At 35.4% G+C, this 72,089-nt stretch overlaps 2 protein-coding genes across 2 annotated transcripts; both read left to right on the top strand.

Annotated features, from left to right (window-relative positions):
* The first annotated feature begins 33,482 nt into the window (after positions 1–33,482).
* LOC140012713 (uncharacterized) lies at positions 33,483–38,081 on the top strand. The gene is made up of 3 exons (XM_072060999.1): positions 33,483–33,603; positions 35,260–37,972; positions 38,041–38,081. Exons 2-3 carry the CDS (start codon positions 35,848–35,850, stop codon positions 38,079–38,081), a joined length of 2,166 nt encoding a protein of 721 aa, XP_071917100.1. The 5' UTR covers positions 33,483–33,603; positions 35,260–35,847.
* Positions 38,082–39,673: 1,592 nt separating this feature from the next.
* On the top strand, positions 39,674–43,307 carry LOC140012712 (uncharacterized). Its single transcript, XM_072060998.1, has 9 exons — positions 39,674–39,772; positions 39,877–39,981; positions 40,095–40,323; positions 40,422–40,663; positions 40,767–40,973; positions 41,062–41,154; positions 41,223–41,327; positions 41,412–41,782; positions 43,137–43,307. Coding segments are annotated over exons 1-9 (1,452 nt in total). The 3' UTR covers positions 43,138–43,307.
* The last annotated feature ends 28,782 nt before the right edge of the window (positions 43,308–72,089 follow it).

Here is a 72,089-nt window from a genome sequence, read left to right as displayed (position 1 = left end):
ATTCGGACTTGTGTACACTGAGTTATGACCATTACAGTGTTTTGCGTTTAAGCAGCCGACGAATTGGTTTCTGGTTAGTGATTTGCGAATTTGACCAAGTTACATTAGAAACTGGACTTAGTGATATTCATGAATGTTGTAGATTTATGTCTTAGCTTCGAAATGACACAGGTTTCGTTTTAATCCGATAAGCGTAGCCTCGGATAAGTTATTTCCGCATTCGTACGTCAAATCTGTCTTGTGCTAAGTTGAATTTCTGCATTTGTTATCATTGTAATTCTTGTTATTATGATATTGTGAGCCTATGGAACGGCTCTTGACATAAATTGCTGATATGTATGATGTTGGGTTGTGTTTGAGAAAAACAATGAAGCCTAAATGGCTGGAAATTAGGTAAACACAAAGGGCATGCTGCCCGAATTTTTACTCGAGGGCTAGAATACTATATTTTCGACTTGGGTGAAGGTTAAGTACTTAAAACTTGAGCTAGCGAGGACTTTGGCTATTATGTTTCTTGAGTGTTAAACGTTAGGACTTGACTACACTTGTACCCTTGGGAAATGAAATAATGATTGCTCGAAGTACGTTTTCCTTGTACTCTCGACTCACATGACAATTTCAAGTATAAATGTTACAAAGTTTTATCGTTTAAAAAGCGAGCAAGTGTTTCATGACTACTGTCCGAGTGAATTTCAATTTCTTGATTCTTATTGAACGAAACGTCTAAGTTTCGAACTCTAGTCATGTTTCAAAGTTCTCAAATTGAGTTTTATCGCAGATTTGGACTCCGAACTCGGAGTATAACCTGAAAGTGACCAGTAAAAGCACTATATCTTTTGGTGAGTGCTTTCAAATACTGAATTGAACTTGATACTTGTACTTGATACGTGCCAATATGATTACATGTCACATGCGTGAATTGTTAGGGCAAGAGTGTACTTTATCGCACTTGCCCTTACGTGATATACCTGTTTATTGATTGGAATTGACTTGATATACTTGTTATGATGCGCGCACTTCCTGGAATTCCAGAAACCCTGTGGCGAGTTACTCTAGTCGAGCCGGCAAGGGCTTGGTCGATTGGGTAACGAACCCTGGGTCTCTTGTATTGTCGAGTGGAGTGATATCTCCTCGACTAATCGGTATACTCGAGTATTACCACCCGTGTTTATTGAGGATTTTGGGCCCAGTAGGGGGTGTGAATGGTGGACGGAGAGTAGTGTAAGTGGTGTTCTACTGGATTGGTTCCTTTACTTGAAAGTTGACGAAGTGTCAACTACTATGTGATCAAGCTCCTGATGATGAATGGAAGTTGGCTCCTGAGAGCCATCCGTATCCTTATGCTTGGAATGATTATTGTTTATTGTTTATTGGATTATAGTGTCTTCTGAAAACTTTTACACTCGCTCATTTTGAGATTGCTACTTGAAGTGTTATTGCTCACTCTTATGAACTCTTCATGCTCGTTACTTTCCTATATCGAAAACTTGTACTTATAAATAATGGTCAATTTGCTATTTGGAACCTCACTGGGCTTTTAGCTCATACCACGCTATTTGTTTTCCTTACAGGGGGTACGAGTGACGCGTGAGACTTGTAAAAGACTAGCGTAGCCTTTTGTTTTGACTTTTGACTTTTGGTCTTGTACTCGCGCTATTCCTCGAATGGAACATGTTGTACTTGGATTGTATACGTTTTGAACTAGTTTGGTGTATTGAGACTTTGTACCTCGATTTCTATCAATGTAAATTATAAGCTTGAATTGTGAATGTTATTTATAGTTTATGGATGTGTGTACATGACTCGATTGAGATAGTGAGTGAGTCCTGGCGAGAGCTGGGCAGGCGGTCCGCCGAACCCTTTGGTACGCCTTAGGGGGAGGTGGGGTCGTCACAAACTTTCATGATGAAAAATATGGCAGACTTTGTAGTAGGAGAGTACGTTGGGGACAAGACTCCGAAAGAATTAGTTAGAATTTACGAGTTGCTATCTAGTAACTATCAATGAAAGGCTATTCGGGGTAAGAGAGCAAGTGTACATGAACTATCTATACAAAGAAATTTGGGTTCACAAGTGGCTGAGTTAAGTAAACAAATACAACAAATGCAATCATTGCTTGCCTATGGAATTCACCAGTCAGAGCCTTGTACTAATTGTAACACATACAGGCATACAATTGTGGGTTGCTATAATAGAAAGCCCTTTACTATGGTGGAGGATGTTAATTTTGATGGAGCTTATGGAGGTTAGCGAATGTAATAGAGAAATGATACCTTCTCAAACACTTATAATCCAGGGTAGCATAATCACCCTAATTTTTCATTGAAGGAGCAAGGGAATAAACCTAATTTTACGGGCCTTCAGTTTTGGGGAGTTATTTATTGATATGGTGTGGCACTTACTCTCCAATTGTCATTTCTCGATTTTGGTTAATGGTCAGCCTTGTGGTTTTTTAAAGTCTACCTGTGGGTTAAGGCAAGGGGACCCGCTCTCTCCAACTCTATTTATCATTGCTACAGAGGTGCTCTCACGGGGGCCTTAACGCCTTGCTTGATGAGCCGGGCTTCAGCCCTTTTTTTGTAGATAGGTGGTCGAGTCCCATTACGCATCTTGCTTACGCGAACGACATTATTGTTTTCGCTCAAGGAGACGTGCATTCTGTTAAATGCGTGATGAGGGTCCTTCAGCAGTATCAGGACTGCTCGGGCCAACTCATTAATAAGAGCAAGAGTTGCTTTCTCACTTCAACTAGATGCTCTCTGCCTAGGCGTGCATTGCTTGCTAGGGAGACTGGCTTCACATTTAAGCCTTTTCTGGTTAAGTATCCAGGATGCCCTTTATTCCTAGGGAGGAAAGTCGGCCATCTTTTCTCAGAGCTCGTGGATTCTATTGCTAGCAGAATAAGGAGTTGGTCATCCAAATGGCTCTCCTTTAGTGGTCGAATGGTTCTGATCAAATCTGTCCTGCAATCAATGCCGATATACCTGCTTTCAGTGTTGGATCCCCGTAAGAGGGTGGTCCATCATATACATCGACTGCTGGGGAGCTTCTTGTGGGGTGCTGTTGATGGGAAGGAGCGATGACATTGGCACTCTTGGCCACGATTATGTCAGCAGTGGGAGGAGAGGGGTTTGGCTTTTCGATTGCTTCAGGTGGTGGTGCAGGCGCTCTCGTGCAAACTGTGGTGGTGATTTAAACAAGAAGGGTCTTTGTGGACGGAGTTCATGTTAGCACGGCATTGTAAGGGGGAGCACCCGAACCAGGTGATGGCAAAGTATATGACATCGGCTGCTTGGAGGAGAATGTTGTGGGCGCGACCGTTGGTGGAGCGTCATGCAATCTGGGATGTGGTAGAGCCGCGTTTCGTTTTGGCGGGACAATTGGCTGGGCGACGACCCTCTGGCATGGCAGTTCCCTCGCCTGGCCGGAGGCGAGGATGTTTCGAGCTATTGGCTGGAAGGGACATGGGACTTCAGGAAACTAGGGGCGAGGGTGGCACCTGAAACCTTGAAGATGATTAGGCAGCGATTTTTCTGTTTGCAGGAGGGTGGCAAGGATGCTCTAATATGGTCTGGCACCCAATTCGGCAGGTTTTGTGTTAAGAATGTTGTCCAGTTACTTACACCAGGTGTGGCAATGTCTTGGGTCTTCAAGCATGTATGGGTGAAAGGTTTCCCAATAAAGTTCTCATGCCTGGTTTGGCGTATAATGCATTCTACTCTTCCAGTCGCTGATGTCCTCTTTAAATTTAATGTCCATGGTCCTTCACGTTGCTTCTATTGTAGCGAGCCGAAACTTGAGACCATGCAACATATTTTTTCCATGGGGAACATTCCCACAGCAATTTGGGGTTTGTTTGGATCGCCATTTGGGGTCTCTTCCCTCGGCAGAATGATCTGTGATCGGTGTATGTCCTGGTGGTTTGCTCAGTTGCATCATTGGATCCTGCTGATAAGTGGATATTTTACATATTTTTAGTATGTTTTATTAGTTAGTATTTGTGTGTTTTATCTAGTTTTATAGTTAATTAACTAGGGTTTTGGTCAAGATATCTATGTTGCGGTTGATATGGCAAAAATTACATTTATATAGATTTTAACGGAAAGAACTTCATGTTTTTGTAGGTTTAAGGACTCAATCATCAGTTGGAATGAATTGAGAAGAAAATTGGATGATAATTGATGAATTGAAATGGTTTAAAGAAGGCATGAAGTACAAAACATTCAATTGAGGGAATTCAAGTAAAGACAGTTTCGACATATCTTGGTATTTCGGCTATATCTCGATCTGTAATGATCGGATCGAGGTGATCTTGGTCAAAAAGTCGAAAAACAGAAACTTATCTGGATAGTCGAAAGCTGAATCCCAGAATTGACCAGTCTATGGTATTTCGACCATATCTCTGTCCACTGATCTCCAAATTAGATGATTCTTAAAGCATTGGAACGCTAATTCAAAGGGCTACAACTTTTGTGTTTTGTATAACAGCCAGTTCAGTGGCTATAATAGAGAAAATTGCATTTAAAGTGAGGTCCAAAGTGAAAAATCGTATGGCAGCCGAATTTCTGCAATTTGTTCAGCCATTTTTCTCATCTTCACACTATTTTCCAGCTAGAGTAGGAGAGAAAACGTAGGCTGCACATGTTTCTGATAGACAAAGGAAGAAAAATAGCTTATTGTCAAGTCAAAAATATACAGTAGAATCAAGAGGCTAGAACTTTGTTTTGTTAACTTGGTTAACACTAGATTTAGAGAATCAAAGGGGAAAAGAAAAATACGGTAGGTGAATGGAGGATATCAGAATTTTAGGATAAAAACTGAGGCTGGTCATATTCTCTGGGGCTAGCAATTTTTGCAGGAGCTTGGAGAGTGCAAAAATGTAGTTCTTCCATTTCCTTAGTGTGGGATAGTTTAGCTAGTTAGTTCATCCTTCTTGTATATTAGCTAGATTAGGATGAAGATGGAGATGAAGAAGGAGGAGTTGAAGCTCAAGTGACATGGGTTATCTCTTCTCCAACTCTTTATCTTTTGTATTGGATTCTTAAGTTTGGTTAATATACAAGTTCTGGATTTTATGTTATTTATGTGTTTCTAAAGTTTATGCCTAGAGTATGGATGAACTTTCTATATTTTGTTAGTAATATTAATTTGGTTATTTGGTGATAATATTTTGAACAAGTTATTTATCACTTTTGATTTTCTAATCATAATTAAATGGCCATTACTTGTGATTATCTAAAGGTGTTAAATTTGTAACGAGAATTGGAATTTAACACTAGTTCAAAGAAGTGATAAACATGGGGTGTTCACTCACGAGAGTAGAGGTGCACCTATGTGGTTTAAGTGACTTGTTTCATGTAATTTCATAGAAGAAATGAGCTTGTAATTAATTCATAACCATGAGAGTAGGTATGGTTTAGTTACAAGTATAGTTGATTCACTACGAGAGTAGATTTCACATACATTAGGAAATTGCACCATAATTAACCAAGATAATAACATACAAGCAACCGGTAATGTCATTTGCAAGAGTGGTAAGAAATTCCATATCTCTAGGAGCTTTCCAGTATTATTTTCATAAATTTTATATTTGTGGTAGTCTAAATAATAAAGGAGTTTGAAAAACATCGATAATTACACTCTTCCCTGTGGGATCGACTCTTATACCCTATACTCGCTCACGATTCGTATACTTGCAATAAATTGCGTGTAGAGTATTTAGAAATTTATAAATGTAAAACTTGATTGGAATGAGCTTAATTATATATGTAAACCCCGCGCACGTCAAGTTTTTGACGCCGTTGTCGGGGAAGATTTGTCAATATCGGTGCTAAGAGCAACTTTATTAATTTAGACAATTTTTCTTATTCTTGTTGTTTTTGTTGTGTCTTATGTGTTTTATGTCATTTTTAGTATTTTGTTGAGTCAATTTTTATTTTTTTATGTTTGTGTCTTTGAATCTATCCTTCTTAACTAATCTTGCTTTTGAGATTATTTAAAAGTAATTTTGGGTGATAAGGAGGGTAGGTCAATATGGAGGACAATGCTTGAGAAATGGAAGATTGACAATGGATGGTTACTACGTCCAAAGCTCCTTGAATCGAGGTAACTCAGAAATTACCGAAGGTATGTCATTTGAAAATGGTTTGAGGTGCTTAAAAGCTAAATTTGATGTTATAACGTTACAAATTCAAATGGACACAATTATGCATGAAATTCAGCAAAGGAGGAATGCTAATGTTTTTAACTCTTATCATATGATTTGTGACTTGTGTGGAGGTTATCATGCTACTAATACATGTAGACAAGCACTTATAATTGCAATCCTTGTTTTGATCAATATGGTGATAATTTAAGCAATTTTTATGCTTATAGTTGGAATAATCAATGTACTTATAATGATTCTTCGTGATTTTATGATTATCCATCTGAATGCGTCCAATATGAATCAAAACCATCTTGGGAGTTAGCTGTAGAAAAATTAGCTAATGCAACTTCCGACCGTTTTGATAGGGTTGAGGAAAGAATAGATGAATTAACTTCTCACTTTGGTAGAATACAAGAGCAATTGCTTGCGTTGTGTGAAGTTATTTCTTCTAATGATATGCAAAATGACCCTAGCATGAATAGTGGGAATGTTATATGTGAAAATGGATTGCATTTTGATGAAAATGATGAATCTCAACTGTGTTTTAATGAGCAAATATCCATTTCACATGATAATATCTTTGGAACTAATCTTGAACCTCAAGAGATGAGTTTTAATGACTCATTTTTCACCCCTCTTGAGGAGTGCATGGAAGGTATAGGTTCTAAGGGTATTGCTGCCCAAGATACTCTCATGGCATTCCCTTTGGTAAGTTCTCAAGTTGTGCATATTCAAGATAATATTTACGAAACACTTGGAATAGGTAAGTCACTTCCATCTCTCATATCATTAGAACATGTGACTTTTGCTATAAAGTCACCTTTTAATGATCCACGACGACCTAAACTAGTGGATTATTCTTTAACCAAGCCTCCTTGAAAAATGAGGTTCAATAGTCGAGCCAACGACTATAAATAAAAGCGCTTATTGGGAGGCAACCCAATGTTTTGGCTATTTATGTTATTTTGGTGTGATTTTATGTTTAAAATATGAGTTTGAGATATTTTGTTGTTTTTCATTTGTAGGTATTGGAAATAGAAGCAAAAGTGACCAAATGAGGTGAAAAGGGCAAAGTTTGATCAAGGAACTCAACCCCTCGATTTGAGTAATTGTTGTTTTTGATTCGTTAGAAGGAGTTAAAATGAATGTTTTGATCATTTTACATATGCATGCATTGAGTATTTTAGCAAACAAATGATCTATGATGCATTTTGTGAAATTGGGGTACCATTTGTAATTTTTTAAAAGTTGGATTTATGCAAAAATTCGCAGAAGAAAACGCACCTGGCTTGAAAAATGCGCCTCGGAGCCACGTTTTCAGCAAATCGCATTTTCAGTTTTGCACCCATATTGAAGAAAATGCGCCAATAAAACGCGACATGATGTCGCGTTTTCACCTAAGTCGTGTTTTCACACCTGCATTAGAAACCAAAAACGCGCCTTAAATACGCGAATGGAAGTCGCATTTTCTCACTAAGCCGCGTTTTCAATGCTGCAAATTTTGTGAAGAAACGCGACTTCACAAAACGTAGCTTCATGGCGCGTTTTGATGAGTCGTGTTTTCTGAGCACGTTTTTTTTTTTGAAAAAAAATGTAGTTTTCTTGATTCTCTTTTTCTTCTTTTCCTCATATATTTTCTTGTACCTTGAGTTGCTTATTGTGTATTTTATATAGGTACGTCACCAAAACACAAAGGCTTGAAGTTACGGATCGCCGTTTTGTTTTATTAAGCCTTTGTTATCACTTTTGTTTTTCATTTTCCATCTTTAGGTTAATATTACTAATGGTTATCAAATGGAACTGATGAAGCATGGGAGAAAAATGGATAACGTATCTTGAAGCTTCATATTCAATCACAACAATAGGGGAGTATTATTTTCTTTATCTTAATTTCCCTTTTTATACATTGAGGACAATGTGCATGTTAAGTGTGGGGGGAAGAATTGAGATTATATACATTATATATGATTGACTTATTAGTTGCAAATAGTGGACTTGTGTTAAAATTCAAAATTTTTCTTGTCCAAAATTACAAAGTTACCCCAAAAATGTTTCAATTTTTTTTTTCAATTTATCTAAGGGGTAACAAGTTCCTTATCATTAGTAGTTCAAATTTCTTCAACATTTGAAATAAATATATGTGATTTGGAAACTTCTTTTCTCATTTAATTTGAAAATAACTATTATGTGATTATAATTTGTGCATTTGTAGGAAAGTATATCTTGTAAAGTGGAGAAAATTATACCTATTTTTTTTTTGCATATTTAATGAAATTTCTTCTCTTAATTAGATTTTATAAGTTAAGTGATAAATATGGTCACTAAGTATAATACTCTTTTCATGATTATTCTTTTGAGAAAATTATTATTATCTTTGCTATAAAAAAAGAAAAAAATGGAAAGAAAAAAGAGAAAAAATGAAAAAAAGAAGAAAAAATAAAATAAGATTTGTTCTACTCCAATGATTCTTATACTTAGTAGCCGGGTGTCTTTATCTTCAAATGTCGACTTTCGCGTAAAACGGTACTTGAATTAAGAGTATGCAAAGCAACTTGAGTATGTGAAGTGTTGACTAACCGGTGATCTTCATCTAAAAATGTTGATTCTCGTGTCAAAAAGCATTCTCACGTCTTAAGTAATATTTAGATATGTTATATGAATAAATATTTTTTAAATAGAATAAAAAGATGATCATAAGTTTAGGAAGTATTTTATTTACCATATGAGTTACTTGCTTGTAAAATTGGATAAGGATGAGAAATTGCTTTGAATTTGTTATAATTGTGGTATGATTGGCTCTACTTTACTTGATATTATGAGTACTTGAGGATTAATGAAAGATTGCATAATGGTTATTTACGTTGTTTTGAGAAAATGAAACTGAATGGTGCACATATGTTTAAAAGTTTGCATCATTGTTGGTTAGTATTTCTTATTGCTTGAGGACAAGCAATGGTTCAAGTGTGGGGGCATTTGATAAGTGGATATTTTACGTATTTTTAGTATGTTTTATTAGTTAGTATTGTTGTGTTTTATCTAATTTTATAATTAATTAACTAGGGTTTTGGTCAAGATATCTATGTTACGGTTTAATTGGCAAAAATTGTGTTTATATAGATTTAACGGAAAGAACTTCATGTTTTTGTAGGTTTAAGGACTCAATCATCCGTTGGAGTGAATTGAGAAGAAAATTGGATGATAATTGATGAATTGAAGTGGTTTAAAGAAGGCATGAAGTACAAAACATTCAATTGAGGGAATTCAAGTAAAGACAGTTTCGACATATCTTGGTATTTTGGCTATATCTCAAGCTGTAATGATCGGATCGAGGTGATCTTGGTATCATTTTGAAGCTAAGAGATATATCTACATTTGGTGTGAAGACATCAAAGTCCAATTCCGCTATTTTCTTGGTCAAAAAGTCGAAGCACAGAAACTTATCTGGATGGTCGAAAGCTGAAGCCCAGAATTGACCAGTCTATGGTATTTCGACCATATATCCGTCCACCGATCTCCAAATTAGATGATGGTTGAAGCATTGGAATGCTAATTCAAAGAGCTACAACTTTTGTGTTTTGCGTAACAGCCAGTTCGGTGGCTATCATAGAGAAAATTGCAATTGAAGTGATGTCAAAAGTGAAAACGTGTATGGCAGCCGAATTTTTGCAATTTGCTCAGCCATTTTCTCATCTTCACACTACTTTCCAACTAGAATTGGAGAGAAAACGTAGGCTGCACATGTTTCTGATACACAAAGGAAGAAAAATGGTTTATTGTCAAGTCAAAATATACGGTAGAATCAAGAGGCCAGAACTTTGTTTTGTTGACTTGGTTAAACCAGATTTAGAGAAGCAAAGGGGAGAAGAAAAATACGTAGGTGAATGGAGGATATCAGAATTTTAGGATAAAAACTGAGGCTGGTCAAATTCTCTGGGGCTAGCAATTTTTGCAGGAGTTTGGAGTGTGCAAAAATGTAGTTCTTCCATTTCCTTAGTGTAGGATAGTTTAGCTAGTTAGTTCATCCTTCTTGTATATTAGTTAGATTAGGAAGAAGATGGAGATGAAGGAGGAGTTGAAGCTCAAGTGACATGGGTTATCTCTTCTCGAACTCTTTATCTTTTGTATTGGACTCTTAAGTTTGGTTTTTTTTTTTTTTTTTTTTTTGCAACCAGAATAAAAAACCACTTCGTAATAACACAGACAGAAAAAGTAGTACCAACAAGCCTATATTGTATTTGGTACAATTCCTTTGTTACCAGAGTAGTGTACATATAAGAAAGCAGAACTACACTGTAAAAGCCTAGCTTCAAGATTCGCAAGTGAAATAATCATGTTTGAGTGGTGAAAGAAGGTGGAGGATCCAATAAGTTGGTAATAACAAAGTGTCCTGCTGTGTGAATACAAACAGAATCATAACAAAATACCTATTCATTATTCTCAGTGTTCATGATCTAATATCCTAATACAAACCCAGCCAATCCTCAGTGGTACGTGCTAGTACTTCTGTCACCAGAGGCATCCCATTGAGCAACATTTAGACTGTCAAGCTTCAAAAGTGTCTGATCCAATCTTGAAGAAGAGGCAAAAGTGCACTTATAGGTGGAACCCAGGAACCTTACATGTCTTATATCCTTCCTTCCCTAGCCCAGGATCCTTTAATAATCCTATGGAAGAAAGTTGTCGCAGAGTGTCGGCTGAAGGTTGAAGAGATGGAGCGGACTCTTAAGTTTGGTTAATATACAAGTTCTGGATTTTATGTTATTTATGTGTTTCTAAATTTCATGCCAAGAGTATGGATGAACTTTCTATATTTTGTTAGTGATATTAATTTGGTTATTTGGTGATATTATTTTGAACAAGTTATTTATCACTTTTGATTTTCTAATCATAATTAACTGTGTAAAGACTCACAAAAAAAAATTATTTAATTTAAACTCCAAATTCTAACTCATTTAATTATTTATTTGGCCAAATGCTCTGATTATTATTTTCTAACCTTTTTAGGCCTAATTAAATGTATCCACAGCTTAGTTATATTTTTAAAATGACTCGTTTCGAAATTTAATTTCTGAAGGCTCATTAAGTGAAAATAGTAAATACGCGACTGGAGTAAATAATCGATTCGAGAATACAATAAACTTGAAAAATTGGAGACTTGAGCATTAGTCTCAAAATAGGTATTTTTACATTTAAGTGTTCAAAGGTTAATTAGTTATATTACCGTCATAGGAACTTCTTAGAAATTTCACTATCTCGCGCTTAAATTGGAAATACGCGTTTTTACGCACGCGAGTAATTAAGGAACCTTAGGCCATTATTTTGGGACTATTAAGAGTGAATAATAATAATATGAATGTAAGTGCATTAGAGGTTCAGTGCACTAGTGCAATAAACCCGCGAGGAATCGAGCACGAAACGAACGCGTACGTGCATTATTTTAGTGGACAACTTTGAGTACAATTGAGCCACACGTTTTAAGCTTACCTTAGAAGCTCATACCATCAGCATTTCCTTCCTCTCATACTCACAAACAGCCGAGCAACAAAGGAAGAGCAAGACCAGAAAATTCCTCCACTCTCTCTCCTCAATTCCTTGCTCAATCACTTCCAAATTTTACATGCAACCCTCAAATCACTTGGTGATCAAGATAAGCTAGGAAAGGATCTGCCTCTCACGGTTTTTTTCCAGCTCAAAGTGATCGAAAATTTCTGTCTTGGCTCTCTAAGAAAGTAAGTAATGATCAACCACTTAATTCTTACTTTATGGAAGATAGAATACACTCATGAGCTCTTCAATTCTCATGGGCAACTTTAAATTGTTGGAAAAATGGTGAGTGGGCTCTATGAAATCCCACAATGACTTTGATGATCTGATTTGATAGGATTGAATGCTAATTGTGTTGATTAAGTGCTAATTTAGTAGAGTTAAGTGGCAAAAATGAAAAGGAAGTCAAATGAGGAGTTGCATGTGAAGATGCCGATTCTGCCCTGCTATTTTCGTGCATTTTAGTGTACTTTCTTGAAGTCCAATTGACTTGTTTCTGATGCAAATGTGAAATATAGGTTGTGTTTAAAGTTTCCTCAAAATTTTACGTGATTTGGGTGGGTGCATGTTGAGATTTAGAAAATCTGTCAAAACTGGGAAATGATTCCCGTCACTACCAGACAGCCATCTTGTTTCGGCTATAATTCATCGCTCCAATGTCGGAATCGAGTGTTGTTTGCGGCACTGGAAACTAGACATTCCCAGCTTTCATTTGGTATAAAATTCAATCCCTAATTCCACCCGAGTACCCCATACCAACCGTTTAAATATGACTGTCCTGTTTCTCTGTTTTCCTGGAATGAAGTTCGGAAGCTACAACTTGAGGCTCGAATTTGAGCTAGTTGTGTGCTGAATTTCAAAACGATTTCTTCTGTGAAATTATAGTTTTATGAATCTATTTGCGAACGCTACCAACCATGCTCAATTCTAAGTTGAATTGAGTGATTTGTGATCAAAATACGAAACCTGCCCTGTTCTTGAAAACCCTAAATTTTGGGCAGAATTGATGCTAGACTTGGTGTGGACTTGCCAATTGAGTTTCTTGGAGTTAAAACAATTACCAAATGTACCATGAATGTTCCTTAGGCTTTTCCTACACCAATGAACCATGTTTGAAGGATTTTCCTTGGCCAAATGTTTGGAATGGAAAACAAAAAGCTCAAGACAGTTTTGCCTTAGGATTCTTCGAAACTTGGGTTGTTTGGTTGACTACCTTTCCGAAGTTATTTCTCCATGAAATTTGGTAGAGGGACAAACCTTATATGGTAGTATTATACTGCTAATTATAGTTTTATTTCGACGCCGTTTCATGGCTCAAATAAGTTACCAAAGTTCATGACTCGAGTTTGGAAAATCCATGTTTCACAAGGGAATTTTGGTAATTTTGAACTGCCATATCTTAGTACTCAAAACTCCGTTTCTCATTCCGCTTATTTTGTTGTAAACTTGGATTGCGACTCTAAAAGGGTTCCAAATTTCAAAAGCTAGTTCCAATCAAGTGAATTTTGCCAAATTTTCAAAGTTGGCCAAAAACCAACCTAAATCTGCCTTATGAACCAAAACAGCGACTTTGAGTTTATTTTTAAATGTTTTCCATTTGGAATCTTAGAAAAGTGTATTCTAGGAACTTTTAGTACTTTGGAAGAGGTTTCCAATGGTACCAAGTTTTCCAATTTTTGACTTGTAAAACGTGAGATACGATTTTTCTAATGTATCGTATCAAAACTGAAATTTTCCGAATTTCAAGGAAGTGGAGTTTTCAAGTACTCCTTATTTCTTCGATATTACTTGAACGATTTATACTTAATTTCCAAGATGAAAACTAAATTTCTCCTGTACTTTGAAACCCCACTTGAGAGCCTCGATTTAGGATAAGTTAGGCTCGTTTCACGAGACTTTCTAAGATTGTACTATGGTATGATCTTCTTTAATAGTAGGGGTTTGTGAATGATAGTTTATTATTATTTGCTCAGGCGCACATGAGGACCTTCAAAAGGATCCTACAGTGAACGTCTAAAGGTCCGAGGGACATTTCTTCCTCATTACTTATATTGGTGAGTGTCAAGTGCATGTTTACTTGCACTTCGCTTGAGATCTGTTGCCTACATGAACTCTACTTGAACCTGTTATTACTTGAACTGTACTTGTTGGGGAAAGTGTGTACTTTACCACACTTTATCTCCTTTACTTGGATCAATACATGACTTGCTACATGAATTTCATGAAATTGCTGGATTTTACATGTACATGACCTAAAGTCAAATGCAGAGAAAATCTCATCGACTAAAACTTGATTTGTTTCTGAAAACCTGACCTGTGGGGACGTCCAAAACCCAATGGTTATACCTCGTAATCTCGCAGCCAATCGTGAGGTCTTGGTCGGGAAAACTTGGTAAATCTTGGGACCTGAAACTTGATCTTTTGAGATCTTGCTTGGCATACTTGTAGAGTATCGCCTTTACATGCCTGTTGGTTACAAATCCGAGAGGGTGAAATGATGGATGGAGGGAAGTAAGTGGTGATCTACAGATTGGAAATACCCACCGGTTGACGGAGAGTCATCGCGGGAAGGTATACGAATGACCTTGGCAATGCAAGTGGAACTTAGCTCCTGAGAGCTACCATATCCTTGAATTGTTTCTGTTTACATTTCATTGGAATTGGCAATTACTTGTACTTTATTATTTGACCTGTTAATTGGGCTTGTTACTTTAACTATTTGCTTGCATGTGGTCCTTGGCCTCACGAGCGTTTCGCTCACCCTGTAGATTTGTTTTCCTTAACAGGATTGGGCATTGAATGATACTTGGAGGAACTCTTTTGATACACTTCTGGCTTAGGGTTTTTATATATTTTGGGCTAGATCTCTTACTGGTTGTACTTCGGAAACCTAATATATGGTTTGGATATTTGATGTACCCGGATGTAGTATATTTTGGGTACTGATGTACCTTTTGGGAATTTAATGTAATGATTGGATAAGCGTTATGTATATTGTTAAGTTTGGGAGTTTTTCGCACTTTCTTACTTATCTAGTGTTGTTGAATGATTTTGCTTTAAGCTTGATTGGAAACTGCTTGAGTCTTGGCGAGAGCTGGGTAGACGTTCCGTGGATACTCTCTGGTTCGCCTTAGGGAGAAGTGGGGACGTCACAGTTGGTATCAGTGCACTAGGTTAGAGATCTATATGGGAGACATACTAGATACTCTACCCTTAAGATCTGAGATCAGACGACTTAGTCATACCTTAAGTGATATTTGGGCGAACTAGTGACTGAGTTGGACATACCCTAAGTGACATCCGTGCGAGTTAGCGATTAAGGTTCTAACCAAAAAGTGTAATTGTTTTGCAGGGATGGAAAATGGAAACGGAGCTCCGACAACTAACGGGAATGGCTATGCTAATGGTCATGTAGAGCTTTCTAGGCCCATTTACTACCGAGCTATTAGGGGAGGAGCTCGTGTGCGATATACGCCTTATGATAGATATTCTCGTTGCCCATGTAGGGTGACATTTGCCTACCCGAACCACATTGTGCTAGCATTGGACGATGAGCGTCGTCAGTTGGTGACTGCCAACTTAGACTTACAGGCAGAGGTGGACGAGTTTAGACATATGGTTAGTACTCAGGGCGAGAGGATCGCTGAGCTTGAGGAGGTAGTACAGGGCGAGGTGGCTACAGCTGCAGTTGTTCGTGAGGAGCTCCAGAGTATTAGGGCTCGACTCACTAGATTAGGAGAGGAGGTCCATGATCGGGCTTCCGAGATCATGGCTGATGCCACTGAGATGATAGAGGGAGTGGCGGATATAGTTCAGAGCCCGGTCCAGGAGGAGGATCCTGAGGAGGATCCGGAGAAGGATCCTGAGGAGGAGATTCCGCCTGGTAGTCCTACTGTGGACTAGATCCCTAGTGATCGACTCTTTTGACCCTTTTGACTGGTGTAGATAGGATTAGTAGGGGTGATGCTAAGTGCGGAGGTCATTGTATTTTGCATGACTGTGTGGCCAATTTTTGTGGCACTTGCTTTTACTATAGTTTTCTGTGACTAAAAGTACTTTTGTAGCCCGTGCGTGCTATATTTTTGTAATTTTCCCATGACTTGCTAATTGTATGAACTTGAAGTGATAATGAATGTAAATTACTGTTATTTTCAATGCTCTCGTGATTGGTTCTTGTTTTAAGCATTTCTCGTGAAATTGGTTCATTTCTTGCACTAGGCACGCCTAGGTTATGGAAGGACTAAGAAGTGGTCGAAACCGTGGGCGAGGGACTAGACAGGCCCAACCTCAGGGAGATGACCAGGAATCGGCAACTGGACCGACCCAAGGCCAGGAAAATATTGAGGAAAATCAAATGGCCACTATCATCAATAGAATGACTGACATCCTAGAACGCTTAGCTGATAGGCAAGGTCCTAGACCACTTAACCAACCTGGGGAACGGGAAAGAGGAGAGGACCGAGCCTTAGAAAGATTTTTGAAGTTTAATCCGCCTAAATTCATTGGTGAACCTGATCCTGAGGTAGCGGAGAATTGGTTGGAAAGAATGACCAATATATTCGCCGCCTTAGACTATATTGAGGATAGGCAAGTGAATTTTACCGCTTTCCAATTTGAGAGAGTGGCTCGTGCTTGATGGGACATAATAAAAGGAAAATGGGGGAGACTTCAAATCCTTTGGATTTGGGAGAATTTCACGAGGGAGTTTAATGAAAAATTTCTTCCACCCCTTATTCAAGAAAAGAGAGAGGATGAATTTATCAAGTTGAAACAAGGGACCCTTAGTGTAGCTGAGTACGAAGGAAAATTTACTAAGCTTTCTAAGTATGCCCCTGAATTGGTAACCAATGAAAGGAAGAGGATAAGGCGGTTTGTGCAGGGACTTAACGTAGAGATTCAGGAGGGCTTGGCTGCAGCCCAAATCTCCACCTTTACTGAGACTTCAGAGAAAGCGCAGCGAGTGGAAACTGCAAGAATGCAAGTTAAAGACTTTCACAATAGGAAGATGAACTTTTCTAGTCGCACTTCTGGACAGACTAGTAAGAGTTCACAGCCTTCTAAAGTTGGAAGAGGAATGGGAGGAATAAGGACTACTGGACCTTCTAGGGGAGATTTATCCAGAGGAGGTCGTAGTGGACCGGTTCATACTAGGGGAGCGCCTTCTAGTGGTTCAGCCGTGACCCCTCAAGTCACTTGCGGATATTATGGAAAATCCAACCACTCTGAGAATGAATGTTGGAGAAAGTCTGGAAAGTGTTTGGCTTGTGGTAGCACGGAGCACCAACTTGTGAACTGTCCAAGTAAAACGAAGATTGGAGGTAACACTCAGAGGCCAGAAAAGTCAACCTCCAAATAGACCAGTGCTGGAGGAAGTCGACCTAAGGTACCGAATAGGGTTTATATGCTAGATCATCAGTAGATATCAGATGCAACTGAGGTGGTTGAAGGTACGGTTCCCGTCTTCCACCGTTTAGCTAAGATTTTGATAGATCCGGGTGCGACTCATTCTTTTGTAAACCTTAATTTCATGAATGGAATAGACTTGAAACCAATTAAGTTACCTTATGATTTGGAAGTTAAAACGCCTACTGGAGACAAAAGTTTAATTGCTAACCTGGTATATAGGGATTGTGAAATTTGCGTTGGGGAACGAAAATTGTTGGGCGATTTGATAGGCTTGGCAATTAAGGGGTATGATGTGATTTTAGGGATGGATTGGCTAGCCCGTTATAATGCCCAGTTGAATTGTAGGACAAAGACTGTTTAGAATTAATTTTACGCTGTTTAGAATTAATATTCAATAAAAATTTGGTTTCAAAAGAATTAGGGTAATAGTTTAATTATGATTATCAGAAGTATTAGACTTCTGCAACTTCCCAACAATATTCCTATTAGATATAAGGCTATAGATGGTGACTTTAGAGTGATTACCAAGATGACCAGGTTCTTGAGATGTTTGGGTTCTCTAGAGATGAACCGAATATTACATTATATGTTGGTGATATAATTGTAGATATAAATAGACCAAACTTATAGGGTTTAGATGAGATTGGGGATGGTAATTCATTTCCTGGTAATTTTAGAGAATAATTTTGTGAATGGAGTTGGAAATATAGAAATGGAGAATGCAGGGAATCTCAGTAATACTAATATGCTGGGTGGTGAGGAATAAGGGACTAGTAATGGTCAACAAACTGAAAATGCGGATACTGATAGCCTTAATGATGATTTTTATTACAATTACTATGATAGTTGTAACTTATCAACTGATGATGGGTCTGATTTAGAGTTTTTCTTGGATGCAGACAAAATTGATGATATATGTGATCCTATTGGAGAGAATGACGTTGCAATAGTACAAGCACATAAGATTTATCTTTGTGAGTATGCTGAATATGCTCGAATGATTTTTGAGGATTATGCAGCCTTCACTATTGCTAGAAATGAAAATAAACATCATGAACCTAAGTAGAGTGATACTGAAATTCTAGAAGCAGTATCCAATTCCTCTGGTGATGAAACTGAAGTGAGATTTCCTAAGCTTGATAAGGAAAGGGATATGGCAAATGTTGATCTATATGTGGAGTTAACACTGTCTCACAGTAAATATATACAAAAGAGCACTTAGAATGTATTCCACCCAAAAGGGATTTGAGCTGCAAATCTTTAAGAATGAGAAAGATAAGGTGACTGCTAAGTGTGCAAGAGATTGTAGGTGGAGAATTCATGCAAATCTTTAAAATGAGAAAGATAAGGTGACTACTAAGTAAACAAGTGCTGGAAGGAAATAATATTGGCAACACTAGTTTAGGTACCCAACGGAGTCAATCTGATACTACAAATGGAAGAAACAAAGCAGCTGCAAATTCTGGACCTATAATTAGTAATGCAAGTGGGGCAAAGTTACTAGGGATAGGAAATAGAGGTAGAGGAAGGATTAATCATGACCATACAGTGGCAATGGTCTTTGGAATGGTATTAGGATGTCAACCGGAACATGCTTTATTCCTAATGATCAGGTATGCTTGTTAGAATATAACAACCATTTTCAAATCCTTTTACTATGCCTAATATTTTATTTTTGACTTATAGTGCTATAGAAGCACCTCTAATGCACCCCATATGCAACCAGCTTGCTTAGTAAGTCATAGAACTTGATCAAATCTAATTTTAAATGCTAAATTTTTCTTATCTCTATTTTTCTCCAATTTATAGTGGTCAACTGGTTCGGCTTGTGGGAGTACAATTATTGGACATCATAGAGCCTCTACTTCATTTGAACCCTATCAAGCATCCATATCTAGTGCCTCAACAAGTTTTCAGGTACATTTAAATACAGGGAACTCTTAAATTCTTTTTTTTTGTGCTAAATTTAGGCATCCAATTAGTATTAGTAGTTAAACTTGTTTGTTCTAGATTCAAAAACAAAATAGTAGATGTGGCACCATGATGTTCTTATCCTAAACTTATATTGCTGGATTTTATGTCCACAAAGATTAAATAACTCCATGAAAAGATGTTGCTGCTAATTTTTGAGTTGTTGAAATTTGTTTATTAAATAATCTCTTTTGGACAATTTAGTATGAAACTTGTTTTTGTTAATTCAGTTGCCAATCAAATGGGATAATATTCTCTCTTTTGTTGGTAGGCTCTTTTGGAATGCTTTAAAGACTATAGTCACAATGATATTATTTTGGTTATGTTGATGAATGTCTATGGTATATGTAATATCCTACACATGGAAGCTAATATTTCATTATCTATTCCTAGACACATTTAAAGGAGATAACTATTTAGAATCATGGTGGCCAATGCCTTTCTAATTACTTAGGATGTCTATTTATGCCTATTTCAGTTGGGGTTAGTTTTGGAATAAAAATTGGTAATGTCATTCAGAATCCTGAAATTGTTAATATTGAGGGTAAAGTGTATATTTTTTTGAGTGTAAGGGGGGCAAAGTGTTACTCATCCCCAAGTTTAGAGGGTAAAGTGTAATTAACCTTATTTTATATTTTAGAACTAAAATTGAACTGATATCATACTTTAGAATTTGAAGCATTCTACTTTGAAATTTAGGAATTAAAGTGAAAACTTGGGTAGAGTTAAAAAGTACAAAATGGAGTTAACCCAACAAATTATTGGGTATCACCTAAAATTTTTCAAATCACCTCAAATATCTAAACTCCTTCTCTAAATTATTTCACAAGGACAAAGTATTTTTTTACATAAAAACCAAAAATTATTACAAAAGTCAACAATCCATGAAAGTTCCCAATCAATTAAAGCCTACACTATCTTTCCTCCAACTTTGGCCCTTTCTCATTCTCATAAATTGCAATTCCTTGATCAATCCTACCTTCTCAGGAGGCTGCAGGTATGGATGTTGTGTTGACAATGGGAGGCTCTTTTCTCTCCAACTTCCTCCAAGTTCTTTTCAATCGAATAGCTTCACCTGAGTTCTTGAATCTGTTTCAAGAACAAAAGTAGGATGGTCAAATCCTGAAGAAGCTCAAGACTAGTCTGCTATTTATCCAGGCTATGCTTGATATTGCAGAGAACAAGCAAACCAAGAATCCTACTGTCAAAGAAGGGCTTGATGAGCTTCAAGAAACTATTTATCAGACCAATGATTTACTTGATCAGATAAATACTAAAGCTCTGTGGATAAAGGTCGAGTATCAGTATCAGAATAGAACGATTCAAGTAAGTTCTTGTATTGAAACTTCATTGCTGAGTAATGTATTTTTTTGCAGAGCTAATGCTTGAATAAAGAATATGGTTGTTAGATTAGAGGTATTTATACAACATATTAGTCCCTGGGTTTGCAAATTGGTGAGGTGAAGAAGAAGTCATTTTGGCTGCCTTCAACCTCTTTGATGGGTGAAACTGCTATTTATGGTAGAGATGTTGATAAGGAAAATATAACTAACATGTTATTTTCAGAGAATTTGAATGAGAACAATATTGGTATCATTGCAATTGTGGGATTGGGTGGAATTGGAAAGACAACTCTTGCTCAACTAGTTTATAATGATGAGAGAGTGAAAGCTCATTTTGATATCTAGGAGTGAGTTTGTATCTCGGAAGAATACTATGCTATTAGGATAACTAAGGAGCTTCTTAGAGAACTGAGCATAGTGTGTTTGGAGTCCAGTGAAAATTTTAATGTCCTTCAAGTGATGCTGCAGTTAGGTGAAACCGAGAAAAAGTTTCTTATTGTACTAGATGATATTTGAAATCGAGACTACAACGATTGGGATAAAGTACGGGTCCCTTTAAGAAATGGATTAAGAAGAAGTAAGATAATTGTGACAACACACAATGAGAACATTGCATTGATGATGTGTAATGGACCAATCCATCATTTGTAATTGATATCAAAGGATGACTACTAGGCCTTATTTGAGAAACATGCTTTTGGAACTAGAAATGGCAATGCATATCAAGACCTAGTAAAGGTAGGAAAGAAAATTGTAAACAAGTGCAAAGGGTTGCCTTTGGCCTTGAAACAGTTGCAAGTCTTTTGCATTCAAAAGAACAATAGGAGAGTGGGAACAGATTTTAAGGAGTTATGGAATCAAACTACAAATCAAAATGGGATCTTACCAGCATTGAGATTAAGCTACATTCATATTTCATCTCATCAAAAAAAAGTGCTTTATCTATTGTGCTGTGTTTCATAAAGGTTACAATTTTAGAGAAGAGGAAGTAATTCAGCTATGGTTTGTTAATGATCTTTCGGAGCATTGTGGAGAACATCAAAGAATTGAAGAAGTTGGTACAGAGTAAATTCGTGAATTAAGATTGAGATCATTATTTCAGCAGTCATTGGGCAATTTATTTTATATGCATGACCTTGTGAATGATTTGGCGAGTTCTCTAGGTGGCAAATATTGTCTAAGGCTAGAAGATAATCAGAAGGGACATGAAGCAATAGATACAGTACGTGACTTCTCATACTTGGTGGATTATTTTGAATCATTTAAGAAACTCCAACTATTGAGTGTGGCAAAGAATTTAAGAATATTCTTGCCATTGAGAAAGAATTTGAAGGGAACAAGTTGAGTTTGTACTAAGAAAGAAACTTTTACATGATGTGCTACATGCATTTATTTCCTTAAGGGCTCTTTCTTTGTCCGGTTACAGGATCCTTAAGTTGCTTAAGTCAATTCGGAATTTGAAGCAACTATAATGTCTAGATATTTCCTTCACAAAAATTCTAAATCTACCAAATCGGATATGATCCTTGTATAATCTACAAATCCTCTTGTTGTCAAATTGTAACAAACTTGAAGAGTTGCCTGTAGATTCGGAGAAGTTGATTAACTTGCATTACCTTAACATTCATGGAACTAAGCTGAAGAAAATGCTGATACAGATTGGTAGACTAAGAAGCCTTCAAGTATTAACAACTTCTGTCATAGGCAAGGGTAGTGGTTCAACAATTGAGGAGTTGGGAAAACTTCCTTATCTTCATGGTAATTTGATCATTTCAGGGCTAGAAAATGTTGTCAATGGCAAGAATGCACTAATAGCCAACATAAAGGGCAAGAAGCACCTTGAAAGTTTATCTTTGAAGTGGATAGGTTATACTAATGATTCACAAGTTGAAAAATATGTGTTTGATAATCTACAACCTTGTTCAAGTTTAAAACATCTTGAAATTGATGGATATTGTAGGACAAGATTTCCTAGTTGGCTTGAAAACCATTGCTTCCATATGATAGCCATAAGTCTTCACGATTGTGAATATTGCATGGAAATATTTTGTATTCTTCTTCCCTTCTTTCAACCAATTCAATCTTGACTTTTGGCTTACTACTTCTCCTCTTTATATGTCTCAGCTAACTGCAGTTTCTCTCTATTGCAACTCTTGCTGCTATCCCTTCTCCACTGGAGTTTCTCTCTATCCAGCAATTCTTTGGAATGCCATGAGAGTATCTTGGGCAGCAATACCCTTAGAACCTATACCTTCCATGCACTCCTCAAGAAGGGTGAAAAATAAGTCAGTAAAACTCACCTCTTGAGGTTCAAGATTAGTTCCAAAGATATTATCATGTGAAATGGATATTTGCTCATTAAAACACACTTGAGATTCATCATTTTCATCAAAATGCAATCCATTTTCACATATAACATTTCCACTATTCATGCTAGGGTCATTTTGCATATCATTAGAAGAAATAACTTCACACAACGCATGCAATTGCTCTTGTATTCTACCAAAGTGAGAAGTTAATTTATCTATTCTTTCCTCAACCCTATCAAAACGGTCGGAAGTTGCATTAGCTAATTTTTCTACGGCTAACTCCCAAGATGGTTTTGATTCATATTGGACACATTCGGATGGATAATCATAAAATCATGAAGAATCATTATAAGTACATTGATTATTCCAACTATAAGCATAAGAATTGCTCAAATTATCACCATATTGATCAAAACAAGGATTGCAATGCCCCAATTCATCATAATAATCCACACTTTGTCCTGTCTACATGTATTAGTAGCATGATAACCTCCACACAAGTCACAAATTATTTGATAAGAGTTAAAAATATTAACATTCCTCATTTGCTCAATTTCATGCATAATTGTGTCCATTTGAATTTGTAATGTTATAACATCAAGTTTAGCTTTTAAGCACCTCAAACCATTTTCAAATGACATACCTTCGGTAATTTCTGAGTTACCTAGATTCAATGAACTTTGCACGTAGTAACCATCAATTGTCAATCTTCCATTTCTCAAGCATTGTCCTCCATATTGACCTACCCTTCTCATCACCTAAAATTACTTTTAAATAATCTCAAAAGCAAGATTAGTTAAGAAGGATAGATTCAAAGACACAAACTAAAAAAATAAAAATTGACTCAACAAAATACTAAAAATGACATAAAACACATAAGACACAACAAAAACAACAAGAATAAGAAAAATTGTCTAAATTAATAAAGTTGTCCTTAGCACCGATATTGACAAATCTTCCCTGGCAACAGCGCCAAAAACTTGACGTGCGCGGGGTATACATATATAATTAAGCTAATTCCAATCCAGTTTTACATTTATAAATTCCTAAATACCCCACACGCGATTTATCGCAAGTATACGAATCGTGAACGAGTATAGGGTATTAATGGTCGATCCCACAAGGAAGAGTGCAATTATCGGTGTTTTTCAAACTCCTTTATTATTTAAACTACCACAAATATAAAATTTATGAAAATAACACTGGAAAGCTCCTAGAGATATGGAATTTCTTACCACTCTTGCAAATGACATTACCGGTTACTTGTATGTTATTATCTTGGCTAGTTATGGTGTAATTTCCTAATGTATGTGAAACCTACTCTCGTAGTGAATCAACTATACTTGTAACTAAACCATACCTACTCTCGTGGTTATGAATTAATTACAAGCTCATTTCTTCTATGAAATTACATGAAACAAGTCACTTAAACCACATAGGTGCACCTCTACTCTCGTGAGTGAACTCCCCATGTTTATCACTTCTTTGAACTAGTGTTAAATTCCAATTCTCATTGCAAATTTAACACCTTTAGATAATCACAACTAATGGCCAGTTAATTGTGATTAGAAAATCAAAAGTGATAAATAACTTATTCAAAATAATATCACCAAATAACCAAATTAATATTACAAACAAAATATAGAAAGTTTATCCATACTCTAGGCATAAACTTTAGAAACACATAAATAACATAAAATCTAGAACTTGTATATTAACCAAACTTAAGAGTCCAATACAAAAGATAAGAGTTCGAGAAGAGATATCCCATGTCATTTGAGCTTCACTCCTCCTTCTTCATCTCCATCTTCTTCTTAATCAGCTAATATACAAGAAGGATGAACTAACTAGCTAAACTATCTTACACTAAGGAAATGGAAGAACTACATTTTTGCACACTCCAAACTCCTGCAAAAATTTCTAGGCCCAAAGAATATGACCAGCCTCAGTTTTTATCCAAAAATTCTGTTATCCTCCATTCACCTACGTATTTTTCTTCACTCCTTTGCTTCTCTAAATCTGGTGTTAACCAAATCAACAAAACAAAGTTCCAGCCTCTTGATTCTACCGTATATTTTTGACTTGACAATAAGCTATTTTTCTTCCTTTGTGTATCAGAAACATGTGCAGCCTACGTTTTCTCTCCAACTCTAGCTAGAAAGTAGTGTGAAGATGAGAAAATGGCTGAGCAAATTGCAGAAATTCGGCTGCCATACGCGTTTTCACTATTGACCTCACTTCAACTGCAATTTTCTCTATGATAGCCACCGAACTAGCTATTATGCAAAACTCAAAGTTGTAGCTCTTTGAATTAGCATTCCAATAATTCAAGCATCATCTAATTCGGAGATCGGTGGACGGAGATATGGTCGAAATACCATAGACTGGTCAATTCTGGGCTCCAGCTTTCGACCATCCAGATAAGTTTCTATGCTTCGACTTTTTGACCAAGAAAATAGCTGAATTGGACTTTGATATCTTCATACCAAATGTAGATATATCTCTTAGCTTCAAAATGGTACCAAGATCACCACGATCCGATCATTACAGCTCGAGATATAGCCGAAATACCGAGATATGTCGAAACTGTCTTTACTTGAATTCCCTCTATTGAATGTTTTGTACTTCATGCCTTCTTTAAACCACTTCAATTCATCAATTATCATCCAATTTTCTTCCCAATTCACTCCAACTGATGATTGAGTCCTTAAACCTACAAAAACATGAAGTTCTTTCCGTTAAAATCTATATAAATGTAATTTTTGCCAATTAAACCGCAACATAGATATCTTGACCAAAATCCTAATTAATTAACTATAAAACTAGATAAAACACACCAATACTAACTAATAAAACATACTAAAAATACGTAAAATATCCACTTATCAAATACCCCCACAGTTGAACCATTGCTTGTCCTCAAGCAATAAGAAATACTAACCAACAATGATGCAAACTTTTAAACATATGTGCACCATTCAGTTTCATTTTCTCAAAACAAGGTAAATAACCATTATGCAATCATTCATTAATCCTCAAGTACTCATAATATCAAGAAAAGTAGAGCCAATCATACCGCAATTATAACAAATTCAAATCAATTTCTCATCCTTATACAATTTTACAAGCATGTAACTCATATGGTAAATAAAATGCTTCCTAAACTTATGATCATCTTTTTATTCTATTTAAAAAAATATTTATTCATATAACATATCTAAATATTACTTAAGACGTGAGAATACTTTTTGATGCGAAAATCAACATTTTTAGATAAATATCACCGGTTACTCAACATTTTACATACTCAAGTTGATTTGAATACTTTTAATTCAAGTACCGTTTTACGCGAAAGTCGACATTTGTAGATGAAGACACCCGGTTACTGAGTATAAGAATCATTGGAGTAGAACAAATCTTATTTTATTTTTTTTTCATTTTTTCTCTTTTTTCTTTCCATTTTTTTTAAAGCAAAGATAATAATAATTTTCTCAAAAGAATAATCATGAGAAGAGTATTACACTTAGTGACCATATTTATCACTTAACTTAAAAGATCTAATTAAGAGAAGAAATTTCATTAAATAAGCCTAATTTTCTCCACTTTACAAGATATAATTTCCTACAAATGCACAAATTATAATCACATAATAGTTATTTTCAAATTAAATGAGAAAAGAAGTTTCCAAATCACATATATTTATCTCAAATATAGAAGAAATTTGAACTACTAATGATAAGGAACTTGCTACCCCTTAGATAAATTGAAAAAAATATTTGAAACATTTTTGGGATAACTTTGCAATTTTGGACAAGAAAAATTTTGAATTTTAACACAAGTCCACTATTTACAACTAATAAGTCAATCACATATAATGTATATAATCTCAATTCTTCCCCACACACTTAACATGCACATTGTCCTCAATGTGTAAAAAGGGAAATTAAGATAAAGAAAATACTACTCCCCTATTGTTGTGATTGAATATGAAGCTTCCAGATACGTTGTCTATTTTTCTCCCATGCTTCATGAGTTCCATTTGATAACCATTAGTAATATTAACCTAAAGATGGAAAATGAAAAACAAAAGTGATAACAAAGGCTTAATAAAACAAAACGGCGATCCGTAACTTCAAACCTTTGTTTTGGTGACGTACCTATATAAAATACACAATAAGCAACTCAAGGATTAAGAAAATATATGAGGAAAAAAAGAAAAAGAGAATCAAGGAAACTACTTTTTTTTAAAAAAAAAACTTGCTCAGAAAACGCGACTCATCAAAACGCGCTATCAAGCTGCGTTTTGTGAAGTCGCGTTTCTTCACAAAATTTGCGGCATTCAAAACGCGACTTAGTGAGGAAACAGGACTTCCATTCACGTATTTAAGGCGCATTTTTGGTTTCTAATGCAGGCGTGAAAACACGAGTTAGGTTAAAACGCGACATGCCCAACTTCATGTCGCGTTTTATTGGCGTGTTTTCTTCAATATGGGTGCAGAACTGAAAACGCGATTTGTGGAAAATATGGCTCCGATGCGCGTTTTTCAAGCCAGGTGCGTTTTCTTCTGCGAATTTTTGCATAAATCCAACTTTTGAAAAATTACAAATGGTACCCCAATTTCACAAAATGCATCATAGATCATTTGTTTGCTAAAATACTCAATGCATGCACATGTAAAATGATCAAAACATTCATTTTAACCCCTTCTAACGAATCAAAAACAACAATTACTCAAATCGAGGGGTTGAGTTCCTTGATCAAATTTCGCCCTTTTCACCTCATTTGGTCACTTTTGCTTCTATTTCCAATACCTACAAATGAAAAATAACAAAATATCTCAAACGCATACTTTAAACATAAAATCACACCAAAATAACATAAATAGCCAAAACATTGGGTTGCCTCCCAATAAGCGCTTTTATTTATAGTCGTTGACTCGACTATTGAACCTCATTTTTCAAGGAGACTTGGTTAAAGAATAATCCACCATTTTAGGTCGTGGTGGATCATTAAAAGGTGACTTTATAGCAAAAATCACATGTTCTAATGATATGAGAGATGGAAGTGACTTACCTATTCCAAGTGTTTCGTAAATATTACCTTCAATATGCACAACTTGAGAACTTACCAAAGGGAATGCCATGAGAGTATCTTGGGCAGTAATACCCTTAGAACCTATACCTTCCATGCACTCCTCAAGAAGGGTGAAAAATAAGTCATTAAAACTCACCTCTTGAGGTTCAAGATTAGTTCCAAAGATATTATCATGTGAAATGGATATTTGCTCATTAAAACACAGTTGAGATTCATCATTTCATCAAAATGCAATCCATTTTCACATATGACATTCCCACTATTCAAGCTAGGGTCATTTTGCATATCATTAGAAGAAATAACTTCACACAACGCATGCAATTGCTCTTGTATTCTACTAAAGTGAGAAGTTAATTCATCTATTCTTTCCTCAACCCTATCAAAACGGTCGGCAGTTGCATTAGCTAATTTTTCTGCAGCTAACTTCCAAGATGGTTTTGATTCATATTGGACACATTCGGATGGATAATCATAAAATCATGAAGAATCATTATAAGTACATTGATTATTCCAACTATAAGCATAAGAATTGCTCAAATTATCACCATATTGATCAAAACAAGGATTGCAATGCCCTAATTCATCATAATAATCCACATTTTGTGCTTGTCTACATGTATTAGTAGCATGTTAACCTCCACACAAGTCCCAAATTATATGATAAGAGTTAAAAATATTAGCATTCCTCCTTTGCTCAATTTCATGTATAATTGTGTCCATTTGAATTTGTAATGTTATAACATCAAGTTTAGCTTTTAAGCACTTCAAACCATTTTCAAAAGATATACCTTCAGTAATTTCTGAGTTACCTAGATTCAATGAGCTTTGCACATAGTAACCATCAATTGTCAATCTTCCATTTCTCAAGCATTGTCCTCCATATTGACCTTCCCTCCTCATCACCTAAAATTACTTTTAAATAATCTCAAAAGCAAGATTAGTTAAGAAGGATAGATTCAAAGACACAAACTAAAAAAAATAAAAATTGACTCAACAAAATACTAAAATGACATAAAACACATAAGACACAACAAAAACAACAAGAATAAGAAAAATTGTCTAAATTAATAAAGTTGCTCTTAGCACCGATATTGACAAATCTTCCCTGGAAAACTCCTAGAGATATGGAATTTCTTACCACTCTTGCAAATGACATTACCGGTTAGTTGTATGTTAGTATCTTGGCTAGTTATGGTGTAATTTCCTAATGTATGTGAAACCTACTCTCGTAGTGAATCAACTATACTTGTAACTAAACCATACCTACTCTCGTGGTTATGATTTAATTACAAGCTCATTTTTTCTATGAAATTACATGAAACAAGTCACTTAAACCACATAGATGCACCTCTACTCTCGTGAGTGAACTCCCCATGTTTATCACTTTGAACTAGTGTTAAATTCCAATTCTTATTGTAAATTTAACACCTTTAGATAATCACAAATAATGGCCAGTTAATTATGATTAGAAAATCAAAAGTGATAAATAACTTGTTCAAAATAATATCACCAAATAACCAAATTAATATCACTAACAAAATATTGAAAATTCATCCATACTCTAGGCATAAACTTTAAAAACACATAAATAACATAAAATCCAGAACTTGTATATTAACCAAACTTAAGAATCCAATACAAAAGATAAAGAGTTGGAGAAGAGATAACCCATGTCACTTGAGTTTCAACTCCTCCTTCTTCATCTCCATCTTCATCCTAATCTAGCTAATATATTAGAAGGATGAACTAACTGGCTAAACTATCCTACACTAAGGAAATGAAAGAACTACATTTTTGCACTCTCCAAGTTCCTGCAAAAATTGCTAGTCCCAGAGAATATGACCAGACTCAGTTTTTATCATAAAATTCTGATATCCTCCATTCACCTACCGTATTTTTCTTTTCCCCTTTGATTCCCTAAATCTGTTGTTATCCAATTCAACAAAACAAAGTTCCAACCTCTTGATTCTACCGCATATTTTTGACTTGACAATAACTTATTTTTCTTCCTTTATGTATCAGAAACTTGTGCAGACTACATTTTCTCTCCAACTCTAGCTGGAAAGCAGTGTGAAAATGAGAAAAATGGCTGAGCAAATTGCAGAAATTCGACTGCCATACGCGTTTTCACTTTTGACCTCACTTCAACTGCAATTTTCTATATGATAGTCATCGAACTGGTTGTTATGCAAAATGCAAAAGTTGTAACCCTTTGAATTAGCATTGCAATACTTCAAGAATCATCTAATTTTGAGATCGGTGGACAGAGATATGGTCGAAATACCATATATTGGTCAATTCCGGGCTTCAGCTTTAGACCATCCATATAAGTTTCTGTGTTTCGACTTTTTGACCAAGAAAACAGCTGAATTGGACTTTGATGTCTTCATACCAAATGTAGATATATCTCTTAACTTCAAAGTGGTACCAAGATCACCTCGATCCGATCATTACAGCTCGACATATAACCGAAATACCAAGATATGTCGAAATTGTCTTTACTTGAATTCCCTCAATTGAATGTTTTGTACTTCATGCCTTCTTTAAACCACTTCAATTCATCAATTATCATCCAATTTCTTCTCAATTCACTCCAACTGATGATTGAGTCCTTAAACCTATGAAAACATGAAGTTCTTTCCGTTAAAATCTATATAAATGTAATTTTTGCCAATTAAACCGCAACATAGATATCTTGACCAAAATCCTAGTTAATTAACTATAAAACTAGATAAAACACACACTACAAGAAAATTGGTCATCAGTGATAACTTTTCTCTGTGACGAAACAAAGTTGTCACAAAAGGGGATCCTTTATTGACGACTTTCTAACTCGTCACAAACCTCTAATGGGAGCCAACTCATTTGTGACGACTTAGAAAAATCGTCACTAGTAAATTCCCGCCAAGATTTAGTAAGAGAGCGGGAGTGTTTAGAACACACAATAGTGACGACATTAAGAACATCATCACTATTGCTTGGCCTATTTACGGACGACTTTTTGTTGTCGTCACTGATCACCAAAAAAAAAAGTTATTAGTGACAACATTTTGTAGTGATGACAATAAGTCGTCACAAAAGTAGCTTCTTTAGTCGCGACACTTAAAGTTGTCACAATTGCATCAAAGCAACTAAATATTTAGTGACGACCCATTATTTTCGTCACAAACTACACTGCAAGAAATATGGTCATTAGTGACAACATTTTCTAGTGACGACAAAAGTCATCACAAAACGTGGTTGTTTAGTGACGACAAGTATAGTTGTCATAATTGCTCAAAGCAACTAAGTCTTCAGTGACGACCTTGAAAAAGTTGTCACTAAAATGATCTATATAGTGACAACTTGTAATATCGTCACTGTCACTCTACCGATTCGGATTTAGTGACAAGAATTAATCGTCACTGTTTAAAGTACTTATTTCTAAGTGACTTTCAATAATTCTACTGTGCCACCCTAACTTTTGCGATTTAGTCCCAAATGTTGTAAAAAATTCCATTCATTCCATTATGATACCTTAACTTTTACAATTTAGCCCCATATGTAGTACACCGATTTCTTTAATTCTATTATTACTCCCTAACTTTTGTAATTTAGCCCCATATGTAATTCACCAATTTCATTAATTCTACTATGGCACTCTAACTTTTGCAATTTAACCCCCATATGTAATACACCAATTTTATTATTTCTATTATGGCGCCCTAGCTTTTACAATTTAGCCCCTATTTTTTATTAGGAAATTGCGAATGGTATCTTGATAAACTATGCATAAATATTTTATAATTTTCTCAAACTTAAGTAATAATTTGTTATAAACTCTAAAGATATATCTTTCATTACAATAGTTATAAGGCAGCCAGGTCTTTTTATCAATGGAATAAGAAATTTATGCCAGATTTATCCTTTGTACTACGTGCCAAGTAGTATTAGCAAAGGAATAACAAAGTACTACAAAGTAATTAACAAAATAGCCTTCAGGGAGTGTAGTTTATGGGCAAATGAGCATTATCTATTCAAAGTACCAACTTTTTATGGGTATTTTACTCTCAAACATATAATTTATGATAAATTTATAAATGTTTGTAAGTAAAATTCAAAAAGTGTTACACTGATTTCTTACAAAACGAAAACTGGCAGGTTATCTTTTCAACATAAATTAAATTTTTTTAAAAAAAGAAATGGCCCATAAAGTACCAACTCTTTGTGGGTTTCCTCCATTACATGAACAAATATTCTGCTCTTTATGGGCATTTCACTCTGAATCATTTAATTTATGTTAAATACATAAATGTTTGTAAGTAAAATTCAAAAAGTGTTGCACTAATATTTTTATGAAAGGGAAACTGGTAGGTTTTGTATTTAACATAAATTAAATATGTGAAAGCAAAAAAAAAAAAAAGAACTTACCCATAAATCTATGTCTTGCAAATCTATACTAGTAAAATAGTTTCAAACAAAATTAAACATTAAAATAAACTGTAATTTATACACATTAAAATATCTGTAATTTATACACATTTTGCAACTACTACTTTGTGTTTTCTCTGTAATGAATTTTTTAACTATTGAGAACTTAAGTTTTGTCATGCAAATCTATACTAGTACAATAGTTTTAAACAAAATTAAACATTAAAATAAATGTTTGAAAAAGAACAAAAGTACATTTATCACTTGCAGTAATGTAACAAAATTTTCTCAACCATTATCAATATTTTCACAAAAGTATTAAAAACTAGCAATTTAATTAGTGACGACTTTTCTTGTCATTATAATCTTGAATAAATTAGTGATAACATTATGTCATCACTAAATTTTCTTTGATTTTGACTTAACAATAATGTCTTATTAATAGCATTTGATTATTTTTAATGAAAGTATGTTATAACCATAGAATTTGACTTTCGTTATTTTCAATTAATGATGTACTTTAGTGCTGCAATTATAAAAAATTGCAGGGCTAAAATATTTACAAATTATAAAAGTATATTTTCACTTATATGTAATTAACAAATTTTGCCACCTATATTGATGAAAATTTGTGTTTTTGTACTAAAAAATAAAGAATAATACTATAGCAATAAAATCTATGCTTCAAACCAAATTAAAAATAAAAAAAGCATGATGATTGGTCTCAAATGTTGGGAAAATGATTATTTTTATTGAAACTATGTTATAACCATATAATTTGAGTTTAATTATTTTCAATTACAAGATGTTCTTTAGTGCTGCAATTATAAGAAATTAGTATAAAATATTAGCAAATTATAAAAGTACATTTTCAATTATATGAAATTAACAATTTTTGCCACCTATGTTGATGAAAATTTTTAATTTTTGCTAAAAAATAAAGAATAATACTATAGCATTAAAATTTATGGTTCAAACCATATTACAAATCTAGAAAAAAAAACATGATTTTTGGTATCAAATGGAGGGAAAATGAGTGAAGTCAAAATTTTGATCAAATCACAGTGAAAGTGCCGCGCAACAAAAACAATATCCAAAGCAAAGCAAAGACCAAAGCAGCGGAACACATTCTGAAAACAAAAGCAACGGAACACTTGGTCTGACTTAAAGCAACGGAACACTTGAGACAAACTTTCACCGACCTGAAGTAAACAAAAGCTTCTGCATTAAGCACCAAAACAGAGCTTCCGCACTGAGCACAAAACAGAGCTTCCGCACGGCCTGATACTTTCACCCACACAACAAATCCGTTCTCTGGCTTCTCACTAGCATCACCATGGCTGTCCAGCATTAAAGTACAAGGTTTTCATTGGAAAGGTTCATTTTTCTCTCTCCTATACATTTTCCCCAATTTTTCCAAATCCCTAATATGTAAGATCCTTTTTGTTATCGCTACTGAGTCGTCTGGATTAAGCTGTGTAGCTACTTGTTTTAGCTTCAATATTTCGGGTTTTCTGACCACAGGTTAGGGTAGTTTAGGATGGTCCGAGGAGCCAGTGCTCCTTATTTTCTGGAATGCATTAAAGAGGGAGGAGACAGAATTGTTGAAAATTGGAATGGAAGCCTATGTTGGGCATTCCGAGAGAAGGGATCGAGTTTTGTTTAAATAACTGGCCAATTAGGTGAGTAGTTCAAGGTTATTTCATTGACAGCGCAATTAATTTTTGTAGGCTTACCCAGTAAGCGAAGTTTTGAGCTTCCATGGTTTTGGTTTGCTGTCGTTGGAAATACTGATATATTAAATTTTTGTGGCCCTATTGCTAATTACGTAATACATGTCTTGGTTGAGAGTTAGGTGTAACCGTGACCAAAATCTTTTTCGTTTTCTTGGGTATATATCCCCTTATCCGATAAGGCTGCCATGAAAGGGGACAGAAATTGAGGGAATGGACGAAGGAATCATTTATGTCCACTGCCCAGTTCTTGTGAATTAGCAGCAACCAAGACTCTAGTCTCAGTGGGTTTATTTTGTCTAATATTTTCAGTTGCATTGCAATAAATTCTGGTTTTGTTTTTTTAAAAAGAAAATTCTGGTTTTTGTATATAGGGATCGAAGGGTTAAATTAACACCCTATATCTGAAATCTGCACTTTTGATGGTTTAATAAGTAGCATAGTTATATTGATTATGTACAGCATTAATCCTCCGAAGTGGAGCATAAGCTATGGATTTAGTTGACAAATTGATAAAGTCAAATCGGTCATATTTTATTCAAGTATAATTCTCAGAAGTATGCATGTTAAACAGTGTATATATTTATTCTTTTCCCAAAAATACCAGTTAGGATGATCAAGAAAAAAAATGAACCAGCAATCTAATTTTTGTTCTTTTCTAAAAATCACTGAAGAAATAGATAAGCTAACAATCTAATTTTTCTACAATAAGTTTAACGTTTTGCTTTTGAATAAATGGTCCTCGTTTGATTACTCTAACATTTAAGTGGCACTAGACTATTAAACCACTCTATGGAGATATTAGATATACATATTCTACAATATTTTTAATCCAGGCTGTCCTACATATTTTCACATCACTAAATGACTTTCTGATCTTAGCCGGTGACCACAATTTCATTTAGCTATGGTTTGTTTTTCAATTTACTTGACCGAGCTCAGGTAGGACATTAGGAACTGTGATGAGTCAATTTCAGGCTAATTGTAAAGCGCATAGCCATCAGTGGAAGCTTTAAGGACTTTCACTAACCTGGAATTGGATGTTCTCATATTTAGTTCAAAGTCACGTATTCCTTAAAAGATATGAGCAATTTGAAAACCTGTCTTTCTTGTTAGTAAATTGATTATGCTCAAAGTCTCCTTTTTCCTCAAGATACTCCAGATTCTAAGTTTGTTAAAAGGAGATGCTAAATTTATCTTTAATGGATGTTAAAGAGGCTGGTGGAGAAGGTCTATGCCTTGTATTCAAGTCCTTACATTAGTGGCTTACCATATAATTGGGGATATTCTTGATAAACAGGGTTGGTAACAAAAGCACTGGACTTTTTCTCCCAGTTGCATTTCAGACCAGATATAAGGAGGTTCTTGTAAAGGCACATACTGCTGCATCTGGAGCGGTGCTAAGATTGCAAATAGCTCCTGTTCTTGGTAGGAAAAGGAAACCAATTGAGTGGTCTGAGTTTCAGGTACTGTTCCTTCTTACCATTATTCAGGCTTGAAATTTATATTTGTGCTTTACTCTTCTATTATTTCTGCGTTGGGCATCTTCCCTTTACAAATATATGATGCCTGATCCTATGTTTTTTGAACATGTAGTGTGCTGTTAGCTAGCAAAATCAGCCTATGAAATTGATTATTCATGTTATGGCTTTATCTTTTGTTTGCCAAACTTTTGCATGTATACTGTGGCTGCAGATTCTATTTAGTTTGTTGCCTTACTAATGCATTTGTACTTGAGATGGTTGATTTTTGCTAAAAATGTGTTTTACACCTTGGATCCCATTGCTGGTATTTGAGGAGTTTAAATTTAGTTCATATTACATTGCATTTGTTTTCTATATAATGTGGCGGTCATATTCTTTATGGTAGGATAAAGGGCTGCAACAATATGGACAGGAGTTGGATGTCTATTAAGAACTACCTAGACCCCAAGTATTTAGATGGAGTTGATGAATTTATTAAGTTTGCTTTTCTAGGCAAGGATCCTAATTGTAAACTGCCATGTCCTTGCAAAGTATGCAATAATTTTGAGGATCAAACTAAGGAAGTCATGGCCAATCACTTGTGTCGAGGAATTGTTGATAGTTATACTAGGTGGATATATCATGGCGAAGGGTTTGAATCTGATGATGAGAATGATGACATAGAAATAAATGACAACGATAGTGACTTTGACAGTATGGAGGAGCTGTTAAATGATGTAGGAGTTGCTAACTTTGGTGAGAGTTGGAGACATTCACCGGAACTTGATACGGGTGCTTGTACCGAGAAAGAAGGAGAAGCAAGTAGGTTTCTCAGATTATTATCGGAGGCTGAAAAATCTCTATACCCGGGCTGTGAAAAGTATTCAAAACTCTCGTTTATTGTCCATATCCTCCACTTGAAAACAATGAATCGGTGGACTTGTAAATCTACTGATATGTTGCTGAAGTTCTTGCATCAAGTATTTCCTACAGCTTTGATTCCCAGTTCATATTACGAGGCAAAAAATTTCATCCGTGAGTTGGGGCTGAAGTGTGAAAAGATCCACGCCTGTGAAAATGATTGCGCACTCTTTTGGAATGAAAATAAAGGCCTTGATCATTGTCCAAATGAAAAATGTAAAGCACCGCGGTATAAATCTCCAAATTCCAAAATACCTAGAAAGGTGTTGCGTTATTTTCCATTAAAACCAAGGCTGCAAAGACTGTTTGTGAACAAAGAGATTGCTCGGGATATGAGGTGGCATAAGGAGAGACGTGTAGATAATGAGAACATGATGCGACACCCTGCTGATTCATTAGCTTGGAAGGATTTTGATAGAAATCACAAGTCCTTCGCTGAAGATCCTAGAAATGTGAGGCTAGGACTTGCTAGTGATGGCTTTAATCCCTTTGGAACCATGAGCAATTCATACAGTATATGGCCTGTTATCCTTGTTCCTTACAATCTACCTCCTTGGAAATGCTTAAAAGATCCATTTTTTTTCCTATCAATGATTATTCCTGGTCCCAAAGCACCTGGAAATGACATTGACATATTCTTTAGACCACTAGTTGATGAGTTAAAAGAGTTATTTGCCACTGGTGTGGAGACATATGATGCCTTCAGGGAGGAGAAGTTCATGTTACGTGCAGCACTTTTGTGGACAATAAACGATTTTCCAGCATATGGCTATTTGTCGGGATGGAGTACAAAAGGGTACAAGGCATGTCCTGTGTGCTTAGATGAGACGACTAGTCTATATCTTAATAATGGTCACAAATGTTGTTACATGGGCCATCGCCGTTTTCTGCCTATTGATCATAAATGGCGTCGAGAAAAAAAGCAATTTAATGGAGAAAGAGAACATAGACAGCCTCCTAGGACCCTATCAGGTGAGGAAGTCCTCCAACAACTTCTTCGTATTGAGCAAGTTGAGTTTGGCAAGGCACCTGATTTGCTGCAACAGAAGAAAAGAAAACGCGTGCAGAACAGTTCAAATTGGAAGAAGATGAGCATATTCTTTGAACTTCCATATTGGAGTACCAATAAAATTAGACATAATTTGGATATTATGCACATTGTCAAGAATGTATGTGAATCTTTGGTAGGTACATTAATGAATATCCCTTCGAGAACTAAGGACACATGGCAGGCTAGGGAGGATTTAAAAGAAATGGGATTAAGGGAAGAGTTGCATCTACAACCGGGAGGTGGCGCATCTAAAGTTATGCCACCTGCATGTTACACTTTATCACGCCTAGAGAAAAAGAATTTCTGCCAGTTTTTGAGCACTATCAAGTTCCCGGATGGCTTTGCTTCAAACATTCCTCGGTGTGTGAAGACCAAGGAGTGTCAACTTTTAGGAATGAAGAGTCATGACTACTATGTGTTCATACAACGACTTCTTCCACTAGCAACTAGAGGAATGCTGTCAAAAGATGTATCTCAGATTTTAGTAGAGATCAGCAATTTTTTTCGAAAAATTTGTTCTCGAACTCTCTATCTAGATGAGCTGGAAATGCAGGAAAAAAATATTATTTTAATACTATGCAAACTTGAGAAAATTTTTCCTCCAAATTTCTTTGATGTAATGGTCCATTTACCCACTGAATCCAAGATTGCTGGACCAGCCCAATACCGGTGGATGTTTCCATTTGAGAGGTACATGCCTCTTATTTTTAATAATGCCTATTTGATTTACCTCCAATTTTCTTATTTTCTAACAACTCGGGCTGAATTTTTTTTGGATAGAAAAATGGGTCAATACAAAGGCTATGTGAATAATAGGGCACGACCTGAAGGCTGTATAGCTGAGCGCTACTTGGATGATGAATGTCTTACATTCATTTCCAGGTATTTGCATGATGTTCCGACCAGGTTTAATCAAACGGAACGAAATATGGAGAAACACGAAGCTGCTGGAAAATTATCTATATTTTCTAGCTTGGCTCGGCCCTTTGGGGCAGCACTGATTGGTTATCTAAGTGAGGTTGAATTGCAAAGAATACACCTGTTCATCTTGAAAAATTGTGAAGAAGTAGATGATTACATGAGGTAATAATATACTTTAATGCTAAATCTATGTCGTGTTCTATAATATGTTCTTCATTGCTTGTAATTAAAGTCATTTGATAGAATATGTAACTACTTCTACTACTACAAATTTAGGGAGCATAGACAAATTCTTGAAAAGCAAAATTTATCGAGCGTACAGCAAAGGCTAGACTCGGAGTTTCCAAAGTGGTTTGAAGAACGTGTAAGTATTGGAAGAGATGTTAAAAACTTGTCAATTTCCTTTACTTTTTATTTTAGTAAACTATTAAAGAATCTGGTATGGCTGATGTAGGTCATGTATACACATGCACGTGGAGAATGTACTGATGAATTGTTGTCCTTGGCTAGAGGACCTGATTTTCGAGTCAATACATTTGCTGGCTGTAATGTGAATGGATTTAGATTCCACATTAAGGCTCGGGAAAGAGAAAGAAAGACACAAAATAGTGGAGTTATGGTAAAGGGGGAGCATGCTGATAAAGAAACATACTTCTATGGTATAATTACTGATATAGTTGAGGTTGAATACTCATTTACTCAAAATCGAGTAGTTGTGTTTAAATGTGATTGGTGGGACTTGAGAAATAATTCGGGAATCAAAGTAGACAAGCAGAGCAATATCACTAGCATCAACATGTCAAAAACATGGTACTCAGACCAGCCTTTTATATTAGCATCCCAAGCTGAACAAGTTTTCTATCTTCAAGATATGAAGCTTGGAGGTAATTGGCATGTTGTAGAGTTAGTTAGTCCACGCTCATCTTATGATGTTCCTGAGAAGCATGAAGATGATTTGGTTGATAACGAAGAGGCTTACCAAGAAGAGTATCATGAAGATTTGATTGGTGTACAAGAAAATCTTGAGTTGGTCAGTTTGAAGAGAGGAGATGTGCAAACTGAAGAAAGGATAGAGGCTGGTGCTATGTTTTTTATAGAATTGTCAGCTAGCCGTGCAAGGCAATTGGATGACAATTTTATTGATAATGATGAGGAAATTGAGCAACAATTCAATTCTGAGGATGAAAATGAACAATTTGTACAAATCGATGACTATGAATCAGATTAAACAATGTTGTTCATTGAATTTCTTAATCAAATTTTTCTTGTATTTTTTCTGTAGTTTATGATATGTTGTCATGGCTGCTTGTGTTGTTTACGATTTTGGTGGTGCTTGCGTTATATGATTATGTAGATAGATGGCTGGACCGGGGAAAAAGGGAAAATTTACTTTACGACAAAGTCGGGATGCTGGGCGAGGAATTGTGGAGCAAACTGAAGAAAATGTAAGCTGCCAGGTAAAGAAACAAGAGTCATTTCCAGATATTTTCTTTTTTCCTAAACTAGCAATTATCATCCTAAACTAGTTACTATTGATAAGCGCATTCTTATGTTATTGTAGCAAGCTAGTGAACCAAAAAATAGTGCAATTCCCAAGACAAGCAATGTCACTGAACCTGTATTAACAAAAAAGTCTTCTAGGATCCGTCTATTTGATGAATCTGAGGTTAGTTATTATTTTTTTCAATCTGCCATTTAGATAAACTGGTTTATGACAAAGCAATTGATTCAACTTTTACATGTCGCTGTATAATGGTGGCTTAAATTGCTGGATTATAGATTCCTAGTGCATCCTCTGCTAGAGAAAATGCTACAAGAAATTCAGGTATACAAGCTGAGAGTAGACAGATTGCTGAAAAATCTTCAGGCAATGGAATGACATCACAAGAAGCTGCTGGGATGCAAACTGATGGAACTCCTACTTCACAGCATGTTGGATCTAATCAAGCTATTGGTTGTGAAAGCAATGAAACTGAAAGTATGCAAGACCTTGAGTCAAACGGTTCAGGTATGTCAGTTTTACGTGTAATTCTACTCTAATTAACTAATTACTGCCATGGCTGCTATTGTTAGCACTTATGGTCTTGTTTACTTTGTATCTACTAGACCAAGTGACGTTAAAAAGAAAAAGAGGATATACGCGTAATATTGCACTATCAAATGAAAAGAAAGCTGGAAAAAAGGTGAACATTACTGTTTCTGAAATAAGTGGAAGACTAGTTGGAGAAGGTGCTCAACGATACATTTCAGAGGCAAGCTGCGTTATTCGAAAGTATGGCAAGTGGAAAGCACCTAAATGGGGCAAGCTTCCTAAAGATGATAGAGATCAACTGCTAAGAATTACTAATGTAAGAATCTGCTATCATAGTATTTTTTTGGTTTTCTAGACGCAATTTAAATTAGTCCATTAATTTTTTCTGATTTTGATATGTCCTTCTATTTTTAATTCAGAATAGTTTCACTTATGATGGAGGAGAGCATGTGAAACCAGCTTTAATTAAGCAATTAAATTCACAGTATAGAAGTCGACGTTATAATTTTCACATGCTATTCAAAAAATGTGGCTCTAAGGAGGAAGCTCTTGCACGTCGACCAGAATATGTGGAAGAATCAGATTGGATTTACCTTTGCGATTACTATTGTAGTCCAGAATTCAAGGTATGTGTAGCACATACTTGTTAATTTGCTATATACTTTGCCAATGTCTCTTTTTTATCTAGATCTGAGATAGAATTGACAATTGTAGGCCTTAAGTGAGCGAAATAAGCTGAACAGATCAAAGCAGCAAACTGCCCATACAGCTGGAACAAAATCATTTTTACGTCATAAGGATGACCGGGTCAGTAAACGTGTAAAGTAGTTCATTTATGATGTGTGGTTGGGTTATTTAACCTGTTTTGCTAATAGGAAGCTAAGGAGGGAAGGACAGTTGGACCAATTGAACTTTATGACATGACACATTTTTGTCGAAAGAAGAATGCTATGGTTGACGAGACATCAGCTGAAAAACTGGTAAGAAAAATATCACTTTCAACTTAATACCAATGCTTCATGTCTCTTATGCATATATCAATAATAGCAAACCTGTGATTGTAGAGCAAAATGAAGGACTTACAGCTAGAAGCTCAATCTAGTGGTGTAAATCGAACCGAAGAAGACATCTGTATTGAGGTGACTGGGCGTATAACTGGATATGTACGTGGTCGTGGCCCCTCCAAGGCTAGTTTAATTACACAAAAACTTGCAGAGATAGAAGAATTCAAGAAAAGGGCAGAACAAGCTGAGAAACGATCAGTTGAATTGGAAGTTCAAGTCCAATCTCAACAGCAGCTGATGCAAAGGCTTGAGAATCAACAAGCTGAAATGCAAAACCAGCAGCTTGAAATGCAGGAACTCCTTAAGGCTTTACGAGCAGAATTGCAGTCCAAGAACCAAGGCAATGGAAATGCATCTGGTAGTAATAGCTGGTAATGCATCCTTCTCATACGAATAATTGAATTACAATACTAATGTGAACTGTTGCTATTCTGATCCTTTAACTTATTGATTTTGGGGCTGATGTTATGCATCATTGTGGACTGTTTTTGATAATAGCATTTTTTGGGGCTGATGTGACCTGTTTTTGGGTAACTTGTGGTCACTGTGGACTGTTTTTTGGTAATAGCTGGTAATAGCATTTTTTGGGGCTGATGTTATGCATCATTGTGGACTATTTTTTGTTATAGTTGTGTAGTTTATGGTTATGGTTATGGCTGATCTGTAGTTTTTGGTAACTTGTGGTCACTGTGGACTGTTTTTTGGTAATAGCTAGTAATAGCATTTTTTGGGGCTGATGTTATGCATCATTGTGGACTGTTTTTTGTTATGATTGTGTAGTTTATGGTTATGGTTATGGCTGATGTGTAGTTTTTGGTAACTTGTGGTCATTGTGGACTGTTTTTTGGTAATAGCTGGTAATAACATTTTTTGGGGTTGATGTTATCCATCATTGTGGACTATTTTTTGTTATGGTTGTGTAGTTTATGGTTATGGTTATGGGGCTGATGGTTGTGTAATAACATTTTTTGGGGCTGATGTTATGCATCATTGTTATCTGAACTTATTCTTTGGGAAATATCTAGGTATCATGTATATAGTGCTGCTAGTTTATCAATAGAGAGGTAAAAATCTGATTGTTCATCTGCAATAGTATATTATTTCCAAGTACAAGCGACAGACCATGCATGGATAGCAATCTTCTTTTTGCCTATGTGGTGACTTGAAAGAAATGAATATAATGCAAAGGGGGCGTTTGTGAACTTTGATTGGTTTCACCTGTTTAGATGGTCTTCACTTTCACATTGTGAGGCAAATAACTCATTCTCTTTGCACAGTTTAATCCTACAGAGGCATCGTTTCTTTCATGATTTATGAAGCATAAACTCCTAAAATCAAAGAGGGCTAGTATCTCCTGTATTCACACCTCGTACAATAAGTTGCTTTCTGTGTTTTAATATATAAACAACCAAAAGCATAAAGATTAAACAATAATTACTGTGGGAGTCCAATTTAATTGTTCAATAAGTTGAGCTATTTAAAGAAGAAGAAAGAAAATAAAAAAAAAACTGTTTTAGAGAGCTCTTTAGTTGAGCTTATGCAGTGTTGTATTTGTATAGATTGGACTGTGATTTCTAATTTCTTGCTGGTGTTGTAATATGTGGGCCCAAATTATATGAGGTTCTTAATGAATTGTGATTTTTGTCTTAATAATCGAAGTCTCATTACTTGTTCTTTATTATTGTACTCCTCCCCTTACCTACTTCTTTTACTCTTTTATGACAGATAAATGCTATTCATACTAGCTTTTGGAAGATATCTATGGTTATGGTTGAAGAACGTTGAAGACAAAATTGCCTTTTGCTCATGGAGTGGTTCATTTAGATGTTTTTCAATTTCTTAAACTGTGATTGCTTTTGTACTTGTACCTTATGTACAAGTGATATTTTGGACAAATGTTATTTTTGTAGGCATTAGTTGGGTAATGTACACTTGAATTTGGCATTTGAGAATGCTATATTATTACCATGTAATCTAATGCAAATACTTTTGGTTATCAATCGTTCATGTTTATTTGTATGGTTTGTTTAAAATCAATGATTTAGCAATGATTACAGGCCAAATTATGACTATTAAGCTATTGAGAAATTATTCATATAACATATTTAAATATTACTTAAGACGTGAGAATACTTTTTGATGCGAGAATCAACATTTTTAGATGAAAATCACCGGTTACTCAACATTTCACATATTCAAGTTGATTTGCATACTCTTAATTCAAGTACCGTTTTACGTGAAAGTCGACATTTGTGGATGAAGACACCCGGTTACTAAGTATAAGAATCATTGGAGTAGAACAAATCTTATTTTATTTTTTTCTTCTTTTTTTTCATTTTTTCTCTTTTTTCTTTCCATTTTTTTCTCTTTTTCTTTTTATAGCAAAGATAATAATAATTTTCTCAAAAGAATAATCATGAGAAGAGTATTACACTTAGTGACCATATTTATCACTTAACTTATAAAATCTATTTAAGAGAAGAAATTTCATTAAATATACAAAAAAAAATAGGCATAATTTTCTCCACTTTACAAGATATACTTTCCTACAAATGCACAAATTATAATCACATAATAATTATTTCCAAATTAAATGAGAAAAGAAGTTTCCAAATCACATATATTATCTCAAATGTAGAAGAAATTTGAACTACTAATGATAAGAAACTTGTTACCCCTTGGATAAATTGAAAAAAAAAATTTGAAACATTTTTGGGGTAACTTTGCAATTCTGGACAAGAAAAATTTTGAATTTTAACACAAGTCCACTATTTGCAACTAATAAGTCAATCACATATAATGTATATAATCTCAATTCTTCCCCCCACACTTAACATGCACATTGTCCTCAATGTGTAAAAAGGAAAACTAAGATAAAGAAAATAATATTCCCCTATTGTTGTGATTGAATATGAAGCTTCAAGATACATTGTCCATTTTTCTCCCATGCTTCATGAGTTCCATTTGATAACCATTAGTAATATTAACCTAAAGATGGAAAATGAAAAACAAAAGTGATAACAAAGGCTTAATAAAACAAAACTGCGATCCGTAACTTCAAGCCATTGTTTTGGTGACGTACCTATATAAAATACACAATAAGCAACTCAAGGTATAAGAAAATATATGAGGAAAAGAAGAAAAAGAGAATCAAGGAAACTACATTTTTTTTAAAAATAAACGTGCTCAGAAAACGCGACTCATCAAAACGCGCCATCAAGCTGTGGTTTGTGAAGTCGCTTTTCTTCATAAAATTTGCAGCATTGAAAATACGACATCCATTCGCGTATTTAAGGCACGTTTTTGGTTTCTAATGCAGGCCTGAAAACGTGACTTAGGTGAAAATGCGACTTCAAGTCGTGTTTTATTGGCGCATTTTCTTCAATCTGGGTGCAGAACTGAAGACACGATTTGCTGAAAATGTGGCTCCGAGGCGCGTTTTTCAAGCCAGGTGCGTTTTCTTCTGCGAATTTTTGCAGAAATCCAACTTTTGAAAAATTACAAATGGTACCCCAATTTCACAAAATGCATCATATATCATTTGTTTGCTAAAATACTCAATGCATGCATATGTAAAATGATCAAAACATTCATTTTAATCCCTTCTAACGAATCAAAAACAACAATTACTCAAATCGAGGGGTTGAGTTCCTTGATCAAACTTCGCCCTTTTCACCTCATTTGGTCACTTTTGCTTCTATTTCCAATACCTACAAATGAAAAACAACAAAATATCTCAAACTCATACTTTAAACATAACATCACACCAAAATAACATAAATAGCCAAAACATTGGATTGCCTCCCAATAAGCGCTTTTATTTATAGTCGTTGGCTCGACTATTGAATCTCATTTTTCAAGGAGGCTTGTTTAAAGAATAATCCACCATTTTAGGTCGTGGTGGATCATTAAAAGGTGACTTTATAGCAAAAGTCACATGTTCTGATGATATACGAGATGGAAGTGACTTACCTTTTCCAAGTGTTTCATAAATATTATCTTGGAAATGCACAACTTGAGAACTTACCAAAGGGAATGCCATGAGAGTATCTTGGGCAGCAATACCCTTAGAACCTATACCTTCCATGCACTCCTCAAGAGGGGTGAAAAATGAGTCATTAAAACTCATCTCTTGAGGTTCAAGATTAGTTCCAAAGATATTATCATGTGACATGGATATTTGCGCATTAAAACAAAGTTGAGATTCATCATTTTCATCAAAATGCAATCCATTTTCACATATAACATTCCCACTATTCATGTTAGGGTCATTTTGCATATCATTAGAAGAAATAACTTCACACAACGCATGCAATTGCTCTTGTATTCTACCAAAGTGAGAAGTTAATTCATCTATTCTTTCCTCAACCCTATCAAAACGGTCGGCAGTTGCATTAGCTAATTTTTCTGCAGCTAACTTCCAAGATGGTTTTGATTCATATTGGACACATTCGGATGGATAATCATAAAATCATGAAGAATCATTATAAGTACATTGATTATTCCAACTATAAGCATAAGAATTGCTCAAATTATCACCATATTGATCAAAACAAAGATTGCAATGCCCCAATTCATCATAATAATTCACATTTTGTGCTTGTCTACATATATTAGTAGCATGATAACCTCCACACAAGTCACAAATTATATGATAAGAGTTAAAAATATTAGCATTCCTCCTTTGCTCAATTTCATACATAATTGTGACCATTTGAATTTGTAATGTTATAACATCAAGTTTAGCTTTTAAGCACTTCAAACAATTTTCAAAAGATATACCTTCGGTAATTTCTGAGTTACCTAGATTCAATGAGCTTTGCACGTAGTAACCATCAATTGTCAATCTTCCATTTCTCAAGCATTGTCCTCCATATTGACCTTCCCTCCTAATCACCTAAAATTACTTTTAAATAATCTCAAAAGCAAGATTAGTTAAGAAGGATAGATTCAAAGACACAAACTAAAAAAAATAAAAATTAACTCAACAAAATACTAAAAATGACATAAAACACATAAGACACAACAAAAACAACAAGAATAAGAAAAATTGTCTAAATTAATAAAGTTGCTCTTAGCACCGATATTGACAATTCTTCCCTGGCAACGGCACCAAAAACTTGACGTGCGTGGGGTATACATATATAATTATGCTCATTCCAATCAAATTTTACATTTATAAATTCTTAAATACTCCACATGCGATTTATCGTAAGTATACGAATCATGAGCGAGTATAGGGTATTAATGGTCGATCCCACAGGGAAGAGTGTAATTATCGGTGTTTTTCAAACTCCTTTATTATTTAAACTACCACAAATATAAAATTTATGAAAATAACACTAGAAAGCTCCTAGAGATATGGAATTTCTTACCACTCTTGCAAATGACATTACCGGTTAGTTGTATGTTATTATCTTGGCTAGTTATGGTGTAATTTCCTAATGTATGTGAAACCTACTCTCGCAGTAAATCAACTATACTTGTAACTAAACCATACCTACTCTCGTGGTTATGATTTAATTACAAGCTCATTTCTTCTATGAAATTACATGAAACAAGTCACTTAAATCACATAGGTGCACCTCTACTCTCGTGAGTGAACTCCCCATGTTTATTATTTTTTTGAACTAGTGTTAAATTCCAATTCTCATTGCAAATTTATCACCTTTAGATAATCACAACTAATGGCCAGTTTGTGACGTCCCCACTTCTCCCTAAGGCGAACCAGAGGGTATCTGCGGAACGTCTGCTCAACTCTTGCCAAGACTCAAGTAGTTTCCATTCAAGCTTAAAGCAAAATCATTCAACAACACTAGATAAGTAAGAAAGTGTGAAAAACTCCCAAACTTAACAATATACAAAACGCTTATCCGATCATTACATTAAATTCCCAAAAGGTACATCATTACCCAAAATATACTACATCTCGGTACATCAAATATCCAAACCATATATTAGGTTTCCGAAGTACAACCAGTAAGAGGTCTAGCCCAAAATATATTAAAACCCTTAGCTAGAAGTGTATCAAAAGAGTTCCTCCAAGTATCATTCCATGCCCAATCCTGTTAAGGAAAACAAATCTACAGGGCGAGCGAAACGCTCGTGAGGCCAAGGACACACATGCAAGCAAATAGTTCAAGTAACAAACCCAATTAACAGGTCAAATAATAAAGTACAAGTAATTGCCAATTCCAATGAAATGTAAACAGAAATAATTCAAGGATATGGTAGCTCTCAGGAGCTAAGTTCCACTTGCATTGCCAGGGACATTCGTATACCTTCCCGCGATGACTCTCCGTCAACCGGTGGGTATTTCCAATCCGTAGATCACCACTTATTTCCCTCCATCCATCATTTCACCCTCTCGGATCCATAACCAACAGGCATGTAAAGGCGATACTCTACAAGTATGCCAAGCAAGATCTCAAAAGATCAAGTTTCAGGTCCCAAGATTTACCAAATTTTCCCGACCAAGACCTCACGATTGGCTGCGAGATTACGAGGTATAACCATTGGGTTTTGGGTGTCCCCACAGGTCAGGTTTTCAAAAACAAATCAAGTTTTAGTCGATGAGATTTTCTCTGCATTCGACTTTAGGTCATGTACATGTAAAATCCAGCAATTTCATGTAATTCATGTAGCAAGTCATGTATCGATCCAAGTAAAGGAGATAAAGTGTGGTAAAGTACATACTTTCCCCAACAAGTACAGTTCAAGTAACAACAGGTTTAAGTAGAGTTCATATAGGCAACAGATCTCAAGCGAAGTGCAAGTAAACATGCACTTGACACTTACCAATATAAGTAATGAGGAAGAAATGTCCATCGGAGCTTTAGGCGTTCACTGTAGGATCCTCTTGAAGGTCCTCGTGTGCGCCTGAGCAAATAATAATAAACTATCATTCACAAATCCCTACTATTAAAGAAGATCGTATCATAGTACAATCTTAGAAAGTCTCGTGAAACGAGCCTAACTTATCCTAAATCGAGGCTCTCAAGTGGGGTTTCAAAGTACAGGAGAAATTTAGTTTTCATCTTGGAAATTAAGTATAAATCGTTCAAGTAATATCGAAGGAATAAGGAGTACTTGAAAACTCTATTTCCTTGGAATTCGGAAAATTTCAGTTTTGATACAATACATTAGAAAAATCGTATCTCATGTTTTACAAGTCAAAAATTGGAAAACTTGGTACCGTTGGAAACCTCTTCCAAGGTACTAAAAGTTCCTAGAATACACATTTCTAAGATTCCAAATGAAAAATATTTAAAAATAAGCTCAAAGTCGTTGTTTTGGTTCATAAGGCAGATTTAGGTTGGTTTTTGGCCAACTTTGAAAATTCAGCAAAATTCACTTGATTGGAACTAGCTTTTGAAATTTGGAACCCTTTTAGATTCGTAATCTAAGTTTACAACAAAATAAGCGGAATGAGAAACGGAGTTTTGAGTACTAAGATATGGCAGTTCAAATTTACCAAAATTCCCTTGTGAAACATGGGTTTTCCAAACTCGAGTCATGAACTTTGGTAACTTATTTGAGCCATGAAACGGCCTCGGAATAACACCATAATTAGCAGTATAATACTACCATATAAGGGTTGTCCCTCTACCAAATTTCATGGAGAAATAACTTCGGAAAGGTAGTCAACCAAACAACCCAAGTTTCGAAGAATCCTAAGGCAAAACTGTCTTGAGCTTTTTGTTTTCCATTCCAAACATTTGGCCAAGGAAAATCCTTCAAACATGGTTCATTGGTGCAGGAAAAGCCTAAGGAACATTCATGGTACATTTGATAATTGTTTTAACTCCAAGAAACTCAATTGGCAAGTCCACACCAAGTCTAGCATCAATTCTGCCCAAAATTTAGGATTTTCAAGAACAGGGCAGGTTTCGTATTTTGATCACAAATCACTCAATTCAACTCAGAATTGAGCACGGTTGGTGGCGTTGGAAAATAAATTCATAAAAATATAATTTCACAGAAGAAATCATTTTGAAATTCAGCACACAACTAGCTCAAATTCGAGCCTCAAGTTGTAGCTTTTGAACTTCATTCTAGGAAAACAGAGAAACAGGACAGTCATCTTTAAACGGTTGGTACGGGGTACTCGGGTGGAATTAGGGATTGAATTTTATACCAAATGAAAGCTGGGAATGTCTAGTTACCAGTACCACAAACGTCACTCGATTCCGACATCGGAGCGATGAATTATAGCCTAAACAAGATGGCTGTCTGGTAGTGACGGGAATCATTTCCCAGTTTTGACAGATTTTCTAAATCTCAACATGCACGCCCCAAATTACGTAAAATTTTGATGAAACTTTAAACACAACCTATATTTCACATTTGCATCAGAAACAAGTCAATTGGAATTCAAGAAAGTACACTAAAATGCACGAAAATAGCAGGGCAGAATCGGCACCTTCACATGCAACTCCTCATTTGACTTCCTTTTCATTTTTGCCACTTAACTCTACTAAATTCGCACTTAATCAACACAATTAGCATTCAATCCTATCAAATCAGATCATCGAAGTCATTGTGGGATTTCATAGAGCCCACTCACCCATTTTCCAACAATTTAAAACTGCCCATGAGAATCCAAGAGCTCATGAGTGTATTCTATCTTCCATAAAGTAAGAATTAAGTCGTTGATCATTACTTACTTTCTTAGAGAGCCAAGACAGAAATTTTCGGCCACTTTGAGCTGGAGAAAAACCGTGAGAGGCAGCTCCTTTCCTAGCTTATCTTGATCACCAAGTGATTTGAGGGTTGCATGTAAAATTTGGAAGTGATTGAGCAAGGAATTGAGGAGAGAGAGTGGAGGAATTTTCTGGTCTTGCTCTTCCTTTGTTGCTCGACTGTTTGTGAGTATGAGAGGAAGGAAATGCTGATGGTATGAGCTTCTAAGGTAAGCTTAAAACGTGTGGCTCAATTCTACTCAAAGCTGTCCACTAAAATAATGCACGTACGCGTGCGTTTCGTGCTCGATTCCTCGCGGGTTTATTGCACTAGTGCACTAAACCTCTAATGCACTTACATTCATATTATTATTATTCACTCTTAATAGTCCCAAAATAATGGCCTAAGGTTCCTCAATTACTCGCGTGCGTAAAAACGCGTATTTCCAATTTAAGTGCGAGATAGTGAAATTTCTAAGAAGTTTCTATGACGGTAATATAACTAATTAACCTTTGAACACTTAAATGTAAAAATACCTATTTTGAGACTAATGCTCAAGTCTCCAATTTTCCAAACTTATTGTATTCTCGAATCGATTATTTACTCCAGTCGCGTATTTACTATTTTCACTTAACGAGCCTTCAGAAATTAAATTTTGAAACGAGTCACTTTAAAAATACAACTAAGCTATGGATACATTTAATTAGGCCTAAAAAGGTTAGAAAATAATAATCGGAGCATTTGGCCAAATAAATAATTAAATGAGTTAGAATTTGGAGTTTAAATTAAATATTTTTTTTTGTGAGTCTTTACATCCTCTCTCCCTTAAGAAAATTTTGTCCTCGAAATTTACCTTGATCTGCGAACAAGTCTGGATACTTTCCTCGGATTGTCTCTTCAACTTCCCAAGTCGCTTTATCTAACTCGTGGTTCCTCCAGAGAACTTTTACTAAAGGTATCTGCTTATTTCTCAATTCTTTCACCTTTCTATCCAGAAGTTTCACTGGTTTCTCCTCATAGGTCAAAGTCTCATTAATCTCAATATTCTCCGATTGCAATATGTGAGAAGGGTCAGGATGGTATTTCTTAAGCATGGATACATGGAAAATATTATGGATCCGAGATAAACTCGGTGGCAATTCCAACTTATAGGCTACACTCCCCACACGCTGGATAATCTTATAAGGCCTTACGAACCTTGGTTATAGTTTCTTCCCCTTTCCAGACATCAAGCTCACTTTCAAAGGTGTGATCTTGAGAAACACTAGATCTCCAACTGCAAATTCCAAATCCTTCCTCCGGTTATCTGCGTAACTCTTTTGACGACTTTGTGCGGTTTGAATTCTCTGACGTATTAACTTTACTTTCTCATTAGCTTCCTCAATTCATGACACTGTAGTCGGGTCCAAGATCTTTCGTTCACCTATTTCGTCCCAACAAATCGGAGACCTACACTTTTGACCATAAAGTGCTTCATACGGGGCCATTTGAATAGAAGAGTGGTAACTATTATTATAAGCAAATTCTACCAAAGTTAAATACCTGTTCCAACTTTCCCCAAAATCCAACACACAAGTCCTCAACATATCCTCAAGGGTTTGAATCGTCCGCTCGGACTGTCCATCGGTCTGGGGATGGTAAGTAGTACTGAAACTCAATTTAGTCCCCAACACCTCTTGCATCTTTTGCCAGAACCTCGAAACAAATCTTGGATCTCTATCCGACACGATACTGACAAGGATTTCATGTAATCTAATGATCTCATCCAAATATAACTTGGCCAACTTCTCCAATGGGTACCTCATGTTAATCGGCAGAAAATGAGTCGATTTGGTCAATCTATCCACTATCACCCAAATCGCATCATGGCCTCTTTGTGTCCTCGGTAATCCTGATACAAATTCCATAGTGATGTTCTCCCATTTCCACTCAGGTATTTCCAAAGGTTGCAAAAGTCCTGATGGTTTCTGATGTTCGGCTTTAATCTATTGACAAATTAAACAGGTTTGGACAAATTGGGCAATTTCCTTTTTCATGCTCTCCCACCAATACAATCTCTTCAAATCTTGGTACATTTTATTCCCTCCAGGGTGTACCGTAAACTTCGATCGGTGTGTCTCCTCTAAAATTTTCTTCTTAAGCCCTTCATCTTTTGGCACCACTATCTGATTCTGAAACTTCAAAATACCACTTGATCCCAAATCAAAATCCGACTTTTCTCCCTTTTTGACACTTTCCACCCACTTTTACACTTCAGGGTCCTTTTCCTGAGACTCTTTAATACGTCCCATCAAGGTGAAATTCACTACAATGTTCCCAAGAATTATTTTCCTCGGTTCCAATCGAGGATTCCAATAACTAATTTCTTCTAACAAGTGAAGCTCCTTAATCATCAATCCGGCCACTTGTACTTGACGACTTAGAGCATCAGCCACTATATTGGCTTTTTCTGGATGATACTTTATCGTGCAATCATAGTCTTCTAGAAATTCCATCCATCTACATTGCCTTAAATTCAGCTCCTCCCGAGAAAATAAGTACTTAAGGCTTTTGTGATTTGTGAAAATCTCGAATGTCACCCCGTATAGGTAATGCCTCCATTTCTTTAAAGCAAATACACAGCCGCTAACTCTAGATCATGGGTCGGGTAATTTCTTTCATGTGGTTTCAATTTCCTATGAAAAAATAATCGTTAAATTTAAATTAAGTCCAACTTTCTTTGTATTTGCAAATACAATTTCTTTGTATATAAATGATATATATAATACACCTCAAATAAATGTCCAAACTAATTTATATAAAAAATGGAAATTAAAAGACGAACAAATAATAACATCTATACATCCTCCATTACAAGAAGTAAAAATAAATATAGGACAAGGAGAAGTAATAGCCTCACCTTTTAAAAAGGGAAGAGAAGTTGAATCAAGTACAAATAATTTCGTAAATTTAGACGACATTAAAAAAATTTATCAACAAAATAATTATACAAATCAAATTTTGCATACAATATCTCAACATATGGAAGTATTAAATACAAAAATAGATACATTAAAGAAACCAGATTTAAAATTCCCTAATGATATTTCAGGACCTCATTTCCAACCTAGAAGTTTGACAAAAGAAAAGGAACAAGATTTAGTACAAAATATTAATAATCAAAAAATAAATAATACAGATAACCTATTAAATAAAATATCTCAAGCCTTACAAAATATTACGGAAGTAAAACCTTCAACACCCAAAATAAATACTTTAGACAAAATTATAGAAGAAAATTCAACTGAAGAATTAGAAAACTCAGAAGAAGAATCAATAAATTCAGATCTAGAAGAAAATTTAGTATTACCTATAGAAAACCAATTTGAAGAACAAAATAATCAAATAAATAAAATAAGAAGAAAAAGAACTTATAATAATAATGACAAAAACTAGAAAATGGTAAGTACAAAAAATTATTATCCTAGACCAAGTCCTCCGGATATTCAATATGAAGAAAGATCTAAATTTCGTACAACAAAATATGATGGAGATTCAATTTACGAATGGAATATAGATGTCAAATCTGAATATGAAGTATTAAATAATTTGCAAGAAATGGGAATGGCTAGATTAGTTTACAAGATTAAAAACATTCAAGAAAGAAATATTGCAACATTATTAGTCTCAAATATTGTAATACTTTATTTAATGGTTTATAATTTATTACTAATCTTGGAACTCCTCTTTCTTTTTCAGCTTGATTCATTACATAAAAAGCAGCACAACTCCATGGTGATTTTGAAGGTGTTATTAATTTCTTATCTATTAATGCTTTTATTTCTTTTTTACAAAATTCTAATAATTCAAAATTCATTTGTATTGGTCTAGCTTTAGTTGGAATATTTTTTTCATCAAATCCTGCTTCATAGGGTAATTCTACCATATGTTGTTTTCTATCCCAAAAAGCATTAGGAATATCAGCACATATTTCTTTTTGTAATAATTTTTCTGTTTCTAAAATTCTTTTTTGTATTTTTTCTTCTTTTAATTGTTCTTCAATTTTTAAATAAGATTTCTCTTCTTTTATATAATTTATTTGTTGTTGTACTTTAGTAATAGTATTTATTGTTTTGTAAATAGAAGATGTTTGTAATATCTGTAATTCTCTTTGTCTTATTGGAGTTAAGAATTTAAAAGTAATAGTTTTTCCCATTATGTTTATTGAAATTCCTTCATGGTTTACTGCAAATGGGTAAATTTGAATTAAAAAAGGTGTTCCTAATATTATATCATGATTTATATTTTTTACAATTATAAAATTATGTCTTATACAATATTCATTATTACATATTGATCCTTTTGTAAATTTATATTTTACTTGTAAATTTTCTCCATTTGCTGCCATTAATGTTTCATTTGTTCTTTCACAATATTTAGTAGGAATTATTCCTTCTTCAATACAACTTGAATCAGCTCCACTATCTATTAGAGCTACATGTGTTTCTTTGAAATCTTCTACAGTAATAGTTACTAAAGCATACCATTTTTGAAATGTCATTTTTTCTATTGTATTTAAATATTGATCTGCATCTACTGGTTTTTCAGATATACATATTTCTTCTGTTTTGGAATTAGAAGTTGATGGTTGATTATCTATTACGGTTATTTTTGCTTCTATTTCTAAATCTTTTGTTTTTAATTCTATAAACTCTTGTTGTAATTGTTTTACTTGTATTTTAAGATTATTAATTTCTGTTTGAAGATCTTTGGTAGTTTCTTTTTTCATTATATTAATATTTGGGTATTTATCTATTAATTTCGAAATACTAAAAGGTTCTATTATTTTTGGCATTTTATCTTCTTGAATAATTAGACTTTTTAATCTTTCTAAATATTCTTTCTTAGCCACTGGATCTTCGATTTTTTTCTATTATGTCTAATAAGAATTCTTTATCTTCTTTTTTAGTTATAACATTTATATATTTTGGAGTACAATTACAATTTTCTTCACTTTCTGAACTAGGTATATCATCATAATAATCGTCTTCAGAACTTTGATCTTTTTCATTTATTAATAGATTTGTTAATTTATTTTTAATTTCTTCTTCATTAACACAGATTTCTGTAATTTTTTCCTTTAATCTACATTTGTTTGCTTTATGTCCTATTTTTCCACATTTGTAACAAACTATTTTTCTTTTAATAAATTTTCTCTTCTTTTCTGGTTTATCTTCTTTAGGTCTTTTATATTTTGTTTTCTTAGTATATTTTTTAATTTTCTTTTTGTATGCTGATGGTGATTTTATTCTTTTTATTCCAAATGCATCACAAAATGATCCTACTTCTTTTGTTTGGTAAGCTGGAATACTTAGACTTCCATTTGTAGTTTGAGCAAAGTATTGATATCCTCTGGATCGCAGAACTGCTTCTTTATTTTGGAGTTTAGGAGAATCTCTTTGATTTCTAAGATAATTTGTATATTCTCGATCAGCTCTTTGCTTCCTCATTTCTTGATCCATGTCCTTGTAAAAATTCTCTAGTAAGAAAGTCTGGTAATGAATTATTTTCTCCTTTGATGAATTCTATCTCAAAATCAAAAACAGATAAAATAGCTTGCCATCTAGCAAATATTTGTTTTGAAACTATATTTTGAACATCTTTTTGTAAAATCTCTTTTGCAGATTTACAATCTATTCTAATTAAAAAAATTTTATTATATAAATCATCTTGAAATTTTGATATGCATAATACTATGGATAAAATTTCCTTTTTTATAGTTGAATAATTCTTTTGAGGATCAGACCATGTTCCTGAATGGAATCTAACTAATTCCTCTTTTGATTCTGCCATTTTTTGTTTTAATATCCCCCCATATCCTAATTCTGATGCATCTGTTTCAACTATCATGAATGCTTTAGGATGTGGTAAACATAAACATGGTAATGATTTAATTTTCTCTTTTAGATATTTTATTTTTTGAGTGTGTTCATCTGTCCATGGTTTTGGATTCTTTTTTAATCTATTAAATAATATAGAGCATTCTTGTCTTAATTTGGGAAAGAAATCTGCTATATAATTTAAGCATCCTAAAAATCTTTGTAATTGATTTTTATCTTTTATTTCATCTGGAAATTTAGTAGTGAATTCTAAAGCTCTATTAATTGATTTTATGGTTCCTTGGTATATATCATGTCCTAAAAATCTTATTTTTGTTTGAAACAATTTCATTTTTAGTGCAGAAATAACTAATCCATTTTTCTTAACTATTTTTAAAAATATATTTAAATGTTTAAAATGTTGTTCTAATGATTCAGAAAATATTAATACATCATCTATATAGACTATACAAAATGAACTATAAGGATTAAAAATGTCATTCATTATATTTTGAAATTCTGATGGTGCATTTTTTAATCCAAATGGCATTACATTCCATTCATAATGTCCAAAAGGTGTTGTGAATGCTGTTTTATATCTATCTTTTGGTGTTATTAATATTTGCCAGTATCCTGATTTTAAATCAAAATTTGAAAATATCTTTGCTTTAAATAATCTATTGAGTAAATCTTTTTTATTGGGAATTGGATACCTAATCCATTGTAATACTTTATTTAATTGGGAATTGAAAGTTAAGCTCAAAACCAGAAAAAACAGTTTTGACGTCATTTTGCGGTAATGGTACCAAAGGCACTACGATGGTCGGATGAAGGTGCAAGACCCACCGTTTCGAAGCTAAGAGATAAAGATACAATATTGCAGAAGATCACTCAACCCAGTTTCGAGTGTAACCAGGTCAAAAATGCAAGATACCATACCAGAATCACAAAAACAGATTCACAGAACGCATTCTAGCGGAAACATCATAACTCAGGATCTCCAAGTCCAAATCCATAAATCCTAAAACCAGATGAAAGATAAGAAACAGGGCTAAATTTCATCAGAAGGCTGCAACAACCAATTCGGAAGCAATTCCAGCCAAAATAACCCATTACAGACGCACTTCTCAATTTCGGGTAAAACCAGAACAGCAGTAGTAATTTCCACTTTTATCACTCTACCCTACTCCGATTGACCTGAAATTTTGTAGACACCTCTAAAATATCATTCCCAAAAACTTTCATGTTTTAAGACAAGGCCAATTCGGCCGTTAACTAGGAGCTAAAAATTCGGACAGAATGCTCCTTCACAAAACCTGATTTTCTGAAATTTCTTCCAAAACAGAAATTACTTGCAATCTTCCACTTTTTCCACCTTCTAGAATCATTATATACCATTTCCAATCATCATATATAGCCACACAATCATGTTCATATTAAAACAGAAAAATCCCCAAAAATAATAAAAGTTCATCCATTCAACCACAACTCAAAATATAATCCATCAAACCAGCTCTTTAGCCATCACAAGTCACTAATTTAGCATAATCAAGAACAAAGAAAGGATTGCTAGACATGAACCTTGAAATATCAAGAAAGTTGATGGCTTAGTCCTTTGCCTTCTCTAATCACTCCACCACTACCTTCAATCTTCCTAAACAAGTGACTTTTGTGGAGGAATTCGAAAGTTTAACGGTTGATTCACAAGATTGAGCAAGAAATGGAGTTGGAGTTGAAGGCTTTCTTCTTGTATTTTTGCTCCAAGAGGTTCGGCCAAGCTTGCAGAAATTTGGGTGATTTTTGGGTCAAAATTGAGTATTAGTAAAGGTAGGAAATAATGGTCAAAGTCAAGGTTGAATAGGAAAGTGACACTTGTCACCCTTTGTAATGCAACTCTATCCTTTTTGTCTCTCCAATACAAATATCTTAACACTTTGTAAAATAATATCACTTAATACAAAATTCCAACAAGTTGTCAAAAATATAATGCATTTACCGCACTTGCGGGTCCCACGTCCAAAATACGCTTTTAATTTCTCAAAAACTAACCGATGCTAGAAAAATGATTTTAAAACTATTTTTGCTCATAAACTTTATCTGGGGAATTTTTCTAATCAAGAAAATGTAGAAAAGGCGGGCGTTTAAAAAATAAACCCTAGAAAATTAGAAAATTTCCGGGTTCTCAAACTCATTTTTTTTTTCGGGGCGTCACAAACTACCCTCCTTAAAAGAATGTCGTCCTCGACATTCCATCTTGTACCAATCAAGTCGAGACATCCCGCAAAAATCTCTCAAGAGTCAAATCAATCCCACAGTCCGGCATCCTAAACTTCAAGCCTAGGATACACTACAGAGATCTGAAACCTAAGCTCTGATACCAACTGTGACGACCCCACCACACCCTAAGGCGAACCAGAGGGTTCGGCGGGCCGCCTGCCCGGCTCTCGCCGGGACTCAGTCGTTCACTAAAGTCCTCAAATGAATTACAAGAATAAACCTCAAATATACATCACATGGTCCACAAATATACATCCAAGTCTCCAATAATTACATGTCACAAATGCAGCGGAAACAATTCCCAACTATACATAAAATGATTCCAAATCCAAATTGTACAACATAAAGGCCATCCATTCACGTGAATAAGCACAACAAGTCCTGCCTTCGCCTTGAGCCCTGTGGAGGGGAATAAAATATTTTTGGGGTGAGCTAGAAGCTCAGCGAGTAGCCAGAAAATCAGTAGTCAAATCGGTTTAACAATATTTCTTTTCAATGATGTCATAAATCAAATGATAAGTCCAGAAACGATTACAGCATTTACAAAACATTAAATATGGAGTATCAATAATTCAAGAAACATGTACAATGGAAAGCGATAGTAACATTCATGAAAAGGATACGTTCATTTTTTTTTAAATAATCCCTCGTTCTTCTTTTTTTTTTTTTCCGGACGTTGGCCGGTCTCCACCCATCCGGACGTAGCCGGACTCCACCCATCCGGACGTAGCCGGACTACAAGGTAATGCTCGAGTATACCAAATTCACCCAGGGTCACCATATAGCCCGACCGAGTCCGCTTCTGGCTCGAGTCGATCGGTAACGAAGGGCAGGGCCCAATTCAGCCAAACGGCTTACATTCATGCGCAACTAGCATTTAATCATTAATCATTGAAAATTTCATATTTATTTAGGTCGAGTGCGATAAAGTACACACTCGCCTAGAAAACTTGTTTTAACAATCATTGAAAGCACTTAACACATTATCAATCAATAATAACAAGCCAATAAGTCAAGGAAATATAGCAAACAAGGAACACTCACATGTAAGCACGCATGATATGCAAGAAAACAGTTCAAAAGTAACTTTGGAAACAGTTTAAAAGTAAATAATGCAGAAAACGGTTCACAAATAACTTTAGAAATAGTTTGAGGTCACTCACCTCAATGGCTCAGAAATCATCCATCATGTATCATTGCCATGCTCAAACCCAAGTCTTAGATCACAAACTCAATGCAAACAAATCCTTTAAAAGTTCGGACAGCACTTCCCCTAAATTTGCTTATTTTTCCAGCCGTCATGGCTTCATGATTTCCTCATTCCAACCCAAAGGTACACACACAACAACAAGTTCATCCAATAGCCATTCAGCAAACTCCAAGCAGTACAAAGACAAGTCAAGCTAGGGAAAAGTCCGGAAATGAAAGTTAAGCTCAAAACCAGAAAAAACAGTTTTGACGTCATTTTGCGGTAATGGTACCAAAGGCACTACGATGGTCGGATGAAGGTGCAAGACCCACCGCTTCGAAGCCAAGAGATAGGGTTACAATATTGAAGAAGGTCACTCAACCCAGTTTCGAGTGTAACCAGGTCAAAAATGCAAGATACCATACCAGAATCACAAAAACAGATTCACAGAACGCATTCTAGCGGAAACATCATAACTCAGGATCTCCAAGTCCAAATCCATAAATCCCAAAACCAGATGAAAGATAAGAAACAGGGATAAATTTCATCAGAAGGCTGTAACAACCAATTCGGAAGCAATTCCAGCCAAAATAACCCATTACAGACGCACTTCTCAATTTCGGGTAAAACCAGAACAGCAATAGTAATTGCAACTTTTATCACTCTACCCTACTCCGATTGACCTGAAATTTTGTAGACACCTCTAAAACATCATTCCCTACAACTTTCATTTTTTAACCCAAGGCCAATTCGGCCTCTAACTAGGAACTAAAAATTCGGACAGAATGCTCCTTCACAAAACCTGATTTTCTGAAATTTCTTCCAAAACAGAAATTACTTGCAATCTTCCACTTTTTCCACCTTCTAGAATCATTATATACCATTTCCAATCATCATATATAGCCACACAATCATGTTCATATTAAAACAGCAAAATCCCCAAAAATAATAAAAGTTCATCCATTCAACCACAACTCAAAATATAATCCATCAAACCATCTCTTTAGCCATCACAAGTCACTAATTTAGCATAATCAAGAACAAAGAAAGGATTGCTAGACATGAACCTTGAAATATCAAGAAAGTTGATGGCTTAGTCCTTTGCCTTCTCTAATCATTCCACCACTACCTTCAATCTTCCTGAACAAGTGACTTTTGTGGAGGAATTCGAAAGTTTTACGGTTGATTCACAAGATTGAGCAAGAAATGGAGTTGGAGTTGAAGGCTTTCTTCTTGTATTTTTGCTCCAAGAGGTTCGGCCAAGCTTGCAGAAATTTGGGTGATTTTTGGGTCAAAATTGAGTATTAGTAAAGGTAGGAAATAATGGTCAAAGTCAAGGTTGAATAGGAAAGTGACACTTGTCACCCTTTGTAATGCAACTCTATCCTTTTTGTCTCTCCAATACAAATATCTTAACACTTTGTAAAATAATATCACTTAATACAAAATTCCAACAAGTTGTCAAAAATATAATGAATTTACCGCACTTGCGGGTCCCACGTCCAAAATACGCTTTTAATTTCTCAAAAACTAACCGATACTAGAAAAATCATTTTAAAACTATTTTTGCTCATAAACTTTATCTGGGGAATTTTTCTAATCAAGAAAATGTAGAAAAGGCGGGCGTTTAAAAAATAAACCCTAGAAAATTAGAAAATTTTCGGGTTCTCAAACTCATTTTTTTTTTCGGGGCGTCACAAACTTCCCTCCTTAAAAGAATGTCGTCCTCGACATTCCATCTTGTACCAATCAAGTCGAGACGTCCCGCAAAAATCTCTCAAGAGTCAAATCAAACTCACAGTCCGGCATCCTAAACTTCAAGCCTAGGATACACTACAGAGATCTGAAGCCTAAGCTCTGATACCAACTGTGACGACCCCACCACCCCCTAAGGCGAACCAGAGGGTTCGGCGGGCCGCCTGCCCGGCTCTCGCCGGGACTCAGTCGTTCACTAAAGTCCTCAAATGAATTACAAGAATAAAGCTCAAATACACATCCCATGGTCCACAAATATACATCCAAGTCTCCAATAATTACATGTCACAAATGCAGCGGAAACAATTCCCAACTATACATAAAATGATTCTAAATCCAAATTGTACAACATAAAGGCCATCCATTCACGTGAATAAGCACAACAAGTCCTGCCTTCGCCTTGAGCCCTGTGGAGGGGAATAAAATATTTTTGGGGTGAGCTAGAAGCTCAGCGAGTAGCCAGAAAATCAGTAGTCAAATCGGTTTAACAATATTTCTTTTCAATGATGTCATAAATCAAATGATAAGTCCAGAAACGATTACAGCATTTACAAAACATTAAATATGGAGTATCAATAATTCAAGAAACATGTACAATGGAAAGCGATAGTAACATTCATGAAAATTTCATATTTATTTAGGTCGAGTGCGATAAAGTACACACTCGCCTAGAAAACTTGTTTTAACAATCATTGAAAACACTTAACACATTATCAATCAATAATAACAAGCCAATAAGTCAAGGAAATATAGAAAACAAGGAACACTCACATGTAAGCACGCATGATATGCAAGAAAACAGTTCAAAAGTAACTTTGGAAACAGTTTAAAAGTAAATAATGCAGAAAACGGTTCATAAATAACTTTAGAAATAGTTTGAGGTCACTCACCTCAATGGCTCAGAAATCATCCATCATGTATCATTGCCTTGCTCAAACCCAAGTCTTAGATCACAAACTCAATGCAAACAAATCCTTTAAAAGTTCGGACAGCACTTCCCCTAAATTTGCTTACTTTTCCAGCCGTCATGGCTTCATGATTTCCTCATTCCAACCCAAAGGTACACACACAACAACAAGTTCATCCAATAGCCATTCAGCAAACTCCAAGTAGTACAAAGACAAGTCAAGCTAGGGAAAAGTCCGGAAATGAAAGTTAAGCTCAAAACCAGAAAAAACAGTTTTGACGTCATTTTGCGGTAATGGTACCAAAGGCACTACGATGGTCGGATGAAGGTGAAAGACCCACCGTTTCGAAGCTAAGAGATAGGGTTACAATATTGCAGAAGGTCACTCAACCCAGTTTCGAGTGTAACCAGGTCAAAAATGCAAGATACCATACCAGAATCACAAAAATAGATTCACAGAACGCATTCTAGCGGAAACATCATAACTCAGGCTCTCCAAGTCCAAATCCATAAATTCCAAAACCAGATGAAAGATAAGAAACAGGGATAAATTTCATCAGAAGGCTGCAACAACCAATTCGGAAGCAATTCCAGCCAAAATAACCCATTACAGACGCACTTCTCAATTTCGGGTAAAACCAGAACAGCAATAGTAATTTCAACTTTTCTCACTCTACGCTACTCCGATTGACCTTAAATTTTGTAGGCACATCTGAAATATCATTCCCTACAACTTTCATGTTTTAAGCCAAGGCCAATTCGGCCTCTAACTAGGACCTAAAAATTCGGACAGAATGCTCCTTCACAAAACCTGATTTTCTGAAATTTCTTCCAAAACAGAAATTACTTGCAATCTTCCACTTTTTCCACCTTCTAGAATCATTATATACCATTTCCAATCATCATATATTGCCACACAATCATGTTCATATTAAAACAGAAAAATCCCCAAAAATAATAAAAGTTCATCCATTCAACCACAACTCAAAATATAATCCATCAAACCATCTCTTTAGCCATCACAAGTCACTAATTTAGCATAATCAAGAACAAAGAAAGGATTGCTAGACATGAACCTTGAAATATCAAGAAAGTTGATGGCTTAGTCCTTTGCCTTCTCAAATCACTCCACCACTACCTTCAATCTTCATAAACAAGTGACTTTTGTGGAGGAATTCGAAAGTTTAACGGTTGATTCGCAAGATTGAGCAAGAAATGGAGTTGGAGTTGAATGCTTTCTTCTTGTATTTTTGCTCCAAGAGGTTCGGTCAAGCTTGCAGAAATTTGGGTGATTTTTGGGTCAAAATTGAGTATTAGTAAAGGTAGGAAATAATGGTCAAAGTCAAGGTTGAATAGGAAAGTGACACTTGTCACCCTTTGTAATGCAACTCTATCCTTTTTGTCTCTCCAATACAAATATCTTAACACTTTGTAAAATAATATCACTTAATACAAAATTCCAACAATTTGTCAAAAATATAATGCATTTACCGCACTTGCGGGTCCCACGTCCAAAATACGCTTTTAATTTCTCAAAAACTAACCGATACTAGAAAAATCATTTTAAAACTATTTTTGCTCATAAACTTTATCTGGGGAATTTTTCTAATCAAGAAAATGTAGAAAAGGCGGGCGTTTAAAAAATAAACCCTAGAAAATTAGAAAATTTTCGGGTTCTCAAACTCATTTTTTTTTTTCGGGGCGTCACAAACCCCCCGCCTTAAAAGAATGTCGTCCTCGACATTCCATCTTGTACCAATCAAGTCGAGACATCCCGCAAAAATCTCTCAAGAGTCAAATCAAACCCACAGTCCGGCATCCTAAACTTCAAGCCTAGGATACACTACAGAGATCTGAAGCCTAAGCTTTGATACCAACTGTGACGACCCCACCACCCCCTAAGGTGAACCAGAGGGTTCGGCGGGCCGCCTGCCCGGCTCTTGCCGGGATTCAGTCGTTCACTCAAGTCCTCAAATGAATTACAAGAATAAACCTCAAATATACATCACATGGTCCACAAATATACATCCAAGTCTCCAATAATTACATGTCACAAATGCAGCGGAAACAATTCCCAACTATACATAAAATGATTCCAAATCCAAATTGTACAACATAAAGGCCATCCATTCACGTGAATAAGCACAACAAGTCCTGCCTTCGCCTTGAGCCCTGTGGAGGGGAATAAAATATTTTTGGGGTGAGCTAGAAGCTCAGCGAGTAGCCAGAAAATCAGTAGTCAAATCGGTTTAACAATATTTCTTTTCAATGATGTCATAAATCAAATGATAAGTCCAGAAACGATTACAGCATTTACAAAACATTAAATATGGAGTATCAATAATTCAAGAAACATGTACAATGGAAAGCGATAGTAACATTCATGAAAAGGATACGTTAATTTTTTTTAAATAATCCCTCGTTCATCTTTTTTTTTTTTACGGACGTTGGCCGGTCTCCACCCATCCGGATGTAGCCGGACTACAAGGTAATACTCGAGTATACCAAATTCACCCAGGGTCACCATATCGCCCGACCGAGTCCGCTTCTGGCTCGAGTTGATCGGTAACGAAGGGCAGGGCCCAATTCAGCCAAACGGCTTACATTCATGCGCAACTAGCATTTAATCATTAATCATTAAAAATTTCATATTTATTTAGGTCGAGTGCGATAAAGTACACACTCGCCTAGAAAACTGGTTTTAACAATCATTGAAAGCACTTAACACTTTATCAATCAATAATAACAAGCCAATAAGTCAAGGAAATATAGCAAACAAGGAACACTCACATGTAAGCACGCATGATATGCAAGAAAACAGTTCAAAAGTAACTTTGGAAACAGTTTAAAAGTAAATAATGCAGAAAACAGTTCATAAATAACTTTAGAAATAGTCTGAGGTCACTCACCTCAATGGCTCAGAAATCATCCATCATGTATCATTGCCTTGCTCAAACCCAAGTCTTAGATCACAAACTCAATGCAAACAAATCCTTTAAAAGTTCGGACAGCACTTCCCCTAAATTTGCTTACTTTTCCAGCCGTCATGGCTTCATGATTTCCTCATTCCAACCCAAAGGTACACACACAATAACAAGTTCATCCAATAACCGTTCAGCAAACTCCAAGTAGTACAAAGACAAGTCAAGCTAGGGAAAAGTCCGGAAATGAAAGTTAAGCTCAAAACCAGAAAAAATAGTTTTGACGTCATTTTACGGTAATGGTACCAAAGGCACTACGATGGTCGGATGAAGGTGAAAGACCCACCTTTTCGAAGCTAAGAGATAGGGATACAATATTACAGAAGGTCACTCAACCCAGTTTCGAGTGTAACCAGGTAAAAAATGCAAGATACCATACCAGAATCACAAAAATAGATTCACAGAACGCATTCTAGCGGAAACATCATAACTCAGGCTCTCCAAGTCCAAATCCATAAATTCCAAAACCAGATGAAAGATAAGAAACAGGGATAAATTTCATCAGAAGGCTGCAACAACCAATTCGGAAGCAATTCCAGCCAAAATAACCCATCACAGACGCACTTCTCAATTTCGGGTAAAACCAGAACAGCAATAGTAATTTCAACTTTTCTCACTCTACGCTACTCCGATTGACCTTAAATTTTGTAGGCGCATCTGAAATATCATTCCCTACAACTTTCATGTTTTAAGCCAAGGCCAATTCGGCCTCTAACTAGGACCTAAAAATTCGGACAGAATGCTCCTTCACAAAACCTGATTTTCTGAAATTTCTTCCAAAACAGAAATTACTTGCAATCTTCCACTTTTTCCACCTTCTAGAATCATTATATACCATTTCCAATCATCATATATAGCCACACAATCATGTTCATATTAAAACAGAAAAATCCCCAAAAATAATAAAAGTTCATCCATTCAACCACAACTCAAAATATAATCCATCAAACCATCTCTTTAGCCATCACAAGTCACTAATTTAGCATAATCAAGAACAAAGAAAGGATTGCTAGACATGAACCTTGAAATATCAAGAAAGTTGATGGCTTAGTCCTTTGCCTTCTCTAATCACTCCACCACTACCTTCAATCTTCCTAAACAAGTGACTTTTGTGGAGGAATTCGAAAGTTTAACGGTTGATTCACAAGATTGAGCAAGAAATGGAGTTGGAGTTGAAGGCTTTCTTCTTGTATTTTTGCTCCAAGAGGTTCGGCCAAGCTTGCAGAAATTTGGGTGATTTTTGGGTCAAAATTGAGTATTAGTAAAGGTAGGAAATAATGGTCAAAGTCAAGGTTGAATAGGAAAGTGACACTTGTCACCCTTTGTAATGCAACTCTATCCTTTTTGTCTCTCCAATACAAATATCTTAACACTTTGTAAAATAACATCACTTAATACAAAATTCCAACAAGTTGTCAAAAATAAAATGCATTTACCGCACTTGCGGGTCCCACGTCCAAAATACGCTTTTAATTTCTCAAAAACTAACCGATACTAGAAAATCATTTTAAAACTATTTTTGCTCATAAACTTTATCTGGGGAATTTTTCTAATCAAGAAAATGTAGAAAAGGCGGGCGTTTAAAAAATAAACCCTAGAAAATTAGAAAATTTTCGGGTTCTCAAACTCATTTTTTTTTTCGGGGCGTCACAAACTTCCCTCCTTAAAAGAATGTCGTCCTCGACATTCCATCTTGTACCAATCAAGTCGAGACATCCCGCAAAAATCTCTCAAGAGTCAAATCAAACTCACAGTCCGGCATCCTAAACTTCAAGCCTAGGATACACTACAGAGATCTGAAGCCTAAGCTCTGATACCAACTGTGACGACCCCACCACCCCCTAAGGCGAACCAGAGAGTTCGGCGGGCCGCCTGCCCGGCTCTCGCCGGGACTCAGTCGTTCACTAAAGTCCTCAAATGAATTACAAGAATAAAGCTCAAATACACATCCCATGGTCCACAAATATACATCCAAGTCTCCAATAATTACATGTCACAAATGCAGCGGAAACAATTCCCAACTATACATAAAATGATTCTAAATCCAAATTGTACAACATAAAGGCCATCCATTCACGTGAATAAGCACAACAAGTCCTGCCTTCGCCTTGAGCCCTGTGGAGGGGAATAAAATATTTTTGGGGTGAGCTAGAAGCTCAGCGAGTAGCCAGAAAATCAGTAGTCAAATCGGTTTAACAATATTTCTTTTCAATGATGTCATAAATCAAATGATAAGTCCAGAAACGATTACAGCATTTACAAAACATTAAATATGGAGTATCAATAATTCAAGAAACATGTACAATGGAAAGCGATAGTAACATTCATGAAAATTTCATATTTATTTAGGTCGAGTGCGATAAAGTACACACTCGCCTAGAAAACTTGTTTTAACAATCATTGAAAGCACTTAACACATTATCAATCAATAATAACAAGCCAATAAGTCAAGGAAATATAGAAAACAAGGAACACTCACATGTAAGCACGCATGATATGCAAGAAAACAGTTCAAAAGTAACTTTGGAAACAGTTTAAAAGTAAATAATGCAGAAAACGGTTCATAAATAACTTTAGAAATAGTTTGAGGTCACTCACCTCAATGGCTCAGAAATCATCCATCATGTATCATTGCCTTGCTCAAACCCAAGTCTTAGATCACAAACTCAATGCAAACAAATCCTTTAAAAGTTCGGACAGCACTTCCCCTAAATTTGCTTACTTTTCCAGCCGTCATGGCTTCATGATTTCCTCATTCCAACCCAAAGGTACACACACAACAACAAGTTCATCCAATAGCCATTCAGCAAACTCCAAGTAGTACAAAGACAAGTCAAGCTAGGGAAAAGTCCGGAAATGAAAGTTAAGCTCAAAACCAGAAAAAACAGTTTTGACGTCATTTTGCGGTAATGGTACCAAAGGCACTACGATGGTCGGATGAAGGTGAAAGACCCACCGTTTCGAAGCTAAGAGATAGGGTTACAATATTGCAGAAGGTCACTCACCCCAGTTTCGAGTGTAACCAGGTCAAAAATGCAAGATACCATACCAGAATCACAAAAATAGATTCACAGAACGCATTCTAGCGGAAACATCATAACTCAGGCTCTCCAAGTCCAAATCCATAAATTCCAAAACCAGATGAAAGATAAGAAACAGGGATAAATTTCATCAGAAGGCTGCAACAACCAATTCGGAAGAAATTCCAGCCAAAATAACCCATTACAGACGCACTTCTCAATTTCGGGTAAAACCAGAACAGCAATAGTAATTTCAACTTTTCTCACTCTACGCTACTCCGATTGACCTTAAATTTTGTAGGCACATCTGAAATATCATTCCCTACAACTTTCATGTTTTAAGCCAAGGCCAATTCGGCCTCTAACTAGGACCTAAAAATTCGGACAGAATGCTCCTTCACAAAACCTGATTTTCTGAAATTTCTTCCAAAACAGAAATTACTTGCAATCTTCCACTTTTTCCACCTTCTAGAATCATTATATACCATTTCCAATCATCATATATTGCCACACAATCATGTTCATATTAAAACAGAAAAATCCCCAAAAATAATAAAAGTTCATCCATTCAACCACAACTCAAAATATAATCCATCAAACCATCTCTTTAGCCATCACAAGTCACTAATTTAGCATAATCAAGAACAAAGAAAGGATTGCTAGACATGAACCTTGAAATATCAAGAAAGTTGATGGCTTAGTCCTTTGCCTTCTCAAATCACTCCACCACTACCTTCAATCTTCATAAACAAGTGACTTTTGTGGAGGAATTCGAAAGTTTAACGGTTGATTCGCAAGATTGAGCAAGAAATGGAGTTGGAGTTGAATGCTTTCTTCTTGTATTTTTGCTCCAAGAGGTTCGGTCAAGCTTGCAGAAATTTGGGTGATTTTTGGGTCAAAATTGAGTATTAGTAAAGGTAGGAAATAATGGTCAAAGTCAAGGTTGAATAGGAAAGTGACACTTGTCACCCTTTGTAATGCAACTCTATCCTTTTTGTCTCTCCAATACAAATATCTTAACACTTTGTAAAATAATATCACTTAATACAAAATTCCAACAAGTTGTCAAAAATATAATGCATTTACCGCACTTGCGGGTCCCACGTCCAAAATACGCTTTTAATTTCTCAAAAACTAACCGATACTAGAAAAATCATTTTAAAACTATTTTTGCTCATAAACTTTATCTGGGGAATTTTTCTAATCAAGAAAATGTAGAAAAGGCGGGCGTTTAAAAAATAAACCCTAGAAAATTAGAAAATTTTCGGGTTCTCAAACTCATTTTTTTTTTCGGGGCGTCACAAACCCCCCGCCTTAAAAGAATGTCGTCCTCGACATTCCATCTTGTACCAATCAAGTCGAGACATCCCGCAAAAATCTCTCAAGAGTCAAATCAAACCCACAGTCCGGCATCCTAAACTTCAAGCCTAGGATACACTACAGAGATCTGAAGCCTAAGCTCTGATACCAACTGTGACGACCCCACCACCCCCTAAGGTGAACCAGAGGGTTCGGCGGGCCGCCTGCCCGGCTCTTGCCGGGATTCAGTCGTTCACCCAAGTCCTCAAATGAATTACAAGAATAAACCTCAAATATACATCACATGGTCCACAAATATACATCCAAGTCTCCAATAATTACATGTCACAAATGCAGCGGAAACAATTCCCAACTATACATAAAATGATTCCAAATCCAAATTGTACAACATAAAGGCCATCCATTCACGTGAATAAGCACAACAAGTCCTGCCTTCGCCTTGAGCCCTATGGAGGGGAATAAAATATTTTTGGGGTGAGCTAGAAGCTCAGCGAGTAGCCAGAAAATCAGTAGTCAAATCGGTTTAACAATATTTCTTTTCAATGATGTCATAAATCAAATGATAAGTCCAGAAACGATTACAGCATTTACAAAACATTAAATATGGAGTATCAATAATTCAAGAAACATGTACAATGGAAAGCGATAGTAACATTCATGAAAAGGATACGTTAATTTTTTTTAAATAATCCCTCGTTCATCTTTTTTTTTTTTACGGACGTTGGCCGGTCTCCACCCATCCGGATGTAGCCGGACTACAAGGTAATACTCGAGTATACCAAATTCACCCAGGGTCACCATATCGCCCGACCGAGTCCGCTTCTGGCTCGAGTTGATCGGTAACGAAGGGCAGGGCCCAATTCAGCCAAACGGCTTACATTCATGCGCAACTAGCATTTAATCATTAATCATTAAAAATTTCATATTTATTTAGGTCGAGTGCGATAAAGTACACACTCGCCTAGAAAACTGGTTTTAACAATCATTGAAAGCACTTAACACTTTATCAATCAATAATAACAAGCCAATAAGTCAAGGAAATATAGCAAACAAGGAACACTCACATGTAAGCACGCATGATATGCAAGAAAACAGTTCAAAAGTAACTTTGGAAACAGTTTAAAAGTAAATAATGCAGAAAACAGTTCATAAATAACTTTAGAAATAGTCTGAGGTCACTCACCTCAATGGCTCAGAAATCATCCATCATGTATCATTGCCTTGCTCAAACCCAAGTCTTAGATCACAAACTCAATGCAAACAAATCCTTTAAAAGTTCGGACAGCACTTCCGCTAAATTTGCTTACTTTTCCAGCCGTCATGGCTTCATGATTTCCTCATTCCAACCCAAAGGTACACACACAATAACAAGTTCATCCAATAACCGTTCAGCAAACTCCAAGTAGTACAAAGACAAGTCAAGCTAGGGAAAAGTCCGGAAATGAAAGTTAAGCTCAAAACCAGAAAAAATAGTTTTGACGTCATTTTACGGTAATGGTACCAAAGGCACTACGATGGTCGGATGAAGGTGAAAGACCCACCTTTTCGAAGCTAAGAGATAGGGATACAATATTACAGAAGGTCACTCAACCCAGTTTCGAGTGTAACCAGGTCAAAAATGCAAGATACCATACCAGAATCACAAAAATAGATTCACAGAACGCATTCTAGCGGAAACATCATAACTCAGGCTCTCCAAGTCCAAATCCATAAATTCCAAAACCAGATGAAAGATAAGAAACAGGGATAAATTTCATCAGAAGGCTGCAACAACCAATTCGGAAGCAATTCCAGCCAAAATAACCCATCACAGACGCACTTCTCAATTTCGGGTAAAACCAGAACAGCAATAGTAATTTCAACTTTTCTCACTCTACGCTACTCCGATTGACCTTAAATTTTGTAGGCGCATCTGAAATATCATTCCCTACAACTTTCATGTTTTAAGCCAAGGCCAATTCGGCCTCTAACTAGGACCTAAAAATTCGGACAGAATGCTCCTTCACAAAACCTGATTTTCTGAAATTTCTTCCAAAACAGAAATTACTTGCAATCTTCCACTTTTTCCACCTTCTAGAATCATTATATACCATTTCCAATCATCATATCTAGCCACACAATCATGTTCATATTAAAACAGAAAAATCCCCAAAAATAATAAAAGTTCATCCATTCAACCACAACTCAAAATATAATCCATCAAACCATCTCTTTAGCCATCACAAGTCACTAATTTAGCATAATCAAGAACAAAGAAAGGATTGCTAGACATGAACCTTGAAATATCAAGAAAGTTGATGGCTTAGTCCTTTGCCTTCTCTAATCACTCCACCACTACCTTCAATCTTCCTAAACAAGTGACTTTTGTGGAGGAATTCGAAAGTTTAACGGTTGATTCACAAGATTGAGCAAGAAATGGAGTTGGAGTTGAAGGCTTTCTTCTTGTATTTTTGCTCCAAGAGGTTCGGCCAAGCTTGCAGAAATTTGGGTGATTTTTGGGTCAAAATTGAGTATTAGTAAAGGTAGGAAATAATGGTCAAAGTCAAGGTTGAATAGGAAAGTGACACTTGTCACCCTTTGTAATGCAACTCTATCCTTTTTGTCTCTCCAATACAAATATCTTAACACTTTGTAAAATAACATCACTTAATACAAAATTCCAACAAGTTGTCAAAAATATAATGCATTT

Source organism: Coffea arabica, chromosome 8e (genome assembly GCF_036785885.1).
Source record: "Coffea arabica cultivar ET-39 chromosome 8e, Coffea Arabica ET-39 HiFi, whole genome shotgun sequence".
NCBI lineage: Eukaryota > Viridiplantae > Streptophyta > Magnoliopsida > Gentianales > Rubiaceae > Coffea > Coffea arabica.
The sequence above is the reverse complement of the archived record's forward strand: the minus strand, read 5'-3'. Positions and strand labels throughout refer to the sequence as shown.

Coding starts and splice junctions, on each gene's coding strand:
- LOC140012713 (XM_072060999.1), top strand. CDS start 35,848: ATGGACAGGAGTTGGATGTCTATTAAGAACTACCTAGACCCCAAGTAT. Junction 37,973..38,040: donor AAATATTATTTTAATACTAT/GCAAACTTGAGA, acceptor ACTGAATCCAAG/ATTGCTGGACCAGCCCAATA.
- LOC140012712 (XM_072060998.1), top strand. CDS start 39,674: ATGGCTGGACCGGGGAAAAAGGGAAAATTTACTTTACGACAAAGTCGG. Junction 40,324..40,421: donor CCTTGAGTCAAACGGTTCAG/GTATGTCAGTTT, acceptor TGTATCTACTAG/ACCAAGTGACGTTAAAAAGA. Junction 41,328..41,411: donor AGACATCAGCTGAAAAACTG/GTAAGAAAAATA, acceptor CTGTGATTGTAG/AGCAAAATGAAGGACTTACA.